Raw genomic sequence first — 69,041 nt, forward strand, 5'->3', positions numbered from 1 at the left:
GGAGGAGAAAAAAAGGAGATGGGGGAAAGGCCAGTGGATGGAGCAATCAGAACGCACACATTTATTGATTAAGTTCACCATCTTATATGGGGGCAGGTCCTGGCACCCCAAAACAATTACAGTGGTAACACCACTGATTACAGATCACCATCATAAATGTAATAATAATGAAGATGTGCATAGCAGTGTGGGAATTACCAGTATGTGACCCAGAGACACAGGTGAGCAAATGCTGTTGGAAAAATGGCACCAGCAGACTTGCTGTATAAAGGGTCGTCGCCAACCTGCAATTTGTAAGAAATGCAGTGTCTGTGAATGCCACGAAGTGAAGTTGAGTAAAACAAGGTGTGCCGGAAATAGGACAGCCCCATAATATTGTGATCTAATCAGAATCCTGCCGGCTGTGAAGCATATGTAGTTGTTGTTAGTTACCCCCCTTTTTGGTATCATAAATATGTGATATTTGTGTTGACTAGAGAGGATCTTGAAATTCGAAGATAGTTTAGCTGTGAAAGACATCTTAAGCTCATTTTTATTCTCAATCTGGCCAGCAAAAATGATGATGGAGGAAAAGACATAACGATAAAGCTTGAGAGTCCACAGGCAAGACATACTCTCCACAATAGTTTTCAAATAAAGTACAAAGAAGCTGTAATTACCTTTACCTTTTGATTTTAAAGATTTTATTTATTTGGCAGAGACAGAGACGGCCAGCGAGAGAGGGAACACAAGCAGGGGGAGTGGGAGAGGAAGAAGCAGGCTCATAGCAGAGGAGCCTGACGTGGGACTCGATCCCAGAACGCCAGGATCACGCCCTGAGCCGAAGGCAGACGCTTAACCGCTGTGCCACCCAGGCGCCCCTACCTTTTGATTTTAATAAGAAGCTTTGGATAACAATTGTTTCAGAGTAGGTCAAAACCCAGAGAGTTAATGAGAAATTTTAGTGATAAAGAAGAGCTTTTGCTTCCTGGGCAGAAAATAATTTATCTATTTATTTTATTTTATTTTATTTTATTTTATTTTATTTTTAATTTAAATTCCATTATCCAACATATAGTACATCATTATTTTTTGGAGTAGTGTTCAATGAGTCATCAGTTGTGTATAACACCCAGTGCTCATCACGGGTGTACCCTCCTTCACGCCCGTCACCGTTACCCCATCCGCCCGCCCACCTCCCCTTCTGTGAGCCTCAGTTTGTTTCCCAGCGTCAGGAGTCTGTCATGGTTTGTTTCCCTCTCTGATTTCTTCCCATTTAAATATCCTTCCACAGTTTGGCTGTTGTGGACATTGTTGCTATGAACATTGGGGTGCAGGTGCCCCTTCTCTTCACTATGTCTGTACCTTTTTGGTAAATACCCAGCAGGGCAATTGTTGGGTCGTACGGTAGTTTTTCTCTGGGTATCTGCATGTGTACATGAGGTACACGTGATAATAAATGCCTGCTTGTTCTTCTCGTGTCCGTCTGTGTTTTATTCCAGAGATCCCAGCTTGGAACTCAGAGGGGAGGAGGAAAATCATTTTCCCACTAAAACCCCACGTGCACAGGAGGCGCATGCTGATTCTTGTCTCTCCAGATCCACGGTTGTGACTGCTCAGAAAACAGAATCTCCAGCCATCTCTTGTTATATCCTCGTGCATAAAGAAAACCTCTAGAAAGAAAGGAAAGAGACTTCGATGTGTCTGGGAGCTGTGGCCAGAAAATGGGAAAGGTTGGATCCGAAAACCTCACTAGTTGTTCGTTTTCCCACCGCACACCCTTCCTACTAAAACAATTAAACCTAATTAAGACGGAGAACATCTCTGAGCCAAACGTTTGTTGTAATTGTGGAGGGACAGGGAAAGCTATACTTCAGGGACTGAGATTGTGCTGGGGCTTTTCTCCTCCCTGACACGCTGACAACTTTGAAAAGTGAAGTCTTGGTTCCAGGTGATGTTAGCCAAGATCTCCTCCAATCCAGAGGGTACAAATATGGCTTGGGGGGTGGTTCACCTGCCAGAAGGGGCAACAAGGAACTTGGCCACACAGCAGGTGGCAGGCGAGCACACCTGATCCATTTTTGTCTCACTCCCTGTGCCTGAGAACCTTCCCCTCCGAAGCAGGGACCTTGCTTCTCTCTCTAAGGAAGGCAGGCCGTGAGAGAGTCTGTGAGCCCGAGCCCTGGACTCCAGATCTTGCAAAGGTATGTGGCCAGGGCCAGAGAGATGATGGGGACCAGTTCCGGCAAATGTGCGTCCACACACGTGTGAGCACTGTGTCCTGACTTCAGGATGTGGTCCCCTGGGAGAGCTCTGGGGTGGGCTCTCACAGAAGGGGCCTGCTTTCTGTATCCGGAAATCAAGAAGGGTCAGAGTGCTTCCTGTTCCCAGGAGCAGCTCTGTTTCCTTCAGCTCCGTGGCCCCTGCATTATGCCTGTGTCAGCATCCTAGCAGTGATAACATTGGTAGCCCTCCTTTGGTGCAGTCCTGTGTTTTGCATATGAGCCAGCTTTGTCCTCCCCAGTCTTACAAAGCCCCCAAGTGCATGTGTGTAATTGGAAGGTTTTCCTCCTGCAGCAGCCCTTAAGCCTCCAGATCCTAATATTAACAATCACACCATGAGTGTAAGTCAACTCCTCTCCCCCCCATGCCAGCTGGATGGGGGCGTCTATTAGTAGCCATTAGGAGTAAAGCTACAGGGGCTGCTGGCAAATTCCTGCTTCTCAGTTGCCAGTTTGTGAATGCCCCGAGGCCGTCCACTGTAACTTTACCATAGTCTTCCCTCACAGGAAGCACCCATCTCATTTTTAGTGGAGGAAACAAGCTGAGAGGGGCACCCTGGCTTGGCTCAGCCTGTGGGTGTTAGATCCAGAATGGGCTTCACCCAAGGACCTGAGTGTGAAGCGTGGCTTTTAAAACAGTTTACATGACTATTTCCAAAAGAATAATCTGGGAGAGTATCGTCCCTCCCTCCTCTGACATTGTTCCTATTATTCAGTCAGAAGGAAAGAGACATTAGTCTCCGCATTTGATGGGGGAAGAAGTGGAGGGCAATGGCCATAACCAGTGTTCCCCAAGTCCTGAGGCCACCTGGTTCAAAACCCGGATACGAGCCTGGGTTCACGCAGGTCATGCTGACAGACGCCCTCAAGGCAAGGATGCATCTGAGGCCAGGCCTTAATGGCGGGTAGGACATGGCGCGGGGCAGAGCTTGTGGTGAGTTTTCCAAGTATATGGAACCTATACAAATGGTGGTTAGATATCCTGGTTTCTTTGGTTGGGGGGAAACTGTCAGTATTTTTATAAAACGTCTACATGAGAAATGAGATTCAAAAGGTTAGTAGTGAAAGAGTCCATTCTTATTCAGGTTGAAAGTGTGACAATCAGCTTGGATGGATAAAGATCAAATCACTAGTATCAACCAGGTTGAGAGAACAGACACAGGTCACACTGACCCACTTGCCTGGGTGATTTCTCCCCACGTTATTCAGCAGCTCTGAAATGGCATAAGGAACCTGTGTTTGAGTGACCACTCGTTTCTTACCGAGGACGCCCCAACTCACTTTACTATATGCCCCCAAATTTGGGGGATGCCTCATTTATAAACTGCCCTTGACTCCTGATGGCACCCAATTCCTCGTTATTAGCTTTGCTAACCCCCTTGGGAGGCATCAAACATCCGAAACTGATCCAGGCTTTACATAGGGTCCCCTCTGATTCCTCAGTGGGACTCAGACCTCCTATAAAAACGCCTGCAGGCGGTACTCCAGGGTCCCCCCAGCCCTGCCCAGACTGCTGCAAGCAGTAGATCAGAGTTTGTGCAGCCCACAGGTTTGTTCCTGGAAGTCTTTGGCTGAGGAGCCTTTAAAAGTTGGAATCTATACAGCTTAACTTGATCTCAGAAACTAGGACAGCTCACTGAAAATTATAAGCAGTGAACATACAGAAAATGTTTGGGGTTTTGAAAGACAACTCTGGAAATAGTAAGGTGTATGTATCAGAGGTCTAAAAAATGGAATCAGGAAGGGCTCCTGCGTGGCTCGGTGGATTGAGTGTCTCACTCTTGATTTCAGCTCAGGTCATGACCTCGGGGTCCTGAAATGCAGCCCCACATTGGGCTCTGTGCTGGGTGTGGAGCCTACTTATGATTCTGTCTCTCTCCCTCTGTCCCTCCACTCCCTCCCCCCTCAAAACATAAAAGCAGGGGCACCTGGGTGGCACAGCGGTTAAGCGTCTGCCTTTGGCTCGGGGAGTGATCCCGGCGTTGTGGGATCGAGCCCCTCATCAGGCTCTTCCACTATGAGCCTGCTTCTTCCTCTCCCACTCCCCCTGCCTGTGTTTCCTCTCTTGCTGGCTGTCTCTATCTCTGTCGAATAAATAAATAAAATCTTTAAAAAAAAAAACATAAAAACAAAACCGCGATCAGGAGACAAGCCAGGAAACTGTTATACTGATCAAAAGGAGGTATTTGGTGGATGCTGAACACAAGAAGGGGCACGATCACAGATGAGACAGGCTGAGTGTGTGAGCTGTGAAAGACGTGGGAGCGGGAGGAGTTATTCAGTCCCTGTTGTGGGGCGTGGGGAGGTGGAGAGGTTGAGAAGAAGACCCAGATTTTTTTGGAGGTAGCTGATGGTAATATCATATGACGAAGTAGAAAACACAGGCTGACATCAGGTTGGGGGAATTTGGGGTTCATTTCAGCACATGCTGAGGTTGGACATATGTGAGATATACAAAGATTTCAACCAGCAGGTTGGTTTTGCTGGTATGGAGCACAGAAAAAAATCTTAGTTGCAAATTTAGATTGTCGTATGCTCATCCCCAAGACTGTATTTCAGGCCACATAGATTCACTGATAGCGAGTGCCCAGAAGGACCGTATAAAGTTCTTGGACAAAACTCTGCTCCATTACATTCATCGTGACCCATGGCTCAGTGTCCCTGATACACCAGAAAAGGCCTCTGATAGGCATTATTCTTTGCAGATACGTATCATCGTTACGGTTGCTCTCTTCAAGAGGTGTTTGCTAGAGCCAAAGACTTTCTGCCCATGAAGTAAGAAATGTTTCTGATGATTATTAAAGGAACGTTACTGCTCTCTACAATTGGACCTGGCATTGCGGGGAACATCTTTGTTTTTGTGAATTATATGTGCATTTTCTTTTGGGACACGAAAAAGAAATCTACACATCTAATTCTCATCTACTTGGCTTTCACAAATATCATAATACTTTTTTCCAAAGTAACACTAAGAACAAGAAAAAGTTTTGGTTTGAGAAACTTCCCAGATGATACAGGCTGTAAAACGTTTGTGTACCTGGAGAGGGTGGCCCGAGGCCTGTCGATCTGCACCACCAGCTTGCTCACTGTGGTCCAGGCCACCACCATCAGCCCCAGAGCCTCCGTGCGGGCCAGCTTCAAGCCAGCATCCACATGCCGTACCCTTTCCTTTTTCCTCTTCCTTTGGATACTCAATTCCTTGCTCAGCATGAACTTACTCTATTACATGAAAAATGTCAGCAGCCTAAACAGCTCACAGTTTGGTCAAAGTGACAGGTACTGTTACTTCCTACCAGCAAGCCAGACAATGAAGTGGATGTTTCTCATTCTCATGGTCCTGCAAGATTTCCTCTTCCTGGGACTGATGGGCTGGGCCAGTGTCTACATGGTACTCATTCTCCATAAGCACCACAAGAATGCCCGCTACCTACAGAAACCCAAGGTTCTCTACCACATCCCCCCCGAGATACAAGCGGCTCACAGTGTTCTCCTTCTGATGCTTTGTTTTCTTTTCTTTTATTGGATAGATTGTATTATTTCTTTACATTCACAGTCTTTAGTTGAGAAAAAGTTCATAATGTTAATCATCGTAGAAATCTTAACGGTCAGTTATGCAATTGTCAGCCCATTTGTGCTGATTCACAGAGATGGACGTCTGGCTGAATGTTGGCACTTTCATTAGGACTTGAGAAAATGACTGTTTCCTTGATCCCTTGGGTAGCAAGTTTGAAATAAGACATTTTATGGCAGCGAGAAAAAAAAATGAAGAGTAGTTTCAACAAATTAAAATATGATGTTACACAGCAAAGCTGGTGACCAGTAGCCCTGAGCTGACACAGGGGACTGAGCCTTCTTCTGTCCATCCCGCCCCCCTCGGGAAGGGTAAGCCAATTCCAGTTTTCCTGCTTATAAGATGCCTCTTTCACCACCAGGCTTCCTACAGGAAGGAGAAGAATCTGCCAAATTCCTTCAAAATGCTAATGTATATTCTCTTTGACTTGTAAGTTTCACTTCTAGGAGGATTGCTCAAATGTGAATTACAGTATAAAAACTATTATACATTGGGGCGATTTTTAAAAATCATGAACTAAATATCCAGCAAACAGGCTGTTTTGCTGGCCATGTGAATATGTCCTAAAGGATCCAGCCGTACAATGGGATTTTACTGAGCTTCTGAAAGAATGGGTGAGCTCAACGTGTATTGCCATGGAATGATGAGCAAGGTGTGTTCGTAATTAATAAAAGATAGGAATTCAAGAGCAATGGTATTCAAAAATGGAATGGAATATTTTAACTCGATCTTATCTCCTTCTTTTGCAAGAATGCAAAGGAAACTTAAAACAGTTTTACCTGGTTTCAGAGAAACTAGGTAAGTGAAACAAGTAAGTAGAATTTCCTTTTACATCATTCTATATTTTCTAAACTGTAAAATCTTTGAATATATCTTGTTAAAGATGAACAAAACATTCATTTTGCAAATAACATGTGGCTTGTTTCAAGACATATTTGTTAGTGCCCTGACACTGCCACGGTCCTTGCAGCCTCATACTGGTATCCCATCAGCGAGCTACACAATAATTTGGTTTCTACAGTAGTTTGAATAAGAAATTTGGCCTATATTTTTCTTAAATTGGAACCTAAATAGGTATTTGGGTAGAATTCATCATTTCAGCAAAAAGATATGTCCTCGAGCTGTTTTGAAAAACACTTGATGCTCTTTTACTGAGTTCACATCTTTACGATACAAAATCTTAGAACTGATATACAGATTTTCCATCCCATTTTTAAGAATGCCTGTATCATGTCTGTTTAATTGCCCTTGTATCATTTTGAGGTTTTTTTACTTCTCTACTAAACTTCCCTTTGGTTTTGTTGTACATGTCAACACAGTTTTAAGTAACTTATTTATGTTATTATGCTATATTGTAATATGTGTAGGAGCTTAACTTCCTGATATTACTGTGGGTGCCTGAAGGCCAGGACTACACGATTTTTCTTAGTTTGCATAACTTTCCTATGACATCTTTTTCTGTCATAGAGAACAGGACAGTATAAGCACTCCCTGAGCCAGTCGTTGGTAACTGACCCAAAAGGAAGGGATGGAAGAGGTCGGAAATAAAATTAAGAATGACATTTTAAAATTAATTATGAAGAAGAGATTATTGAGCACTAAAAATAGAAAGTGTCCAGATGAACATGGAGATGTGTGGTTGGTGACCAAAAACGGTTAGGATCGTGTGTTAGTCCGGGTCCTCCAGAGAAACGGGATCAGTAGGAAATATCTCTATCTATATATATGTATCTCTCTGCAATGACAGGAATTGGCTCACTCCGTGATGAGGCAGGGAAGTCCCACAGTCTGCTGTGTGAAGCTGGAGACCAGGAAGCCCGTGGGATAGCTCACTATGAGTCCAAAGACCTGAGAACCAGGGGGCTCCTTGCTTAAGTACCCAAGTCTGAGGGCCCGAGAACCGGGAGCTCCCAGGTCAGAGGGCCGGAGAAGACGGACTTGCTAGCTCACGAAGAGAGAAAGAATTCACCCTTCCTTTTTGTTCCATTAGGGCCCCTAACAGACGGGTGAGAGGGCGTCCCTACTCCGTCTATTGAGCACATGCTAATCTCTTCCAGAAACACCCTCATGGACAAATTCAGTTTTACCACCTCTCTGGGCATCCCTCAGGTCAGTCAAGTTGACACACAAAATTCACGATCACAGAGAGCCTGGCATTTAGGTTCTCAAAGAAGTGCTATTCTGTGCTTCCCTTGGAAAAGTTAGAATTGAGTTGAGAAATTGAAATTGAATCTAGACTCTTCTACAGAAAGTAATTTCAGATTGAGAAACACATGATTAAATTGTACCCATGGACAGGAGTGGGGGGTAGGAAACAAAAACTGGGAATACTGAAGTGTGGAACACCCTGACATGGCGGGGAGCCCCATCAGCTATCGCTCGCCTCTCATTTATAGTTTTGTTACCAGTAAAATAGAGTAGGAAGGGGAAGTCTGCATCAATTAGGCCAGTGAAATCTTCCATAAGTTTTGAAGTGATGATAACTGAAAATGTCTCAGATTTGGTGAAATACAAACTTCTAGATTCAAAAAGCTAAGAGAATTCTAAGCAGTATAGACTCAAAAATGTTTGTATCCAGATCAATTATAATCCAGTTTGTAACCCTGAAAACGAAATATCTTGAAAGCAGCCAGAGTTAAACAGTGTATTACCCACAATTCTTAAATGACAATGGATTTCTTAGAAGAAACCGTGGACCTGAGATGAAACTTTATTGATCATCTAACCCTACTAAGTTCTTCCTCTGACAGGTGATCCATAGTGAGACTTGGAGTCTCCAGGAAGCATTGTCAGTTCGGAGCCAATGACCATGAATCTCTGAAAAGACTGATTCTATCCCTTTATCTACTTCAGTCCCTGTAGTGCATGACTGCATGTCCCTCTGGGGCTGGCTGGGGGGAAGATTCTCACTGTACATTCTTGACAATGTGGTAGGTTTCTTCATGGGGATCTATCTTCCCCAACATTCAAGGGCCTCTGGGTCATGGAACTGGCTCAAGTCTGGAAATGATTAAGGATCCACGATTATCCATGATGTTTCAGTGATTCAAGTCAGGTTTCTATTCACCAGGCCTGGAATTTTTCTCCTTTTCCAGACCCAGTAAGACTTTAGTAGACCTCTTACGTACATCAGTTCTACAGAACCATAATCAACGAGTCGGTACCAAAGAGCTCTGCGAGTCAGACTGTTTGATTAATGTCCATTAAGGTAATGCTGGCGTGCTTATTTTTGGTGATTAAGTGACATCACTTGGCACCTGTCTTTCTGGCTTCAAGTTATCCCCACTGTATGTAGGCATTCCAGTTACTGGTAGTAACTCCTGATGTAATTTTTATTTGTAGGGAAGAACTCCAACAAAGCTCTTATGATGCTGGGCCACACTCATGAGTTCATGGTCACAGCTGTGGTGAAAGGCACATGTTGTGGAGCCCTGCTGGTTTGGATAAGCAGATCCTACATAAGAAATACTTTAAATTCCAAGAATCTCAGAGCTTTCATAACTTCCTCTACAGTATACTAAGGATTTCTTGACATTTCCACTGCATTTAGTGTAGGCCACATTTGGGTTCATCTTTCAGTCCATCAACCTCTCAGGCTGTTCGAGCCATTCCCAGCCACTTAAACGAAAATACGGAATTCACAGTCTCTGTTGAGTGAGCCCATCTCAATACCTTGGGCCTTATCCATCTTGACACTCTTTTAAGCTTGATCCTACACCCTTCAGATCCGTTTCCAAACACACATATCTAGCTTGGACCGCAAACTATTTCGGGACTATTTCTGAAATACAGTTGGAGTGTTTTCTGAAATCCCCATTTTGGTAGGACTTGACTTCTCATAAGTGCCCTCATGGGAAAGCGGGAGGTCATGACATTGCTGCTAGCCAGAGCAATGCTGTGGGGTCACAGGTTGGTGCACATACAGCCCCTAGAGCAGGGCCTGGGGCCCAGTGACCACTCAGCAAACATCCGCTGCTTTCCCTCAATCCCTGGGCTCTGGTGCTGTGCCACAGTGGCTGCGTGAAAATGAATAAAGGAAACCTCATTTAAAGTGGAGCAGGGGGAGTGTGAAGGGAGCTCTCCTGCACCGTGACCCTCCTCATGTCCTGCATAACCAGTAAGAAGAAAGATGCCTCCCTGCCCCAGAGACAATGCACTAACCACACTTGCAGCCAAGGGGAAATTGCCACAACCTCAAACTCCTGTTCTTCTCCAGAGAACTTTTGTTCAAATCAACCCTTCCCAACTGCCTCCTAAAACCTAATAAACGCTGGCCTTCCCTTTGTCCCTTTGGACTTGTCTGTGGTCCTTCCATTGTTTGCTTGTCCTGCACTGTCATTCCTCTGCTATTCCCAAAGAAACCCATTTTGCTAATAAAATAACTGGCCATTTTATTTTTGAGGTTGACATCACTCGGTGTCAGAGAAGTGGGATCCAGAGAAGACCCCCCCCCCCCGCAACAACTCCGAGGCCGGTAGCAAACATGGGCCAGGACCCACTGGGTCCATCGAGCTCCTTGCTTTCTCCCAACCCTGGAGTTCGAGGGTAACTTTCCTCCTGGATTTGAGTTCTGCTCGTTTTGCATTTTTTGAGCTCTGCAGGGTTTATTTGGGATCTGTTCAAAAGCCTTGTCCTTTCTGTTTTTATGAAGACATCACTTTTCCTGATGAGTACTCTTTTGTTTCTGTTTTTGAAGCTTCCTGAAGTCACCTATCCTGTTCTGAAAGCACATTAATTCCCAGTGTTTCAGAAGAGCTATTGGAAAATAGGGCCCTTGTGATTAAAATATCTTAGGGAATCCAGAGGCAAGATAGGTTCCACCTACCTACCTGGACCCTGGGCCAGGCTCTTGTGCCTTTCTGGAAAAATGGGTAACTTTTGAATAATTTGGAATTATAGTCGCTATTATAATGAACATTCCAACTAGATAAGATCATTTAAGAAGTGTGCTTCTAAGCAAAGCCTTCAAAATTCCAAAACCAGTTTCATTGAAAGTTTCATTGCAAAAAAGCTGACAAAAAGTAAAAAGACGAAAGAAGTACCTGCTACAAAAGACTGATGTAACTCTCACGGCTTCCTTGCACCCGCCTTTACCGGATGCTCATTCTAGCCGTCCTCTGTCTGAACTGCCTTCACAAGACTATGAACAAAAGTCTGCCAAATTAATCACCTTACAGACACCCCCATACCGACTTTCAAAGGAGGGTTCCAATTTGGGCCCCTCCCAGGATTGACAAAACTGAGGGATTTTCTGGTAAACCGATCCATTATCCCCTTAAACAGTCAAGGGGAATCTCTGGTAAATATCAGAGCCTACAGAGGGGATCCTGGAAAGACAGACAAAAGCCAGAGAAGGGTAAAAATTCTTACCAGAAACAGGTTTTCTGAATCTCTGTCTGTAGTGCCCAGTTGAGAGAGGAAAAGAAAAGTTCACATTGTCCCTTCCTTTCCAAATCCAGACCCATTGGTTATTGATTCTTTCTCTCCCAGAAATAGCTATTGCTTCCTGGCTCTTATATGTCCTAAGAACCGAGCTTGGCTTTCTTCCTTTCTGCTGGAGACACGCGGGTGGTTGGTTCTTTGCTTTGGCTATCTTTGGGAGTGGTTCTGGATCTCGGGAAGGTAGTATCCTATGCACCCTCTATGGGGATCCCTCTGACCCCCAAAAGGGCTTATTCCCTACCGCCAGAAATATGTACTTTTGGTCTAGCTGAAAAATGATAAGACATTTAAAATAATTTTGTTTTAAGTAGATCTGTGGTCAAAAGTTGACCAGGTTGGAAGCTGATATTCAGAGCCTGGTAGGAATTTTTTAAAGTCTTCCCCCTACATTAAAATTAGACCGAGGTACCCAGAAAGAAAGAAGCAAATGGAGGATAATAAAGCTGGAGAGATGGATCTATGATGTCATTTAAGTTACAAGCCAATTCTTCAAGAAATTGGGAGCTATTCTCCTTACCTTACAATTTGTAAAATGAGAAATGCAGCTCTAAAGGCAGGCCACGTTCTACCCATTCGCTTCCACCATTCCCAAAGCTCCCCTATTGATCTCAAAAGGCTTGTAACCTCTTCAAGAACTCTTTTCTACATCACCCCCAATTCCTAAGACTGAAGAAAAAAAGGTGGGGGGGGGAAGACCTTTTAGAAGCCCCCCCCCCCCATCTAGCCCACCATTTCCATGAGGTTACTTGTCAAGGACAAATACAAATCCTCAGTGTCTTCACAAATTCCAGTAGAAAAAGTTTCAGCCATCTGAGCGGTTAACCTCAGTTTATTCCATCTGCCACAAAACTGGGTCCAGCTGTTCTCTTATGAACTAGTGAGTTTTGAATTATTATGCCCGTCTGGTGGCTTGAAACTTGAATACAAGAGGTCTGCCTTTGCATCTCTCTGTGTGTTCATGTATCCGTGTGGTAGATACGTGGTGTTTTCTACCTCCAGATAGCACTGCCAAGATCAATTTGTAGAGGAGGATTAAGGAAAATTAAGCACTTACATAAATTAAATGATCAGGAATATAATAGAAACGTAACCCAAATGTTTTTTAAGTCCACGTGATCTACAATTAATCTTTAATAAATAAAAGCTACCTGAAGTTTGTTGGTTTAATTAAAACAGGCATGTTTTTAGAGTTGTTGGCACTAAATATAATACTTCTATTCTATCTGGGTTTACTAAAAATCAAATAAGCTCATGTTATCTCCATTACAGAATTCGTCATCAAGAAAGAGAACTTAAAAATGATGGTGAGCTGTTTAATGTCCGTGAAATGTTCACAAGTAATCTAAACATATTTATTAAAAGAAAGTGAATTAAATAGATGTAAGGTAAATTTATATACAAATAAATTTTCAGCAATATTTATGTCTACTAAAATAGTTTCCCCAAACCTTTTTAGGAACTTCGAACCTTAGAGCTTCACTATGTTCAACCTGATGATGTGTCACTGTTCAGGGTCTAGATCACTTCCCAATAAGATAATACTGAAGCATTACTTACTGAACATAGGGTTACCTACTTTTGGTTTCTTATTACAGAGAAACTAAAAGATATTTGCATATGCTGGTGCTACCTTGGAGAACTAAAAAAGCATATGGTTCTAGAAATTATGAAATGTATTCATAAATTTCTCAATCTGAAGAACGCTGGTGTAATAGACAGTTCACAAGTGCTTACCATTTCGTTTTCACTAGAAACTAAGATTTCTAAAAGTTAACAATTCTAATTAACATATGTAATTAAAGCTACTAGAAATAGTTCAACAGCTGTATATGCAAGGAAAGTAAGATGTCGGTTTTTGGTTTTTTGTGGTTTTTGTTTGTCTTGGTTTTTGGTTTTGGTAAGAATAAGTAGGACGAATGATGGTGCAAAAATGTACTTCAGAGAAATGAATGGAATTTTGTTCTAAAGTAAAGCTGGTTGTTTTTGAATGGGAAAGAGAACAAGAAACAAACTAAAATGGACAGAGAATGTTGTAGAAGTTTTGTGAAAAAGGAATCTTGGGAAAGGAATTTTATGTGTGATCAAGAGGGATAAGATTGAATGAATTTGTTGTGTTTGTTGGTTTTTTTTTTAAGAAAAAAACTTTAATAGCAACAGTGCACTTACGCACTACTAGATCCTGATTTTCTTTCATCTGTTAAGAAGACAAAGTTTACTGAACTATTGGTCTGCTCTTGGTAAGAGATCATAAAAGGTTGTTTTTTTTAATCTTTTAAAGTTATCTGCTTAGAAAGCAAGGATTCTATGTTTTGCCAAAATATTTTCCTGTGTTTATCAGGTCTTTGATTACTTAAGAAAATAGAAACTTCTCAATATTAAAAAAGCTAATTTTTGCTAACAACTGTGTGACCTCCCATATTTGTCTTTAAAATCTTTTATTGTCACTTTGGTTAAATAGATAACAAAGTGTTGCTTCACAGTGACCTCTGATTCTATTTGACCAAGTGCTTTAAAACCTTTTTTGATATTTTTCTCAAACTTCCCAAAATCAAATTCTAAATAAAATCTTTTGACCTGGAAGAAACTTTGGGATTATTTCCAGAGGGTTCTGGGAATACTTCAAAGCATGTGTAAACTCATTAGGGCTATTTAATATGTTAAATTACATGGGCCTTGTCAAATGAGAAGTAACACTAAGTTTTCTTTATGTTATATTTGTATAGGTATATAAGTGTTCTAGAAATTATGTGAAATTCTCTTACCTTCTGAAATTGCTGTCATCGAAGTTGAGGTTCACACTAAAAAGACTAAAGCTAAGTATCGGAGAAATGCCCCAGCTGGCTTTCATGCAAAGTCAGCAGCAACAGAGTCTATAAAAGTTGTGGCACATGTGGATGAAGTCCAGTCCGCTTCTGCAAAATATGGCCCCTCATTGCCCGACTTTCGCCCTCCCGATGTCCTTGTAATATGACAACATTATGCTCCTGAATCAGAGAAATTAATGTGAGTAAACAAGGGTTATAGCCACATGCCTAAGAATGAAATTGGACCATTTCCTTACACCATACACAAAAATAGACTCAAAATGGATGAAAGACCTCAATGTGAGACAGGAATCCTTCAAAATCCTAGAGGAGAACACAGGCAGCAACCTCTTCGACTTTGGCCACAGCAACTTCTTGCTAGACACATCTCCAAAGACAAGGGAAACAAAGGCAAAAATGAACAATTGGGACTTCATCAAGATAAAAAGCTTTTGCACAGAAAAGGACAGTCAACAAAACCAAAAGACAGCTGACAGAATGGTAGAAGATATTTGCAAATGACATATCAGAAAAAGGGCTAGTATCTAAGATCTATAAAGAACTTACCAAACTCAACACCCACAGAACAAATTATCCAGTCAAGAAATGGGCAGAAGACATGAACAGACATTTCTCCAAAGAAGACATACAAATGGGCAACGGACACATGAAAAAATGCTCAACATCACTTGGCATCAGGGAAATACAAATAAAAACCACAATAAGATTCCACCTCACACCAGTTAGAGTGGCTTAAATTAACAAGGCAGAAAACAATAAATGTTGGCCAGATGTGGAGAAAGGGGAACCCTCTTACACTGTTAGTGGGAATGCAAGCTGGTACAGTCACTTTGGAGAACAGTATGGAGGTTCCTCAAAAAGTTGAAAATAGAGCTACCCTATGACCCAGCAATTGCACTACTGGGTATTTACCCCAAAGATAAAAATGTAGTGATCCGATGGGGCACCTACACCCCAAAGTTTATAGCAGCAATGTCCACAATAGCCAAACTATGGAAAGAGCCCAGATGTCCATCGACAGATGAATGGGTAAAGAAGACGTAGTAGGCACACACACACACATATACGCACGCACACACACAGAGAGAATACTACTCAGCCATGAAAAATGAAATCTTGCCGTTTGCGACAACATGGATGGAACTAGAGGGTATTATGCTAAGCGAAATAAGTCAATCAGAAAAAGACAATTATCATACCATTTCACTGATATGTGGAATTTAAGAAACAAAACAGAAGATCATATGGGAAGAGAGGAAAAAATAAAACAAGATGAAACCAGAGACGGAGACAAACCACAAGAGACTCTTAATCGTAGGAAACAAACTGAAGGTTGCTGGAGGGGGAAGGGGGTGGTGGAGGGATGGGGTAACTGGGTGATAGACATTAAGGAGGGCATGTGATGTACTGAGCATTGGGGGTTACATAAGACTGATGAATCACTGATCTTTACCTCTGAAGCGAATAATACATTATATGTTAATTAATTGAATTAAAAATTTTAAAATGGAGAAAAAATCTATATGTAAAAAAACCACATGTTGTGTGATTTCATTTACATGAAATATCCAGAAAATGCAAATCCATAGAGACAAAAAGTAGATTAGTGATCGCATGGGGTTAGAAGTGGGACTGACTGCAAATGGGCATAAGGAAGAGATGGAAATCTCTCTTTTGGAGACATGGAAATAATCTAAAACCGGTTTGTGGTGATGATTACACAACACTCTAAATTTACTAAAAATCCTTTAATTACAGATATAATGGGTAAATTTTATAGTATGTAAATTACACCTCAATAATACTGTTAACAGAATTAGGGGTGGTCAGAGAAGGCCTCTCTGGAAAGATGATATTTGAGCTGTGACTCAAATGATGAAGAAATCCTGGTTACCACCACTCTGTGAAAGGACAAGACTTTAAAACCCAACCAAGTTGGGGCACCTGGCTGGCTCAGTCAGTAGAGCATGTGACTCTTGATCTCAGGGTTGTAAGTTTGAGCCCCATATTGGGTGTAGAGATTACTTAAAAATAAAAAATCTTACAACACAAGCAACAGCAAGAGTAAAGGCCCTGAGGCAGGAGTGAGGGTGGGGTATAAGAGAAACAGACAGAAGGCCTGTGTGCTGATAATGAACTGAGTGAGGAAGAGAATGGTGGCAGATAATCTCAGTAAAGGAAGTTAAAATGATAAGATTTAGTGAACAATTGAATATAAAGGAACAGAGATGTGGAAGTTCTTATGTTTTCATCGTCAATCATGGGACAGTGGTAATTTTTATCAAGGAGATGAATGCATGGAGAAGAGGTTTCAGGGGAAAAAATAATAAGGTTAAGAACATTAATTTTGAACTGTGTGATGGCTAATTTGATATGTCAAGTTAGGTAGGCCATGGTACCCAGATATTTGATCAAACACTAGTCTAGATATTGTTGTGAAAGTGTGTTTTAGATTAGATTAACATTTAAATCAATGGACTTTGAGTAAAGCAGATATGGGTGGGCCTTGTCTAATAAGTTGAAGGCATTAAGTAAAAAAGACAGGTCTTCCAAGAAAGGGGGACTTCCAGACTTACTTCAGGCTCAAACTGCAAACTCTTCCTTAGGTCTCCAGACTGCTGGTGTGATATCTATATCTATCTCTGATATAGGTATTGATATATTGATATAGTGTATTGATATATTGATATAGGTATTGATATATTGATATAGTGTATTGATATATTGATATAGGTATTGATATATTGATATAGGTATTGATATATTGATATAGTGTATTGATATATTGATATAGGTATTGATATATTGATATAGTGTATTGATATATTGATATAGGTATTGATATATTGATATAGGTATTGATATATTGATATAGTGTATTGATATATTGATATAGGTATTGATATATTGATATAGAATATATATATATATATATTCGGTCTCTGTGTGGAGCCCTGACTAGTACAATGTGGAATGTGCAAGAGGAGAAATCCAGAAGTGGACCAGAGTCAAGAATCTGGAGCACAGGAAGGTGGCCCTTCTGAAGATTGATACAGGATACCATCTTAGGCCATAATGATTATACAATATAGATTCATGCTTAACTTTTTTCAATGATAACATACACAGAAAATTTTACACAAAATTCCAGCAGCTTAGCAGATCTTTGGAAGTCATTATTGTAGACCCATGTTAGCTTAATATTAAGAAGTGGACCAAAGACTAAATCTTGGAGGGAAGTCATATTGAGAGAGGAAAGGGGAAAACAATGGGCTAGGAGAGTTGGAGAAGCCAAGGCAATAGAGAAACTCACCAACAAGAGATTAGTCAATTTGAACTTGTTGAGTTCAAATTAGAAACAATCTAGGGTTGGTGGGACTTCTGTGAGGAAGTCACCTGAGTGGCCTTAATGGACAGTTTAAGTAAAATGACGGGTGGATGACAGTTTGCAGTGGGTTGGGGACCGGAAGGAACAGAGAGGCATTCACTCAGATTTCTCTTTCTGGAAGTGAACTTTAAAGGGAAGAGAGAAGGGGCATTCTGTTGAGCGTGGCAGTGTGGATCTTAGGGTCAAACCAAGGGTTCGTGTTTTTTCTCCTCAAACACGGTGACGCTACTGTCATCTCTTTAGAGAAGACTTCCTGCTTCCCCATATTTTCTGTGTCCTTTTAAAGACGGCAGGCTGGTGTATGTATGCATATTTTTAGGTTAAGTCATCAGTAGGGAGTTGGAATGTGGAGGTGTGGATGAAGACACAGAGACTTTCCCTAGAAAGTTGAGGTAACAAATCATGGAATCTGGGAAGTGAAGCAGATGAATTATAGATGTTGAGACGGGTTGTGGGAGAGGGCGCTGTGGATCAGAAAAGCTCGTTTCTCTGTGGAATAGAAGGGAAGATCACTTGCTGAGAATGAAGGCATTTTCATGGAGTCGGGCACTGAAGGCAATTGAAGGAACTTGCAATAACTGTTCTGGATGGATGGGGGGCGTCAGGCCTAATACTGCCCGTAGGCTCTGAGGTTACAGACCATAAGTACATCTGCACAGCACATGGAATCAGCCTTACTTCTCTTTTTCCTCTAGGTCAGGTAGGAGAATGTGATAAAAATAAAAATGGGAAAATACAGACATAGTGATGATGCTTTCCATATTCTTTTTCTAATGATTTTGTGACTGTGCCTCAAGAATTGAATTATCAACTCTTCTTAAGATGTCTGTAATACTTCAACAGAGACAGAAGGAGCGAGTGGCCTTTCTTGCCGAATGAACTACCTTCAAAGCGCAGGGGCACACGACAATAATTACTGATTTCATACAGGCTGGTTGGAGAAGTCATCTGACCCGGGCGGGTTCAGCTGGGAGACTCTGCTTCCATCTGGAGGCAACAGAAACAGCCAGAGAGCTGTTCTCTTTATGTCTCTTGTCCTCCTCCTCACACCACTGAGCGAGCTGGGGCATGTTCTCATGACAACGACAGAAGTACAAGAAAGCAAGTGGAAATACGCAAGGCCTGTAAAGGTCCAGGCTGGGCATAAGCACTGTTGCCCCTGCCCCATGTAGAGTGGCCAAACCCAAAATCAAGAGACCATGTTTTTCAGTTATCTATAAAATTATTTAAAAACAAAACCTCAAGTGTAGTGGATTAAACACTACATCCAAATGTAGTGATTTAAAACGATGGTTATTTATTTGCTTATGATTTTACAGCTTGGGCCGGGATTGACAGAGATGGCTTATCTCTGCTCCCTGGAGTGTCCACTAGGCTTGGAATGTCCGTGATGGCTTTTTCCTTCACGTGTGATGTCTCAGCTGGAATGGCTGGAACAGCTGGGGGCTGGTCAGGAATTTCTGTGTGGGCTTTCCCCGTAGTTAGCCAGAGCCTCCTCGGAACATCACAGCTCTAGCTTCTCCCTGATGCCTGGGCTCACAGCCCCAGAATGTTATGTTCACTGCATTCCATTGCTCCAAGGAGTTAGAAGTCCAGTCCAACTTCAAGGGGAAGAGACACAGAGTCCAGTGATAGGTGAGGCAATTCCAAGGTCACATTGCAGAAGAGAATGAGAGCTATTTCAGAACTACAATCTTCTATGGATAAAGACACATACTCCACCCACAATCTGGGTATGGATACAGAGAGGGACCAATAATTTAATCACCTGCACAGCATAATAGAAATGTGTGTATTAAAATGATTTAAGAAAATTCTAGAGTCAGGCCATTATGCAGGTATCACAGTCTGGAGGATGGTGAGTTGGCATCATAAACAGAAACCCACAGTGCAGAAGAGGCCCCTAAAAAGACTTCTGTTTTATCTTTGATAAACATGAGAGGCTCTGCTAATTAACATAATGAAATATTAGAAATTGGTTTTCTAATTTCTAATAAAATTTCTAATAAACTTATCGTTGTTAATTAGGATACTGGAAATGTGGTCTCACTGGGTAAATTAGTTGTGCCCAAGAATTGTGAATTATATATTTAAGAGATTCTGTCCAAAGATAGAAGAATTAAATGAGCTCTGTCGTCTTGAACACGAGGGACAGTGCCCTAGGCTGGAGCCTTCGGTGGTCCTGCGTCCTGATGCTGGTTTTCCTGACTCTGTTAGAAGTTTGGCTGAATCCTGCCTCCGAAAAATTGCTGCATCTTCCTCAGGCTTCACGAAAAGTAGTTTTTTTGGTGTGTGTTTTGGGGGTTAGGGGGGACCCAGTTCATACATACTGTGAACAGACTGGTAGTTGACAGAGGTAGAAGGGTGCAAAATGGGTTAAGGGAGTCAAAATCACTCCCTGTTTCCTGCCTACGTCAGGCACAACAACATTGTCACCGCGACGTTGTTCTACAGATTTCTGCTTTCGGGGTCTCTTTATCGCTCCTCTTTTCCCAGGCCCAGACAGTTGGGTCAGCTGAGGATGCCCGGTGCTGTTTCTCCGTTGACCAAAACTGCTATATCGTCCCTGGTTGTTGGTTCATCGGGGTGGGTTTAAGGGGCGGGGGGAGGATACTAAAGGTGGTGCCTCCTTCAGAAACCAGTATTTCATTGTTGCCCCCAAGCTGGAACGTCAATCAGGCTGGGACCTCTTGCAATTTCTCACTTCTGAGTTCCCTCTCATGGAGTTCAATGCTGCACTGCAGGGAAGTTACTTAGCACTTTCTAAGTGTGTGCCAGGGGCTCCCCGAGCTACCATCCCCATTAGAGCAAAGTGGGAAGGCGGGGTGTCAGGAGATGTTCATGGGAGAACGCTTGCAGGACCGGAGGAGGAGGGGGGAAGCGAACTCACCGCAGCAAGACAGGATTCAGTGTGTAAATGCTCAACATTGTTCAGTTTCAAACGCGCCACGGAAAACGGTGAGGATAGAAGAAATTCAAACACATCAAAGATGGTAGACTATGGTCCGGAAGGACCCGGGAAAGCAAAGGGGAAAGGGTCTCCTCTCGAGGGATGCAGCCTCTGGTGGGAAAACGATGCTCCAGGTGAGGCTCGAACTCACAACCTCGGCATCACCCGCACACATACTGCTCTATAAGTACCGCGCGCTAACCGGTTGCGCCACTGGAGCACCTGCTCCTTACTTCCGGTCACTCGCTACACGGCCTACGCACAAACGTCCAGCGGCTGCGCTGGGGGCACGGCCCGGGCGCCTCGAGCGCACCCAGGCGGCTGGGCCCGGCCGCCACCCCGATGGGGTCCTGACGGCGCGGGGGGCGCTCCGCGCGCGGAGACAGCGGCGGCCACTTCCAAGGCGACCGGGACAGACAGGTGAGACGCCCCCAGGACACCGCTCCTCGCGCGGCCTCGGGGGGTGGGGGGCACGCACGGGAGCCGCTCCCCGCCTCGCTGTCGCCCTCTGCGCGCGCACCGGCTGGAGGCGGCCGGGGGTTCGCGGCTGTGTGCTGCCGCCGAGGACCGGCGCTCCGGCGGGCGGGCAGGGCGCGCGCAGCTCCTCGCCGCGGGCGTGTCCCCCTGCGACGCGACAGCGGGGACGACGAGGGAAAAGGACAGGCGCAGGCCCGGGCCTGGGTCTCTGGCGTTCGCGGTGGCTGCCCGCTACGTTAAACCCGGTTTTTGAAAAAGACCTCGTACTCAGGAGAGTTTGGAGATGGGGGGCGGGCTGTCCGCAGGGACGTGCGCGAGTGTGGACGCGGAGCGTGGGGTCTTTCGTGTGGGTGCGCGACGCGGAAGGGGGCCTGTGCCGAGTTCGCCGGCATTTCTATCCCACGCACTTTTTCTTTCTTCTCTTTAAAAAAAAAGTTCCCATTTTTCATGGCTAGGTGCCTGGGAGCTGTCAACACAAACAAAAACTGCGCTGTTCGATAGAAAAATGTGGAGCGTTGTGAAAGGTGCTGAGCGTATGAAGTCCCCCGGGGGAAGAAGAGCCCCCGGGTCTTCCTGCAGCTCCTCTGCGGTGTTTGCTCTTAAGGCCGGTGCCTTCCCACTCCGAGAAGAGGTCACCCCCGAACGGAAGAGCGCTGAGCTGCAACACCGCGGATAAGCGAGATGGGCGCACCGGAGGAAGAGGGTCCTGATTGTTTGCCGATCACATGGACCCTGAGGAACTCCTGAGCTTTTCTCAGCGGGAAACGTGCGGGGGCCCCGCCTCGCGCCGTCTCTCCTTCCTCAGCGGACGCGCGGGGCCGCCGTGGGCCGGGGGTGCCCGCCCGCAGGGGCAGGGCCGGCGGCGTTTCTCGCCCGACGCCGCCCTGACCGAGGAGGTGAGCGTGTGGAACGGCCGCGGCGCCCGTAACGCACGACTGGTTCCGCGTACTGCCTTCCCGGACGTAGTCCTGTGTTCTCGCCCAGGGCGCTTCTGTCTCCACAGGCGCGCAGTCCTCCTGCCTCTTCAGCGTGAGAGGTTAGAACTAAGGGCAGGAGCCATGACTCTGGAGGCCCGTGGGTGCCAAGGAAAACAGGCATTGCCGGGCGGAGACCTGCGGGGAATGATACGGTTTTTATTCTTTTTTTTTTTTTTTAAGATTTATGTATTTATTTGAGAAAGAGAGAGGGCATGAGTGGGAGGGGCAGAGAGAGAGAGAAAGTCAAGCAAGAGTGCCCCTCATTTTTTTAAGTCATCTCTAGACCCAATATGAGGCTCGAACTCATGACCCGGAGATCAAGAGTCACATGCTCCACGGACTGAGCCAGCTAGTTGCCCCTGGGAAATGATATGGGTTTTTATTTGTTTTTGTTTGTTTTTTAAACAGGAGCAGCAGGGTAGGATTTCAACTTTTTGTTGGAAGGCAGAGTTCACATGCTTATGATGTCACTGAATGTTCCTATCAGTGGGGACACAAGAAAGGACCACAAGGTTCTACACTTGAAGAGAAGGTTAGGATGACCTCGGTGTAAAAAGGTGCTGTAGAAAACAGAGGGCAATCAAAAAATAAACGCAGAAACAGAAAGATTAAAAGAAGAAGTAAGAGAAAAGGTAAACTGGGATCCTTAGCATAGGAGAAGGGGGGAAAGGGGCTATGATTTCCGGGAAGTGACCATGCCAGGGAATCCTCAGCATCAGAAACAACTTTACTTCTCTTGACATCACGAAGGCATGCATTTGGCATATGCCATTTTCCCCCCTTTCTGTTAACAATTATTTGCTGAGATCCTCCCGCATGTGAAGCGTGGGGCCAAGTGTGAAATGGGGGGGGGGGGTTATGTCAGGGCCACTGTCCTCCAGGGACTTCCAGGCCAGCTGCTGAGACAGGGCACCCAGACACCCAGGAAAAGCATAGGAACACTGCAAGGCTGTGGGTGGTCGTGTGGGGTTCCACCAAGGGGAGGACCCCAGTCCCTGCTGGCCGGGGTCACGGGATCAGTGTAGGGCCGGAGAGGCTTGGGTTAGGGGAAGAGGAGGAGGGGAAGCTGTTCTAGCTGAGTATGAGAAAATCCAAGGAGGTTGGACGCCTACGGGTCTTTCGGAAGGGGGAGAAACCCCAAAGGAACTCAGAAAATCAAATGCATTTACCTTCCCCTCACTTCTTTTCCAGTCAGCCCCCGTTTGTGTGAAGGGTGGGGTGGTCAGACCGTAGCGCATTCTCATCCCCGTGGACACTTGAACCGGCTCGGCCCTGCCCTGGGTGAGGAGAGAGATGCCGGGCAGCACCCAGCTCCTGCTCAGGGCTGTCTCCTCCGTGTGCAGTGGCGAGGTCACAGGCAGGAGTCCTTCATCAAAATCAAGTCAGTTCTGGCCTCGAAAGGGAGGCCGCCGCACCAACCCTGTTCCTCCCAGGAATGCTCAGCCTCTCCTTCTGCCCTATAGCTCCCAGCAGGGACAGGGGCTCATCTCAGAATGGGGGTGGGGGTGCGGGGTCAGGACTCTAGGGGCACCAGCCCAGCTAGAATCACTATTCTAGAAACACTATTCTAGAATCACCTTCTAGATCTTTTTGCAGCTTCCTCTCCCTCCATCCCTCTGCTTCCCACCAGCCCCCACTGGTTCCCATTGTGAAGTCCCTGCACTGCTTCCTTAGTTTTCTGGGGATTCAGACCCCGGAAGGAAGGGGACCTAGAGGGTCGAATTTTCCTGATCAGCACCCTTCTTGTCTCCTTCTTCCTGAACTTTATACTCCCGGCCTTCCCTCGATCCCTTCCTGATACCTGGAAACAGTACTTCGTCCTCACGATCACCTTCTTCATAGGTAAGGGACGGAGGAAGAGGATCCCCTCGGCCATCCTGGCTCTGGGATGGGGTGGTGTTCCGCTGGGCAGAGCCTCTTAGAAACTAGTCAGGGACTACTAAGGAAAAAGAGAGTCCAATGAAAATGAAAGGAGAGAAACAGTTGGGGAGCTAACATGACAATTTAAGTCTTGGGACTTGACCCTACGGCCATGGACTAAGCCGGCGGCGCCTTGGGGCCCTTTTTCCTGACAGGTGTCTGTGTGTTCCTGGCGTTGCTGCTACGCGGTCTGTGTATTTTGAGAGAAACTAGCTCAACAAGGAAGCGAAAATCGCCTTTCCCTATCCCTCTTTCATCCTCTCAGCGCCAGGCTGGTTTTATCTGGTGACTGTTCTAGGGGCTTCGGAGTTCTTGGGGTAGGTCCTGAATCCAGACCCTATCTGTGGGCTTCCACACTTTCCCTTGAGCACTGTTCGTTCTAGGCATGGATTCTGTGCAATGGTATCTCATTGGCTCATCTCACCTGCTTCTACTCTATAACATTAGAATTTTGCCTTCATAGAGTGCATAGAATCCATTTCTCCAGAACATTCTGTAAGAACCATGTCTTGGAGGTGAGCAAGAACTCTCATAAGATAGAGTATAGTAGGACGCAGGGTGGGTGGAGGAAAGGAATGGGAGGGACAGACCAGTCTGCACTTTGGGTCCCTACACCACACTCCCATTGGTCAAACCTGTTTCTAAAAATTTAGAATTGTTCAATTTCTTAACATCCATCAAGTATCATAGTCACTTCACCCTCAACAGGGTCATTCTCTCCTCAGGAATTCTCTGCTTCGTCAGCTCCCAGCACTGTTGGCTTTGGTGAGTATTACAGCAACCAGTCCAAGTGGAACCCAAGCAAATACCAGTGGCCAATGGGAGCCCAGTGACAGTGGTAGAGGAAACTGGGTAAAGATGGCTAGCCTGACCTCAGTGGTGGTGAGAAGGCTAACTTTAATAGAAACATCGTGCCCAGCCTGTAATTCAACACCTCACAGCTACACACACGCTCCTGTTTAATTACTGCGTAAGACTCGAAAGAGTTGGCCTGCTGCTAATCCTTGTTCAGGTATGGGTCAGGATTCCAGGAGTTTAGGTTTTCATAAGAGAGAGGACACACTTGGGGTGTGGGGAGGGATGAGTGTGCTTTGGCTCTTGGGGACTTGAAATGAAAACCTTCTCCTCACCTTGAAGTTTCCCTAGTTCCAGCCACCCTCTCACTGACATTCTGGTCTCCTGGAAGTAATTCCCTAAAAGTAACCACAGCTCTTTCTCCACCTGTGAGTCCTGAGCTTTGATAAAAATTCTCAGCCCTCTGGAAATTTCAATGAACGGAATCTTTTCACTGTTTTATTATTCAGGACTCTTTGTTGCAGGGAATAGAACCTTATCCAAATTACCATAAACGATGACAAAAGGCTGAATTTATTGGAAAGATGCAGGGGTAGCTCATGGACTCAAAGAAAGTTCTGGTAGGATCAGGGCTACACAAAAGACTTTGGGGACTAGAATCTGGAGCTCATTTCCTTTGGGATAACTTTTTTTTTTAAGTATTCAGTGAATGTTAATGGAATTTCCTGATCCATAAATATAAGCATTATCCTAAATTCTCCTTGCTCATTGCTTTCAAAAAACCACCAAGACCTATCCTTTCCACCTCAAGCAGACCTCTGTCCCCTTTCTGATCCTCGTCACACTCCATGGCCAGAGCAGTCCTTGTCATTTCTGCCCAGATTGTGGGGTCTTCAAGTGCGGCTTCTCCCCCGCAGCAGTCTGGCTCTGGTGGTGCCTGGTTCAGTCTTCCCAAGACGCAGAACTGAGAATGTTCTCCGTAAGGACCTGCTTTGCAGGTTCCCAGGGGGCTCAGTTAGTTAAGCAGCTGCTTTGGGCTCACGTACTAATCCCAGCTCCCTGGGATTGAGTCCTGCATCAAGCCCCTTGCTTGGTGGGGCGTCTCCTGCTCCCTGTGCTTGTGCTCTCTGACAATTAAATAAAGAAAATTAAAAAAATACATTTTGCCTTCTTCTTGCCCTCAGGATAAATTCCTTATCTTGATATTTAAAGTTATTTACAAGTTGGCACCGACCTATCTTTCAAAATGTTTTAATTTTTTATTATACTGCATATCATACATGGAAAAGAAGTATTAAAATGTATAAGAAAGGCACCACCAAATCTAGAAATCTTCAGAATATCTGAAGCCCCTAGCGTACCCCTCAAGCTGCCCGTTTCCTTTCTCGATGCCAGTTCAACATGGAACTGCTTTCCTCAAGTATCCTTCTGCAACTTTTCATTTTGCGCAGACTGAACCTCTGGCCCCATATTTCCCTCCTCGCGAGGCCAGGTTTGTTCCTCCTTCGAGACTGTGCCTCACTGCGATCTGCTCGGGGAGAGCCTCCCCTGACTTCCTCGCTTTACTGCCACTCTGCTAGCACATTTTCTTCTTAATTTCTGGGGTAGCACTTCTCCCGTTTGATTTTAATTACGAGTTTAGATTGGTCTCTCTGACTAGAGTTCTGTCCTTGAGAATGAGGAGGAAGCTTATTCCGGGAATCCTTAGGGGTTCACATTTTGCTTGGCCGATGAATATGCAGTAAATGCCTTTTGAGTTATTGAGATGACATCGGAGAAGGCAGGGACGGACGTGGACGTGCATCAGTGACGACGACGTTTTACTGACAGTCGATACCCGCCAGATCTTTACGTAACTGTTCTGTTACTTAATCTCCCAACAAACCTGCAACGTGACGATCGTCCTCATGTTGCAGATAAGGGAATGCGGTGACAGAAAACTTAATTTGTCCAAATTTCACATAGCTCAAAAAGGGCAGAGTCATGATTTTAACCTGGGTCTCTTGCTCTGCCTGCTCTTTCTTTCCACATCAAGTTTCTTCTCGTGAACAATGATAAGTATAGAGAGTAAAATTAAGACAGGAATTGCTAAACCGCATTATGCTGGAGATGAGCGGACCATGATAACGAAACAAATTAAAAACACCGACAGCTATAAAGACGCTACAAGAATAAGTGTGGGAACCACCCGGAGAGCTAAATTTTATAGACAATGCAGGTGGCATAAATCACTGATTTCTGGAATTAATCATCTAAGACCCTTGCTCAGCCCGGAGAAGCAGATGGGGGCCTCGGTTTCCGGTTGAGTGCCACGCTCCGCTCTGTGCTGTGCACCTTGGCCCTGGACACCTCAGATCTAGAAACTGCAGGGTCGTTTTATGGTGCGGTTATAAAGATCTGTGATGTATGGCATTACTAATAGCCACCATTATACAATTTCAATGTCAGAGTCCATATGTAATCATGTACAATTAATGTCATATGCGATTCATGTACTCGCACCAAACGCAGTACTGAACACAAACTTAGGTCAAATTCCTTCTTTGAGACTCCGGAAGGATCTGGAAATCTCATGTAGGTTAATGTAAGCTCCTGTGTCTCAAAAATGCTTGAGAAATACTTATTTCATTTGATTTCGGGTATGGGGCTGGAGCAGAGTGTAGCAGCTAATACGGCTTGGCTAAGCCACTGGCAGTCCTCACACCACTGCCCCCAGGCCTCCTTTCCAACAGAAACCTATTTTTATTCACATAACCTTGTCTATTCTTCCTTGGCTTTGGAGGAGATGGACCTCACTCTCAGCTCCAAACAAAGAATTATGATTGACCTAATCAATCACAGGGGTCCTACTCTGGGAAATAATTGGATTAGGACAGTGTGTGATGCAAACCCAGCCAGTGTGGGGGGCGATCCACTGGGAGCATTTGGAGTTGTCCTCAACAAAAGATACCAGAAAGAGGCCTGTCAAGCTTTTGTTTTCTTCTGGACTTTAAGATTGTGAGAGTTTGAGGACCTGCAGGGAAAGCAGCTGGTGTGAGATCCATAGGTTGAGAAGGACAGAGTGCAAAGAATTGTTTAAAATGTGGGTCCGGATGACGTCATGGAGACACTGAATTAAGCAGGCTTCCCTACCCTCTGGACTTGTTATGTGTGACAATAAATCCACTTTGTGTAAGCCAGTCAGTGTTGCGGTTTCAATTGTTGTGGATCTATTGCTGGAAGTTTCCCGTTACTGGGGGGGGGCGGGTGTTTAGGGGTAGATCTCGTAGAAGTTTTGTAATAAGTTTTGTATAAGCTTTATGTTCTAAATCCCCCTGATCACTGGCATTAGGGAAAACTCAAAACCAGCCACTTACATGGTATGAAAAATGTCAGGCTGGCGTGGGTTCGGTTCACTAAGCTTTCTCGTCCATCTCATCAGACTAGACCTCGCAGCCACTCGCTCCCACCCAGCCCTACTGCCTGCCACCAGCTTTAGGCTTCGTGGACACACCCAGCCCCTGCTCCTGAGCCCAGAAACTGCTACTCGAGCTTCCAGGCTGTATTCAGGAAACTAGAACAACACTGCTGGACAGAGTCCTCAGCTGCTCTTCCGTGTAGACATCAGTGTTAGAACAGCACGGAGTCGCAGACGTGGAATGCCTACACCGCAAGCTGGGCCTTTCTCCTGATGCTCACAGGCACTCGTCTCCACTCCGCACGCACGCAGACTTGTAGTGGAAAATTAGTCACTGCTGACCCTGAGGGCGCTGCCCTCGAGGGACACACCGTGCAGTGGGGAAGACCGCTGAGCGGACGGCAGCTCACAGCGCCGGCCACGGTTGATGGGTGCGCTCTGCCCCACGACTACGGGACACGGTTGATGGGTGCTCTCTGCCCCGAGGACTACGGGACACGGGTGATGGGTGCTCTCTGCCCCACGACTACGGGACACGGTTGATGGGTGCTCTCTGCCCCGAGGACTACGGGACACGGGTGATGGGTGCGCTCTGCCCCAGGACTAGGCGAAGGAAAACCCCAGCTGGGCAAGAATTAGTCCCATTAGGTTTGCAAGAGTGTTTCCTCACTCCATCTGTTCACACCGGCCCCTGATTCCCGCTTCCCATCCGTTCTCCAACAGCTAAGCCGTAAAAACGCCATCATCGGGCGCTGGCGGGTCCTTCGCCGCAAAGTCAGTGACGTGAGGTTGGCGGGACAGTGAACAAAGGAATCTTCAAGATCGACCACAAATGTGTACGTGGTCTCAGCTGGGAAACTGGAGAGCAGAAAAACCAGAAGGGGGCCGAGTGCACATAAGCCACGTCCGACACTGGGGGTGTAAAACTGCAAGCACCTCGGAAAGACTAATTAATGACGCTTTAGAAGAGGCCGTCGCCAGCAGGGCCAGTGGCGCAATGGATAACGCGTCTGACTACGGATCAGAAGATTCCAGGTTCGACTCCTGGCTGGCTCGCTGTGCCCCTTGTTTGGGGGGAAACGGGGGTGGTATGCTGTGTTACAGACCAAATACCCTAATGCAGCTGTTTTATTATAGGAGGGCCTCTTAAAAGTTGCGTTATGACTTGTTCCATCACCACACCCTTGAGAAGGACTGAGGGAAGATGAGGGGGGTTGGGAAAGGCAGACAAAGGAGTAAAACAAGAATCTGGCACAAATCGACTAACGTTATCTTCTAGACCCGCCCATTTTGCATGAAAAAGTCTCCTGTTGGAGAATGCTGGCCTCTCTGTTAACGCTCTTGAGAATTAACAGCAGCCTCAGAGAATCCTGCTTCATCTCCTCCAGGGCTCGGCTGTCCACGTCCACAAGGCAACAGCCCGCCGCGATCCCATAACCGACGGAGCAGCTGCTGACGGACGAGGGCAGAGCGCGCGGGGATCACGGATCAGCGGGAAAACTTCCCGTAGGAAGAAGCAGCTGGTAGGCGATGAGCCATCACACAGCGACAGGGACAACCTGGATCGCATATGTACCAAGGGACCAGGGGTACGGGGCTGGGCTCGGCTGGGAGGGGGCGGCGAGCGCTCGTCCCCACCGGGCGCCACAGACGCACACGCAAGCGGGCCCGCTGACAGAGGAAGGGCAGAGAATAGATGCTGCCCCGTAGAAGCTGGGAGTTTTCTATCCTAGTTGGAGACCGACGCTGGAAGAGCGCGGGAGGAGGCCACGCATCAGAATGCCAGCCCCTGATTCCCGGTTCCCACCCGTTCTGAGAGAGAGAGAGAGAGAGAATGCCAGCATCAGAAAAGAGGAAAGAAGGGTCTGGGGTCAGCGGCTGCTTCCATCCTGGCTGTGCTGTGGCCCTTGTAGGATAATGTAACCCAAACTTTGCCTTTAAAAGTTGGGAAGAGGAGATACATTCCTGGAGTCAAAACTCAGGTGCCACCAACACCCCTGAGCTCGTGCCCCGCCAGTGCCAACCACTATTAATGGCACTGGTGTGTCCCCTGCAGAAGAAAAGTATTTAGGGATTTGCACCGGCACTGCCTTCCTACTTCAAACTCGTTGGTACCAGACCTCCCGTTGTACTTGGGCTTCACTCTGCTTTGGAAATTCCTAACCAGGTCATGGCTATCTCGACTACCCGGATCACTACCAAGGTCATGGGTGTTAGCAGCGTGCTGCAGCCAATAGAACTTTAAGAAAACTAACACCGTAATCAGATCTCTCAAGCAGTTCCCTGAACGGTGAATAGTAATCCACGTTCTAGAGTGACTCCACCCTCCCTTCAAATTCATTAGGAGCCTAGAAGACTTTATTACCTTCTTTTTATTTTTAGCCTAAAACTTCAGTCACCATGAAACTCTGCAGTAGGAAAGTTCAAATGTCATCTGCCTAGTGTGATGACCCCAGTTTACAATGCAACCTACCCTGTTACCCTATAGCCTGACCTACTCCCTGCTTTATTAGTCTTCACGGTACCTGGATGACCTCGGAGGCTGACAAGCTCTTCTCCTTCCCTCTGGCAGACTGTCAAGCTGACCAACACAAACAAACATGCAGCTTCTGCCCCTTTGCTCCGGATTCTCGCCCGGTTCCCAGTCTGCACTCCACCTCTTTTTCCAAAAGGGTTGCATTTTCATTGTCCTGAAATGTGCCTCAACTTCTGACCGCAGTCCCAAACCTGCTGTTTGTAAAAGGACTGTGGGAGTGTATGTTATCTTAACCTCTCTGTTGATTGGAGTCATTTTGTTCTCGAAGCAGATAAGTCTATTGATGTTTTGTACACAGGAAAATAAACTCACTTTGAACCCCTACGTTGGGATCTTCAGACGAGAAGAGGAAAGTTCCACCCATCGCCCTGCTGGACGGAGTTGTTGCATCCAATTTTAGAACTGAGCCCTAATTCCCCTTCCATGTGCCACGCTGCCGTAGGGAACGCCGTCTCTCCACGTCCTGACCCGTGCCTCCTCAGCACCTCCCCGTATAATTATGAGATCAGATTTCGAAAGGGTTTCTCACCCAAGGGCCAGGGGCCAGTGCCACCTAGCAGCTATCCCTGCATCCCAGGAGGCACGGTGACTCCCCACCCCCAGTGCCTAGGAGCACGCAGTAGGCCCGCTGGTGAGGATTCGTGGAGTGAACGACAGTGTCTAACTGCAACAGAGTGACTGTGAGGGTTCTCTGCCTGGACCACCAGGATGTGTTCTGACCCTCCTCCTGGCCTTCGCACCCGGCCCTTAGCTCCGGCCCCTGGTGGAGTGGTGTGGAGATGCGAATTCAGTCACAGTCCGGACTAAATTCATTTACCAGCCAACTTAGCTAAAGACACTGTCCAAATACTTTATCCTGGCATCCAAAGCCATTCATGAAGAGGGCTGGCCTGTCCAAGAGCTTCACTCCTGGAATTTCATCCCGTGCAGACTCTAGAAAAAGTAAGTCACTCTTAATTGACCTTCAAAACCTGTTCTTTTATTTTTCTGAGACTTTGCAAATTCCCTTGGGTAAAGCAGCTGAAGGGCCTCTCATCCTTAAAATGGAATTGTGGGGGCACCTGGGTGGTACAGTTGGTTAAGTGACTGACTCTTGGTTGCAGCTCAGGTTGTGATCTCATGGTGGTGAGATCGAGCCTCATGTCAGGCTCCCGGCTCAGTGTGGGGTCTGCTTGAGATTCTCTCTCCCTCTCTGCCTCTCCTGCTCGTGCTCTCTCAAAGAAATAAATCTTAAAAAAAAATATAGTTGTGAGCACTGCCTTGAGTGGAGGTGGAAAGAGAAAGAGAGCAATAAATTGAGAAAACTCAGATTTTCTGTCCCCTTGTTGTCTGATTTGAGAGCCAGTGCCCAGAAAGAAGCACAGCAGGTTTTCTCTACACGTTTCTTCTGAATGGAACAAAACCGAGCTTCCAGTCAAAGCCTCAGATTCAGTTTCGGGGCAGAGGGAGTGAAAGCAGAAGATTCCAGACTGCCATAGGCAGATTCCCACAGATGGGCTACAGTCACAGCCAGAGTCCTAACCACTGTATGATCAGGCAGGCCGCTAAGAAAAGCCGGTTCCTTCTACTTCTTACAAATTAATCATGGCAATTGCCTTCCCATCGAATCAGTAAGAGCTCCAAAAAGCATACCGTATGCTTGCAAAGCAGAAATGAGTATTCACAACCGTCATGGGCGGAGTAATCTTGCTTCCTTCCAGCTGTGCCCATTTCCCTTGTCCATTCCAGAAAACCAGAGGGCCTCACAGCTTCCATGTTGCCGGAGTTTAAGAAAGGTTTCTCCTTGAATTTACCCTATGGAAGAACACAACACAGAGGAAAGCTTGTCCCCTCTGTGTCACTAAGGTCATAAGAGGCAATAGCTGAGAACAGCATCATCCTAACTCTAGACACTGAGAGGATCGAGACTGGCAACCTGCCAAGAAGCTTCTCCTCTAGACGAAATATGGAAAATTAAACAATAACTTAATATCCTTCCCAAGAAAGAATTTTATAAAGAAAATGAAAAGAAAATGAAAAGAATTTTATAAAGAAAATGAAAAGAGAGCCAATTGATTGCTCTAGAGAGGTCAGGGAAAGGCTCTCCACGGCAGTGACACTAGAGTAATGGCCTCAGTGATGGAAAACAGTCCACTTTGTCCAGTCTGGAGCAAGAATGGAAGGAAGAATTGAAAGGCAGGGGGCTCCACGGGCAGCAGGAAGACAGCTCCTCAGCACAGCCGAAGACGAGATTTCTCTCTTCCTCGCTTCTCCAGACTGGACATCATAGTCCCAAAGCAGGCTTGGGTCTCTAAGATCCACTCGGTTCCCAGAAGGCCCTCGCCAGAACCTCATGCTGGCCTCGTGGTGTCTCTAAGGCCTAGGCTCAAGGTGAAGAGGAAAAGCTGTTCGTGCACCAGGCGCTGCAGGGACCGTCCCACTGCTCGCTCAGCCCACTATGGGTCATGACCTCAACGTCCTCACAAGCCTTGCTCAAACTCGCACTAGAGTCTGTCAGTTGGTGGGGAAGGCATTATTGTCTCACAGCATTTCCGGCTGGGCATTCACAGGGCCATTGGGTCAATCTGCAGCTCAGTGGGTCCCTAAAGAAAAATCTGTCTTGGGGCACAGGTGTGGCCTTGGAAAAGGTTCTCATCGGTCCCGTTTATAATGCAGTAGGCGATCTGGAGGAATTTGTTCTGGGTGTCATTAAAAAGTGGGCACACTACAGCAATGGTGAGGCCCAGGCGGAGCGTGATCCCCCCGTCCCTGATCTGCCTGCGGTGGGGGGGGTGGGTCCCTCGGAACCTGGTAAGTGTCAGAACCTTCGGTTCCTTCGCTCTCAGATTTTATGTAATCTCTCCGTGCCGCCCCGTGCAGAGGCCTCGGGTCCACACATTCTCAGCTGGATCTCACGTCTCCGGGTGTCAGGCTTTCCCCTTTCTGATTTCCCAGGCTAAAGCTTCGCGTAAATCTCAATCTCCAGGAGCCGAGAGCCCCTCCTGCCGCCGCTGAAACCGGCTCCTCTCGGTCTGGAGAACGCGGAATGGGGGTCCGCGCTGACCCCTGGAACGGAGGCGCGGAGCCCCCAGACAAAAATGCCCCTCCCGGTCCGGCTGGGACCGCCTTCTCTCTCGCCGGGATCCCTGTCCTACGCGGGTTCCGTCCCCTCGGCTCTTCCCGCCTTCCTCCACCTCTTACAGCCCGTCGCTTGCGGTGGGAGCGAAGTCACTGCCTCCCCCGTCCCATATGCGCCCATAAAGAAAAAACAAACAGCTCCAAGGTCCGTTATTATCCAGATTTAAACTTGCGGTCCCGGGGAAAGCCCCGCGGCTGCGCTCAGGTCGTGGAGAGCGCGCCGGCCGTCCGGGACAGGAGGGCGCAGAAACGGGCGCCGGGCGGGCTGGCGCGCCGCGGCCTCTCCGGCCAAGCGCGTGCGCTCTGCGGCCCCGCTCCCGCCGCCCGGCGCGCTCCGAGCCCCTTCGTTTTTAATTCAAGTAGTTCAACAGCCTCCCCCCGCCCCCCGGCCATTCCGACAACCGCGCGGGCTCGCTTCCCCCGGTGCTCGCGCCTCGTCTCCACCCGCACGCTCAGTTTGGTTCCTCCGCTCGGATGCAGCCGTGCTTCCCGGCGCCCTTCGGCGAGAGCCCTTCGTGGGTCCTGCTGTGACTGCCGCTCGGCGCACTTCCCCGGCGGTGAACACGTAGCTTCGAAGTAAAAAAAAGTGGTGCGGACACGGAGTTTCCGTAGTGTAGTGGTTATCACGCTCGCCTAACACGCGAGAGGTCCCCGGTTCGAAACCGGGCGGAAACAGCGTTCTTTTGCCTCCATGGCCCAGCGCGGTCCCCACCGCCGGCTCCCGGAGGCCGCAGCGGCGCGGAGCCGGCATCCGCATCCCGGGAACGCCAGGCAGCCCGACGCCGCCCTGCGCGCTCCTCTCCCACGGGCAGCGGGACGTTTTGGCGGCGCCGGATCTTTCTCTTGGCGACTTTCTCCCCCTTCCCTTCCGCAGAGGAACGGGTGACCGCCGCGCCCTTGCCCGGGGCCGTCTGGAGAGGCCGCGCTCGGCGTCGAATGCTGTTCTGCGTTAACGGCCCCGGCTTTCCCCGCATTCTTGGCCGCCGGAAACGCTGAACAATGAAGCGGAGACCCGCGCATCTACTCCTGGAGGGAAAATTGGGAGAAATCACAGAGCGCGGTCGGGGAATTAGCTCAGGTGGTAGAGCGCTCGCTTAGCATGCGAGAGGTGGTGGGATCGATGCCCACATTCTCCAGATTTTGTCGGCCCTCGGGGTGGCAACCTCAAACCCTCTAACACCTTCAAGAAAATCAGAAAAGTGCCGGGCGTTTTTCAACACAGTAGGGCTTTGGCCGTTTCTTTGGATTTTGACCTACAGGCATGGACGAGGCAGGGCTAGTGACGGCCCTACAAAACGCAGGTATGTGGACTGCCGGTTTATAATACGTCCTGTTTCTTCCGAGGAGATGCGATTCCGAAAGGACCAGGCAGGCCCCCTTGCTGTTGTTCTCCGTGTGTCGCCTGCAGCTTGGCCCTAAATTCAAACAGTCCGGGAAAGTGCAAAACACATAAATCAGATTCAAGAAGTTCTGCCAGAGGAAACGAAAAGGTGTTGTGTGTTTATGGATTTATCAGAAATCATAGAAGCTAGAAAGAAATGGAACAATATTTTTTTAACGCTGAAAGAAAATAATTGTCAATCTGAAATTTTATCTGTAGCACAAATATCCTTCAGACATAAGGGTGAAATAAATACATTCTCACTTGAAAGCGCGCTTAGAAAATTCATTGGTAGCAGAAGAGCTTTTAAAAAAAGATTTTAGACTCAAGAGAATTGATAGGAAATTTGGAACATCAGAAGCGAAGGAACAGCAGAATAGGAAATATCTGGGTAGAAAGAATAGACTATTATTCTCTGGAGTTCTTTAAAGGTTTTCTTTACTATTTTTTTAAGTAAGGTCTTGAAGACTGACAGCAAAAATTATAACACATGGTCTAAATGTACTATAGACAACACAAAGGGCTTAGAATAAAGGGATCTAAGTGGTGATAAGGTTTCTATATTTGACTTGAATGGTACAACCCTCATTCTAAAACAGACTGTAAAATGTTAAGTATGTATATGATAATACATATACCAATTACTATTAGTAACCTGGACTAATCTCTAAATAACGATACCAAGAGATATAGTGAAAAAAAAAGAAATTAATATAGAATATTAAATATGTTTTAAAAAACCAAAATGAAGTAGGAAGACAGAAATAGAAAAATGAAAAACAGAGGGAACAGATCATAAACAAAATAAAAATAATACATTTATATACAAACATACTCATGATAACGTTAAATGTAACCAGTATAAACACGTCTACATACTGGAGATAGTCAGACTATATTAAAAATAAAACATGATCCAAATATGTGCTGACTATAAGAAACTCACCTCAAATATAATGGCTTAGGTAGAGTAAAAGTAAGAGAATGGGGAAAATTAAACCACAAAGGGAAAAAAAAAAGTGGATTGCACATGTTTGTATCAGACAAAGTAGATTTTAAAGCAAAGAAATTTTCCACATAGAAAGAGAGAAGTCATACAATTATTTGGTGTCTATTCGCCAAATAGATGGAACTATCTTAAATGTGCACGTATCTGGCCACAGATCTCCAAAACTCAACCAAAAGTTGATAAACCTAAAAAAAAAAATTAAAGTAAAAATTCCACAATTATAGTTGCAGATGTTAACATGTCTATCTATTGGGGGCGCCTGGGTGGCTCAGTCGGTTAAACGTCTGCCTTCCTCCTGGGATCCAGCCCCACGCTGGGCTCCCTGCTCAGCGGGGAGCTGGTCTCTCCCTCTCCATCTGCCTCTCCCCCACCTCATACGCAATCTCTCAAATAAATAAATAAAACTTAATAAAATCCACTTCTCTCTATTAATTGATAAAATTAGTAGATAACAAATCAGCAAATATGTTGAAGAACTAAGCACAACCATCCACCAATTGACCTTACAGAGCAAAACTACACCACAGGTAAGAGACGACCAAAGATGGAGAGAAAAGTAAGAGCATATCAAAATTAAAAAATCAAGAATGCCACTGTGCAAGAGAGTGATGTTACTAAAATTAATATTTTAGAATGAGTTATTTATCCATAAATGCCCGGGAGACAAAGCAGTGAACCTGGGAATGGATCATTTCTTGTCCATTTTTATCCTCCCATCTCTTGAGGTCTGGAGTCATCAGATTCCTTCTGAAACACCCGAGCCTAGTACAGTGCCTGGCAAAGAACAGCTCTCCAGCGAACATGTGCCAAACGAACGGAAACGAAGTAATAGAGTAAAAGAATTGCACAAAAACAATGCACAGTAATTATCAAGTCACTGGATGTGAGATTTGAAAGAGGACAATGAGTCAATATTGACTTGGAAGTCTGAGCCCAAAAGGCCATCGCACGGAAGGTTGAAAGTTAGATATTTGTGTATCAATGAATGAGCTACTGCGGAGAAGAGAGACGTCTTGAGTTGGAAGAGAGCAAGAGCTTTCATTTTGGAATCTAAAAATCTGTTTTCTCGGGTCAGGTTTTGCCACTTAGCAGCTCTGGAACCGTAGGAGCAATACTTAATGTATCTGAACCTCCATTATATCTGGGAAGTGCAGATTTTGATAAATAGTTTTGTTGCCAAAATCCGTTGGACCGTATGAGATAATCTCCATAAATCTCCCAGTATAATCAATGGTACATGACAAAGCGAACAGTGAGATTTCTATTAAGTTCAGCTTGTATGTTCTGTAGGGAGAATGTCTCCAGTCACGTAGATGTAAATAGAGATAAAACAGACTAAGATGGAGAAGTTTCGGCTGTGGAAAAATATGAGGATTATTTATTCGCTCATTCATTCATTGAGTCAGCCAATCAGTGAACCAATATTAACTAAGTACCTCCCATGTTTATTTTCAACAAAGGAGACCAGGGAAGGTGCAAGATCACCTGAGATCTCTGAGGGCAGGATAAAACCACATCATTAGACCCCCAGAGTGGCAAAAGATAGGCATACCTGCCCCCATTCCCGCAGCCCAGGTGGACCTCCCCTTGGGTGAATCCCGGAAAGGCTTGAATTTCACTGATTGTGGGTGTGAAATCCTTCGGGTGCAGCACTGGCTCGTATGGAGTGATTTTCAAGTAGCATTGATTGTATTCCTTGAATGCTGGAAACTAATAAAGCAGCGGTGCTAGGAAAATAATACTTGATACTTTAAATAGGAAAAGGCCTGTAAGGCTGCCCTCTTAGCGCAGTGGGCAGTGCGTCAGTCTCATAATCTGAAGGTCCTGAGTTCGAGCCTCAGAGAGGGCAAGTGGGGTGTTTTTTTTGTTTTGTTTTCTTCTCACAGTCGGCGGGGCCTAAGGTTACTTTGGTTAAATACAGGAACAGAACGTAAAATGATCAACTACTGCCTGATAAGGAGTTTTGAAGACTGATGCAGTGTTTGCAGAGGACGGTTAAATCGGTTTTGTAGTTTGTTGGGCTTCCCAGTAGTTTCAGGAAAACGAAGGTGAAGAAATTTAGATTGTGCCAGAAACTGCAAGCGATGCTGTATTTTTGGTCTTCCTCTCTGTCTTATGGAAGATACAAGGGAAATTTCTCTTCCCTCTTCTTGCTCTGAAGGTCGCCCAACCACAGTTAAGGGGTACAAGAAGTGTAAAATCATTTATTCTTTTAACCATTCAACATATATTTCTTGAGCACAGGTCTTATTAATGGAAGGTTCTGGGTGCGGTCATTAAAGAGTGAAAACACGGCAAACATTCCCTCCTTCCTAGAGCCACAGCCCGGCTGGGAGGCTAAGGGAAACAGACAAGAAGCAAATGCGAAAAATGCATCGTAGAGTAGCGGTAGTGTTTACTGTGGGGTAATCATTAGCCAGTCGAGGGGGTCAGGAGTGTGGAGGTGGCTCCTTCAGCTTTCGGGAAAGAGTCAGGAGAGTTGTCACCGTGAAGACACTTTCTCCTTCCTTCTTGCTTGCTGAGATCCTTGTGCCCAAAGTTTTTCTAACACAGTCACTAGAGTAATTTTTACCTATCAAGGCAACAGGGGGTATGAGAGCTATTTGCACATACGCTGAGTGGGCTTAGTTGGGTACGTAGTGCTACCCGATAAATCTGTACGTGCTTCTGCCTGTGGAAAATGGGAAGTGAAGGCTTCTCCCGGTAGGTGGGCAGCCCCTGGAACAGGGTCAGGAGCCGATGAGCAGACGTCAGCCGCTGCCGCGGTGGCCTTTTCTTGTGGAAGCGATGCTCATTAGAGGCCTGAGGAATGGATTTGCAGATTGAGGACAGAATCCTCCAGGCTTCTCTCCTCGGACAGAGCAGGCTTCCCCTCTAAGTTCTCCCAGAGTGTCCAGGTAAGGAAAGAGCCCCACATGGGCTGGAAAAATTGATTGTTCACTGGGAAGAGCAGGAAGCCCAGCTGTGGAAGGACATAACCTGAGCACTTCGCAGGGTCTCAGCACACACACGAGGCCTCGAGCTCAGGATGGTTAGGCAGTGAATCTGACTGGAATGTCCACGGTTTGAAAGGCATATGCACCGGACGTGTTCTCTCTTGAGCTCAGGCAGGAAAGGAGGAAAAGAAACGTTAAGGTTTTCTTTCATGATGGAGAAAAGCCTTTTCCCATCACTTCTGACTCCAATCTCGAAATTTCTGACAGATAATTCGAATGAGAAGGGATTCTGACCCCTGGAGCATCAGCATTTTTGTTGTTGATCTTTCCTGCCCATTTTTAAATTTCTTTAAAATTAAATGCTGCGTAAAAGCCAGTTTCAGTGTTCTCTTAAAAATTCTTCCTCCTTCTCCTTCCCCGATCTTATCCTCGTTCCAGGATCCTAGGGTCTCCCTATGCCAATCTTATCTTTGTCTGGAAGTCAGGGAGAGGGATCAAGCCCTACCCAGTGACCTGGGCCACCCCGGGAGGGGATGACGGTACAGTCGAGGCCCAGAGGCGCTGCCCCACATTCTCCTCCTAGGCGGCCATAGTTCTGAGTCAGGTAACAATCACAACCCTGTTTTCATAGTGAGATACACAACCTCGGGGAGAGCCCTGTCATCTCAACTGGGTCCCGCATCCAGTTGGGACCTTTCATTTGCCTTCTGTCATTCAAGATAGTGAGATTGTTTCAGAGCTAGATGTTCTCATGGTGACACACCGCAGGTCTCTCTTTCCCCCCACACCCCCTGACAGAATTCCTAGTTTTTCACTCTGCTTTTGCCAAAGTCACGTTTGAGATGATCTGCCCTTAGTCAGGTCCCCTTCAACGGCAGTGAAGTAACCCTATGGTACCAGGTTAGACCCATACAATTAGTTAGGGCACATGCCTAGAAAGACCATAAGTCAGGAAGAGGGTTAGAGCGTGGCAATTGGGGCAAATGTTAGAGTGTCTTCTTTGCACTCAGAGCTGGTGGGAAAGGCACCTGTTTTCTCTGGTTATGACCCTTCATTCCTTCTTCATAGTCACCTGTGATCCCCAGAGCTTTTCTCCTGAACTCCAGGAAGTATTGGGCCTTTTTTAAAAAAAAATGGCAATTTATACCTTTCTGGTCCTTACCTTATTTTACACATGAGGCAGCTCAGGCTTAGCCTTTGTCACTGGGCTGTGGACAAAGGAGGAAAACCTGAGAAGAGCTGTGGAGAGGGTATGCATCGTCTGCAGGGCCGTGCTGGGCATTTCCAACTCAAGATTCACAGTTTTTGGCTAGTGGGAAGGTGGACCTCCTACTCCTGTTCTCTGGAGAGATCCTGGTGAGAAGAAGGCCTCTCCATGAATTTGTAAATGAGAATTATGGGGTCACTTAGCCTGGGGATGCAAAGAAGGCTGGTGAGGGTCACCTAGAGGGACAGGATGCAAAAGAGAATTTGTCAGTCCGAGGTCTCTGAGTAGCACGGATCTGGAGGGGGTCACACAGACCCAGACTGTCAGAAAAAAAAAAAAAAGAAGATTGTGAAAGTAGGGAAATTCTTAGAGAAAAGCCATGAAAGAAGACTAGAAGTAAGATCTTTAGGTAGTTCTTCCTTAAGGAGATTCCTTACCCATCTGCCAGGACCCATTCATTCTGTCATTCATATAACAGATACTAAATGAGTGGATTTATTCTTCCATTCATCAGACATGAATTCAAAATCTCTTCTGTATCTGCCCTCTGGTTCAAGACTTCTAAGCACCTTTGACTCCTTCCCCCTCAGATCTCCACACCCAGCATCTTGACAAATACTGTAAATCCTTCCCACACACCTCTCCAGAGTCTTTCTCTTTCTTCTCATTCATCTATCCCTTCATCCATTCTATGGTGTTCGTGGAGGATGTGCGCTATACCAGGCATCGAACAGGGCCCTGACGACACAGAAAGACTCCTGCTATTGATAATCTCAAGAGTTAACAGGATAAACTCCACCCCTTTCATAGCTCTGTAACTTCCTTCCTTTCTCTTCAACTCTAGTTTGAAAATTAAATTCCAAATTAAGAACCTTTCCTAAAATGTTACTTCGATTGTGTAAACCACTTGCCTGGAATTTTTCAAAGGTTCTTAAGCCTCTACAATCCTCTCTCCTCCTCTCCGTGTCTGTACACACACACACATGCACACGCACACGCACACGCACACGCACACACTGCTCCAACTGAACAGGTGTATTTCTTAAGACAAGAAATCCTACATACACCCTATGTTCATTCCTCATCCACACCCCTCTCTGTCCATTTTTTACTTCTTTACTCTGATTTGATTTCTCCTCTTATTTCCTGTAGCTCTGCCTGTTTGGTTTTTTGGGTTTGTTTGGTTTGGGGTATTTGTTTGGTTTTGTTTGTAATTTTTTTCTGCTCTCTCCCGAGGTGTGGATATGGAACCGCTCCACATGTGCCTTAGCAAGAATCGAACAGCGATCTCAGATTCCTCTCAGAAGGCGAGTTTCCGTAGTGTAGTGGTTATCACGCTCGCCTAACGCGCGAGAGGTCCCCGGTTCGAAACCGGGCGGAAACAGCCAGTTTCTTTTGCCTTCGGGGAGAAATCACCGCCAACTTCTCTCCCAGGCAGCTCCAGCCGAAAGGAACGAGTCAAACTGCCCCTTTTGTTGCTGTGTTTTCATTTTTGTTTTGTCTTTAAGAAATAGAAAACCATCCTGAGCTAGCTGCGCCACCTTAAGGTTCCGGGTGAGTCCTCCCCCGGGGACGTGTCCTCTTCGAGTCCTGCGGAGTCTGAATCGTGCAGCTGGAGGGGCGCTAGAATTTTCCCACGGCTGCTTCCGCCTCCTTCTCTGGCAGAGGCATAGGTACCCATCGCTTGCTGGCGGAGGTCATGTGGGAGAAGATACGCCCCGGTTTCATATTAAAGGCTTTGACATTCCCCGTATTTGGGGCTGCTCAGAATAGTGGACAAGGAAGCTGAAGACGGGAAAGGTGGAAACCTGGCGAAAGGACCCAAGAGGACAGGGGAATTAGCTCAGGCGGTAGAGCGCTCGCTTAGCATGTGAGAGGTAGTGGGATCGACGCCCACATTCTCCAGATTTTACCGTTTCCACTCAGATCTCCAGCTCACAACCCCGCATCTGCCAGCCTATTGAACGAATTGAGAAAGTATTAGACACTTTGAACACAGTCATTTGGACGCTGCTTTTCCATGGGACCCCTGGGCAGGTTCAAGGCAAGCCCTCATTCGCTCTGCCTACGCTGGGTAAGCAGATCTATCTGTTTGTAATTTGTTTTCTGTTTCTTCAGAGGAGCTACGACCCCAAGGGACATACCCAGCCGCTCTCTTTCTCCATTTCTCCTGCAGCTTGGCCTTCCATGCGGCTCAGCCTTGAGAAGCACTGGGCAGAGCGGGGACACAAGGGGCCAACTTTCTTGTCAGCAGACTGAGACGGTGAGCCCCAGGGAAGCAGAACATATTGGGGAAGACACACGGAAAGCCAACACGTGAAGTTATTTATAAGTTCTCGAAGGCACTCTGGAGCAGTGAGCAAAAGTCTCTGAGCTTAAACAACACAGCGCAGACTTTGAGAATTGCTGTGGTAGCCCACTGCCCAAGTCTACACTGGCCGCAGGGCTGCACACACTCCAGAGACCTCCAAATCGCATTGTAAAGGCTTTGAACACGGAATGGACCTTGAAACCACAACTTAGAAGGCTGCTTGGGGCTGGGAACCTGAACACAAGGCAAAGCGCCTATAAAAATAAAACCGGCAGCATTCTCCCTAAGACTTAAGTGAGACACGAAGTCTTAATAACATATCAATGGCCAGGTTATAGTCCGAAACTAATCAGCAGATGAACAATCAAGAAAGTCCTACATCACTGGAAGGAGAGAATCTACAGATACCAATTCTAGGATGACACAGATGTTAGAATCATCTGACAAACACTTTAAAGCCGTGATGACTAAATGTCCAAGAATTCGGGGCGAGAAATCTTTGAAATGAATGGAATGTTAGAACATCTTAACAAATCATCTGAAGATGTAAATCCATTGAAATTTCAGAGCTGGAAAGTGTATTAACCAAACTTATGAACAAAAACACTGGATTTTCTCAGCAGCAGGAGATGACTGAGGAAAATTCAGTGAATATGAAGATAGAACAATAGTAATGACCCAATCTAAACGACAGAGAGGAAAGTGTCTTTTAAAAGATGGACAGAGTCTCAGGGACAAATAGGAAAATAACAAAGAAATTCTATTGACATCATTGGAGGCCCAGGAGAGGAGAAAGAGATTCTTGAAAACAAGAAAATCGAATTCTTACTGGCTGAAAAATTCCCAAATTTGACAAAAGACATAAATCGGATTCAAGAAGTTCGGCAAACCTCAAGCAGGATATACCTGAATAAATCCACACCCAGACATATCACAATTATGCTCCTGGAAACAATAGGGGGGAAAATCCTTGAAATTGTCAAGACAGAAACAAAAGGGAAACTACAATCTGAATGATTATGCATTTCTCATCAGAAACCATAAGGACCATAAAGAAATGACATGTCATTTATTAAATGCTGAAAGAAAAGACCCGTTAACCCCAGAAGGCTAAGTAGAGCAAAACTATCCTTCGGACTTAAAGGTGAAAGAAATACATCCTCATTTGAAGGTAAAACAGAGGAACCCTTGTTAGCAGAAGGACTAGAAAAGAGTTAGCCAAATTGTGAGACAACAAAAATGATACCAGAAGGAAACGCAGAGAAGTGGGACAATCGCCATGTCCCGTAGTCCACCCCCCACTGGACCTCAGTGCGCTGTGTTCAGATAGCATGATCCCACAGGCCTGGGAGGTCCATTTGAAGCACCAGCCACACTCTCTCCTTCAGGCCTGCACACATTTCTTTTGTTCTTCTATCATCATGCAGACTTTGAAAAGTACTTAGCACTAGGCAGTGAGCATCCTGCCCCCAAGGCCCTTACAATCTCACGGGAAAGATGGCCGAGCTACAGACATTCACAACTCGGTAAATGCCACAGAAGAGAGGTTCTCCTGGATCTCTGGGAGCTGTGGAAGGAACACCCCAACCTCAGAAAACTGGGAAAGGCATCAGGGACAAGATGCCTCCTGGAAAATGGTTTTGGGTCTAACAAGTAACTGGTCAGGCAAAGGGCCGTGAAAGTTTGGGAGATCTGTATGAAACATCTCCTTAAGGCCAGCCCCCCTGGAGTTGAGTGTGAGAAAAAAAGAGGAAATTGGAGTGAAGAAGGGGGCGAAGGCTGGGGCCTGAGTTGCCCTGAAAGGCGCTTTTGCCCTGCTCAAGCCAAGGACAGACAGCTATCTGCAAGTAAGCAGGTGTGTAACTAGAAAAAAATCACCTGAGAAGCTAGTCATCCTTGAGGAATCTCTGGATATCTTGGGAAATGTAAGAAGATGAGAAAGCCCATCGTTTCTGTTTTTCACATTGCCCCCGATTTCAGTTCCCTTCTGGAATCTCATGTCTTTTAAATTCCCTTCTCATCTGATCCTCCCAGGACAAGAAATCACGAGCACAAAAGCACAGCTGACCGCTCTACACCCTGTCAAGATTAACGGGCATACATTTATCTACTTTCTTAATCTCTTAGGGGTTTTTAGAACACAGCATTTTTTATGAAGTGGGGACAAAAAGCACTTTTGGCCCGTACGGGGATTGAACCCGCGACCTTGGCGTTATTAGCACCACGCTCTAACCAACTGAGCTAACCGGCCGAATGCTGTGTGGACCCCCCTCTCCCTAGCTACATATTAAAGATCAATATTATTCCAAATACTTTGAAAGGGAGTTTTCTCTTTGAATTCATCTTGGAGCTTGGAAGAAGTTATGATCCCCAGTTCATTCTAAGCCCGAAATTTGAGTTAAAATACAGTACCACGCAAGGAAAGTTCAAATGTCACCTGCTTAGGTGTTTCATGACCTCGGGTTTTCCTGACCATCTCATTTAAAACACAACCTCACCACACTGCATCCTTCCTCTGGCCCGTTCCTTTGCCTCCCTCCCCCTTTGCTTCCAGAGCTTATTCCCGTCGAATAACTGGCGGAAGTCGAAATTATCGCCCCTCGCCCTCCACCTGCTCCTCTACACGCGGCTTCTTGCACAATTCCCACTGGGTTCTCCACCCATTTTCCCTTAAAGGCAGAATTTTATCTCTACCCCCATTTTTACCAAGTTCGGGAAAGCACGCCCATATTTCTATTTGCAAAAGTCACTTTGGACAAACACGTCCCACTGCAGTCTTTGTGTCAGCATTTCTTCTTGAAACAGGTTAAGTCCATGGACGCCTTGAGCACAGAAAGACTCCGCCTTTAAGTTCAGACTGAGGCAGACCCGCAGGGAGCTCCGCGGATGTCGCGGTGGGACGAGGTGGACCCGCTCTGCTCCCAAGAGAAGGCGTAGAGACCCGCCGCCTGCGTGTTTCCGCCTGGCGGGCCCGGTCTCCCGCACAGGAGCTCACTGGGATTCGGTTTCGGAAGCGTCTGGGGTCTTGGGTAATGAATGGGGCTGGCCGCCAGGGGCGTGGTAGGGCCGTGCGACGCCCAGGCACACCCACGGGACCCAGGACCTCGTGGCACGGTGGCCGTGGCGGATTTACGGAGTAAAGGAAGGAGGTCAGCCCGCTGCCTTGCTCTTACGACAGGTGCGCCCCTCGGTGCCTGGACCACTCTGCTCGTGTCCTGTCTCTTCTCGTGACTTTCGGACTTGCCTCTGTCTCTCCAATCCCCTTGTCACAGCCCGGCCTGTCCGAGCGCGTCGGCTTGCAGAGGTCTAGGCACCGCCCCTCGGTGCAAACGCCCTCGCCAATCCTCCGGCACCCGGAGCACACGCTCGGCCTGGCACTCCCCCGCCCCTGCCGCCGCCGCCTCCCCCTCCTCCTCCCTCTCCCCCTCCCTCCTCTTCCTCCCTCTCCCCCTCCCCTTCTTCTCCCTCTCCCCCTCCTCCTCCCCCTCCCCCTCCCCCTCCCCCTCCCCCTCCTTCTCCCTCTCCCCTCCCTCCTCCCTCTCCTCCCTCTCCCCCTCATTCTCCCTCTCCCCTCCCTCCTCCCCCTCCCCCTCCCCCTCCTTCTCCCTCTCCCCTCCCTCCTCCCCTCCCCTCCCCCTCCTTCTCCCTCTCCCCTCCCTCCTCCCTCTCCTCCCTCTCCCCCTCCCTCCTCCCCCTCCTCCTCCCTCTCCCCCTCCCTCCTCCTCCGAGACCCACTGCGGGCCCAGCCCTGGGCAGAGGCGGAAAGAGCACAGGAAAGAAAGCCGCGAGAAAAGGAGTCGAGAAAACGCATATCCTCCTGTGCCTGGCATCTGGTCTGCCAGCTGACGCCCAGAAAGGGGAAGGAAAAGTCAGAGGGAGGAACAGTCCAGAAACCCGCGCGGTCGCGGCGCCATCGAGCGGAGCCGTCCCGCCCTCGAAGCCGAGGAGCAGCAGTTACTTTATTGCTCAGTCGTAATGCTGCGCGTTGTACACTCGGCACCAACTTGGGGCGTGGAATGAGTATGCTTTCCCGTGTGCCAGTGTCCCACGACTGTTCCAGAATCTCGAGAGCACCTGGAATGTTGATGCGTTTCCGCATCTTCATCTGTTTGCCTGCGAATTTCTCCCATGAAAGTGCAGGACGCAGAGAAAAGCTCTTCCTCTCCTTGCCTCCGAATTTTGAACTTGGTGACCAAACCCAGTGACCCCCCCCACACACACACACACGGGTCAAACACCTTGGAACCTGAAAAAAAACTGAAACAAATATTTTTAAGTTGTCAGAAAAACAAAAACGAACATGAGGCAGGGTGACCAGGATGTGGAGAAAAGGGAACCCCAGTGAGCCGTTGGTGGGAATGTAAACTGTGTAGCCGCTGGGGCAAACACAATGGAGGCTCCCCCAAAAAATTAAAATAGAGATACTGTATGATCCAGTAATTCCATGACCCAAAGAAAATGAAAACATTAATTGAAAAGATATCTGCAGCCCTGTGCTCTCGGCAGCAGCATCTACAACAGCCAAGGTGTGAAGCGGCCCAAGCGGCCATCACCAGGTGCGTGAATACAGAAGATGTGACGCGTATATACACGCGATGGAATATTAGCCACACACACACACAAAAGAATGAGACCTTTACCATTTGTATCAACATGGATGGACCTAGAGGGTATTATGTTAAGTGAAATAAGTCAGACAGAGAAAGACAAATATATGATTCACTTACATGTGGAATTAAAAAAACAACCAACGACAACAAAAAGCAAAACAAAACAAGAAACAGACTCATAAATGCAGAGAATAAACTAGTGGGTACAGAGGAGTGGGGGTGATGAAATAGATAAAGGGGATTAAGAGGTACAAACTTCTGGTTATAAAATAAATAAGTCATAGAGATTAAAAGTATAGCATAGGGAATATAGTGAATAATAGTGTAATAATGTTGTATGGTGACCACACTTAGGATGAGCACTGAGGAACGTGTCTAGAATTGTGGAATCACTAGGTGCTACACCGGAAGTGAACACAGCGTTGTCTGTCAACTGTCCTTCAATAATAATAGCAATAATAGTGCTGAGAAGGAAGGAAGGGGAAGGAAGGAGGGAAGGAAAGACGGGAACGAAGGAAGGCAGGCAGGCAGACCCTCAGCCTGGGGCACTCGCTGAAATCCCTGGACAGCCAGGAGACCCCCCCCCCCACTCTCTCAGACCGGTCGGGGGGCCTTGAGAGAGACGCTGACAGGGACCCCGAGCCCTCTGCGGGCTTTACACGGACCGTTGCAGTTTTCAGCGCGCCGGGAGCAGGGCCTGGGAAGCAGAAGGGCAGCGGGGACGGAGGCCTCTCGGCGCCCCAGCTCCCGTGCTGTCACCTGGATTCCCTGTTCTTCCCGCGCGCAGAGCCGCCCCTCGGCGATCGGCCTGGGAGACCTCCCTAGCCGCCCCCCCCCCACCAAGGGGTGAAGGCTGCGGCGATCGCTGCCGCTCCCCGACTCCGCACGTGCGGGGCCAGGCGCGAACCCCACAGGACACCCAGCCCCAGGTCAGCCGAGCCCCGCGCGCCTCCCGACACCTCAGTCCCTGTGGTGGGTTAGGGGGTCGTACCCGTGCGGGTCCTGCCACTGACAGAGCAAACTCGGTGTCGGACCCCACTTCTCTTAGCTTGGGTAAAGTTAGAGAAGTCCTGTCACTCCTCGGCTTTCTTGTTGGTAAAAGGAGAACGTTTTCTCTATTCGCCGAGGGTTTTCGTAGCTCAGGGCCCCCGACGGTGCTGCAGCCTGGGCTGGGTGGCCCTCGTGGTGAGGAAAGAGGACAAATCCAGAGATGAACAAATCGAGACTTCGGGAAAGCCCTAGGACTCAACACGGGAGTTTACGCACCGGGCTGGACGACGCAAGCTCGGCTCGAATAGTCCCGGCGCTGGTTTGTTCAGACACCTGCTCCGGACAAGACCAAAGGCCAGCCGCGGTCGCTGGGCCACGCTCGCCAGCAGTAAAAACGATGCACAACGCGCGCAGGCGACAAGGCTGGGCGCGATCTCCAAACACGCGCGAGAGAAGCCAGGGAAATTCAAGAGCAAGAACCAAGGAGAGACGGAGCGTGCGCCGTCGGAAGCCTGGACTCCAGACGTCTGGCCTCCAGGACGAAGACCGCGCGTGTTTGTTTCGAGCCGCCCAGCTTCTGGTACTTGTCACGGCGACTCTAGCAAACGCAGGGGACGAAACGATCCTATGTCCTCATTGTGGCGGTGGTCACCTGCGTGTATACATTTGTCAAAATTCACTGAAGTGTGTGCATGTTGTTGTGTATAAATTATGCTTCAATCATGTCCATATTTTAAAAAATAGGCATCACAATATGGGCCACCGTAAAATAAATCACCATGAATGAGTTCCCCAGTGCCGTCACTTCTTCAAAAAAAAGCATTGTAGATTTAGTGACCTAGAATTCAGTAGGTAAGCCCGAAACTCAAGGAAGAAATCGATAACAGGAGAATCTCAACTGCCCTAATGGAGACACAATTAAACAACTAATAGAATAGAAACGAGATAAAAGATGAATTATTTGAAGGAACAGTAAGTGGAAAGATATCTGGGTTTATTCCCGGGTTTGTGGGGTGGGCCGCGGAAGGTGGTATTGAAGTGCGATGCGCTCAACAGAGCACTGGAGGAACTGTGCTCACGAGGGACCCCGTCCGGCTCATCTAACCCCCAGAGGCCGGTTGCAGCAGAGAAGGAGCTCTCCCGCAGGGGGTTGCCCCCTCCCATCCCCTCCCCTCCCCAAGCAGGGGTGCTGGGTGCCTTCCGGGTCCCAGGCTGTCTCTGACAAGCTCTGCGTTGGTGGAGTGAGGTTTCCTAAGGGTGGAACAACCCGGAAACGCAAGTGGCACTGGAATGAAATTTGCGTCAAGGTGATAGAAATAGGCTAAAGAGCCAGGACGTCAGGGGGAATTAGCTCAGGCGGTAGAGCGCTCGCTTAGCATGCGAGAGGTAGCGGGATCGACGCCCGCATTCTCCAGCTTTTACAGGCTCCCCCGATTCCGGGCTGCACGGGCTTCGGGGGACGTGCACCAGGCGGACCTCTCTTTAGCTCAGCGTTCCCCCCCGTGTACTTCCGGGCTGGTTTAAAATGGAAAGGAAAGAAAAGAAAAAAAAAAAACACCTGAAATGTGACATACAAAAAAAGAAAAAAAAGGAACAAATGGGTCAAAATGTCTTTTAGAGGGGCGCCTGGGTGGCTCAGTCGGTGAAGCGTCTGCCTTCAGCCCAGATCATGATCTCAGGGTCCTGGGATCGAGCCCCGTGCGGGGCTCCCTGTTCAGCAGAGAGCCTGCTTCTTCCCCTCCCCCTGCTGCCGCTCTGCCTACTTGCGCGCTCTCTCTCTCTCTCTGTCAAGTAAATAAATAACGTCTTTTTAAAAATGTCTTTTAAAAACACAGGTTTTGGGGTCTCAGCTCAAAATTAATAAAAAATGTTGTGTGTCTGGGAAAATCAAACTTTCTCCTTTAGGGGTAGCAAGTGTGAGGCACAGCCTGAGAATTGTGTCAGGAGGCACGCGCAGAAGGTCTGGATTTTATGATGTTTTAATGTTTATTCCTTTTTAATAAAGTTACATATTATATTGTATAAATATTAAATTTTATTATTTTTATCATGCTATTGTTTTAGTCTTTTATTCACAGTGACAACGCATGGTCAGGCAGCAGATGTCAATATGTCTTCTATCAGATTCTCTGAGAGTTGGCTCCCCTGCGGGCTGGCAGGTTGACTGCCGTCAGATCGGCCTCACAAGGGGGCGAGGTCCGGTGCTTTGCTCATCTCCCTGAATTTTCTGAAAACGTGCTCAAAATATAATGGGAACCAGGTTTTCCTCTAACTCCCAAAAGGAACCTCATTTTTAAAATATATTTTTGAAATGGCAACACGACCCCATTTTACTAAGAAGCAGCGTGAGGGTCTATGGGAACCTCAAGTCACGTGGCATTGGGCCCCGCCGGCCCTAGCAGAGCCGTGCTGAAGGGGGCATCGGGCCCTCCGCTGGATTCTGGGAGATCCTGCAGGTCCTTAGGGCTGCTGCCAGGGTTTGTCCCTCTCTTCAAACTTTTTTTCTCTTCTCCACCTCCCAAATCTCTCCCTTTGACACCACTTGATCCCTCTCAACGTTGCCCTAGAGTGATTATGGTAGAAAAAAAATTTATTGATTAAATGTGCTTTTCTATTTCGCTATTTGTAAATGAACCCAATAAATGTTATGCAGGAATAATGCACATTGTTGAATTTGTTTCTCATCTGAGAACCGCATTCTTAGGGGTGCACTCCTCAGAAACTGGGAGCAGGAAGGAGGACCCTGCCCTGAAGCTGCCCCAAACCACCTGCAGTTCCAGAAGGCCGGAGGCCAATGCCTGCACCGCCAGTCACGCTACGGATCATGCCCTCCTCCTCTTCCCCAACCGCATTTCCTCCTCATGCATAGGGATTCCTGTGGATTTGTCAGGCTCAAGATTTTTTTAAAAATTTTTTGTTGTTTATTTTAGAGAGAGGGTGGGGGGAGGGATAGAGGAAGAGGCAGAGGAAGAGAATCTCAAGCAGATTCCTTGCTGAAAGGAGGAGCCCGATGCAGGGTTTGACCTCATGACCCTGAGATCAGGACCTGAGCCAAAATCAAGAGGTGGACACTCAGCTGACTGGGCCCCCCAGGCACCCCTCAGGCTCAAGCTACTTATTCACTGTCCAGTCTTCACTGATCTCAAATTACTCTCTCCTACAAGGCTTCTAATGACTTGAATACCATTCCTCCATTCATCAAATGCTAATTAAACAAAACCCCTACCTGATGTTAGTTATACTTAGAGGAAATAATTATGTTCCTATCTTAACCAAGAATCCAGCTTGGGTGGGGAACAAGCTTGGAATCCACTACCACTCTCGGATAATTGAGCCAACTTAGTCTTCACTGAGATGACAAGGGAAGGGGCCCTCTTCCGTTGGCCTGCCCAACAGAAGGTCTAGACCACCGTAAGGAAGATGTGGTTGCCAAGTGGTCCAAGAGAAAAGGGGTTGGGGATGGAGAGGGAAGAATTCAAAGAGCAATGTGTAGCCTCCATTTGTTTTCCCTTTTGGCCACGGGAGTCTTGAGGTCTGCGGCAGGAAGTGTTCGTAAGCGTGTTCATAAGGCAGTGGAGACGGTGGGCTCTCTCTGGGTCTGTTCCCTGCATCAGTACACGTACAGCATCTAGAAAAGGCTCTGGGCACAGTGATTGCTCAGTAGGTCGGTCCTGGTGCTGCAGAGTCTGGGAGGTCCCTGGCCTCATCCCTGGTGCTAAGCAAGGCTTCAGGAATGACTCTACGGGATAAAATTAAAACTCTGCAGACACAATACCGGCTCCACCAAAGCTCTTCCTGGCTGCCTGAGCCCTACAGGAGAAAGCGCTGCGTGCAGCTTCAGGAACGGGCGTCCTGAGAAAGCTGAGAAATCGCCACTACAGACGTGGAACAGGGGACCACGCGGGGGTTGATCAGACTTGAAATGGAGGCAAGGAGAGCGAGATCTTTAAATGGGATCCTCGGACCTCCGTGATAGACGAAATACTAAGGTCAAGTGCATTGATTCTATATCCAGAATTGGAGAGAAAAGTGGAAGAGTGTCTACTGCACTTAGAAAGGAGAAGAGGGGAAAATCTGGCCATTCTTTCAGGCTAAAGGCAAACTATTATTTCAGACTTGCTACCCCCACAGATACTCAGGACCGGGAAGGGACTGACGCCGGCGTCGCCTTTCCTAAAAACTGTCACTCCATCAAACCAAGCAAGGCTTGTGTTGTCACTTAGACCCACTGGCCTCAAATTTGTCTTCCAGCTGCTCCTCTTGTCCCTATCCTGGGCTACAGGCTTCACCTTCAGGAAGGGGAACAGAATCAGGTGTTGGGTTTTCTGGGGCTTCTCTAGAAAATGGGAATGGGGCTTCCCAGGGGCCTGGCCCAGGGTCGTGACACGGAGGGCTTGGGGCCCTGGGCTGGGAGAGGCTTCCCACCGCGGTCGTGGGCAGCCGTGCCTGCGGTGACGGGTAATGATCACTGGCTGGAACAGATGTGCTGTGTCCACATCTGGACTGTGTTCTCTTTACTTCAGGAGATCAAGGAAGTGAAATCGGGAAGTGGGGACTAGGCTTTCCAAGGGAGTCCTCATTCCTTACACTCCAGTGGCTGATAATGTCCGTCCTCCCTCTGGTCCTGGCTGGCGCCTGAGGCCCAAAGATCCCGGCGGCCCCGGTAACCAGGAAAGTGAGTGGGGTGCGGTTGGTCTGCCTGTGGGCTGGCAACGGGGCGTTAGCTCGAGCGGTAGAGCATTCACTTAGTATTCGAGATGTTCTCTCCCACCCTCTTCCTTGGTTTGTATATTGCTTGTTCTGTTTACAAACCCGGAGCTTCTTACCTGCGAAAAGATCTGAGAAACGTTGGCACCTCTGTTGTACCCTTGTCACTGCTGCTCATGGAGACCCTTGGTCCACCTTCCAGCATCCCTTCCCTCCGGCTCCTGCCCCAGACTCGGCACTAACTCAGGTCTCAACTCAAATGTTCCTTCTTCAGACGCGTAGCTGAAATGTTGCCTGCCCGGCCTCCCGCTCCCCGTCCTATCTTCCTCACAAACACCACGTCCTCCAGAAAGTACGGTAAGTTACTCGTTTGTTTTTCTCCTTCCTGGAATGGGAGCTTCCTGGGTGCTCAGGCACGGTCTGTACAAAATGCTGAAACTTACTGCGTCCCCAGCGTCTAGAGCGAAGGTTCTACCACCTGTGGCTACTGCTCCGACCGGATGGAGTGCAGGCGCGGGAAAATCAAACACCAGTTAATTCTTCAAAAAATACCCACCACATCTCCAAAATCTTAAAATAACATCCACTAACTCATTTTGCTTCTTCTTTGTGCTTTCTTCATCTTCTTTCTTTCTTACATTTGACTGATGATTGGCTATTTTAGTTTTTTTTTCAAATGACGGACTAGATTTGCTGTATTCCAGCTAAGCTCGTGTTTCCATTTACCATTCTTTTCTCTTGCTTCCTTTAGAGTCTCTTTTTCTTACTCCTTATGTTAAATGCAGATTATTTATTGTAATGCTCTGTAACTAGAGAGTATTTAAGGGTAGAATTTTAAACTAGAGAGCAGTTTTTGCAGAACCTAAGAAACAGGTCATTCAAAATTCCCATTTTTATGAGTCTGAGGGTATGCTTTTGATTTTTCTCCAAGGCGCTCATTTGATAATTAATATTTTGTTTGCTTTTGTTTATTCTTTTAATGATGTTGTCTAAGTTTATTTTGCATATCAATTTTATGTATCAATATATGATTATATACACAAGATATATGTTATGTATGTGACATTTGAGCCCATGTATTAACGTTACTATTGATGACTAAAAATGGGAAAGTCAGACATTACGCCCCTCATAAAGTGACGCACACAGTACGTCTCCAATTTCATTGTTGAAATATTGGAACCTGAATCTGAGTGAGCCTCTACCTCTAATTACCAGTTTACAAGAAATCGAGCAAATCAAGAAATATGTCAAGGGACACCAAGAAGATGCAATTGAATTAATCAACAATGTGGGAAATGATGTAGGATAAAAGACTTAGCTCCTTCAACAAATCTGTTGGCATCAATTCCTGCTCTGTAGGATACTAGAATAGTGGACACATGTTATTATACGTTTGTCAAAACGCATAGAATGTATAACACAAGGAGTGAACCCTAGGGTTAACTATGGACTTCAGTCAATAATAATAATGTATCAATACTGGTTCACCTGTTCTAACAAATGTCCCACACTAATGAGTCATGTTAGGAATAGGAGAAACTATGCAGGAGGAAGAATGACGTTATTTACTGGAACCTATGTACTTCCCGCTCGATTTTTCTTCAAATCTGAAAGTGCTGTAAAAAATAAAGTATATTAGTAAACTAATAACAATCTAAAAAGAAAAGCAAGAGACCTTCTATGGAGGAAAAGAGACTTCAAACATTGAAGAAAGTGTGGATTTTATTTGGTTTCTTAGTCACCTGTTAAAGGAGATTGTGTCTGTAAAAATCAGAAGTCTGGAAAAAATGTGGATATTAGATCAAGTCATGATTGTTCATTAATTAACAGCAAACTCTGTATACACACAGATGTAACGTTCTCCTTGAGCTAATTCCCTAATTCCACTTTCAAGAAATTGGCACATTTTCAGCCTTATCTCTACTGCCAAGTGCCAGAAAGAGAAATGTACATGAATGTCCAGCCTTCCTTCAGCCCACAAGCTACGTAGCAGGACACCTGCGTGTGGCATGTCATTGAAACTGCCTTCATTCAGGCCACTATGATCTCCTTAAAACTGTAAAATCCAATGGGAACTTCTATATTTTTTCTTACTTAGGGTTACAGTTTTTGAAATACCCCCCGCACCCCCCCCCCACGTGAATGATCTCTTCCTTGGGTTTAGACAGCACCATTTAGTTCTCTTTGAACTCTTCAGGGTCCTTTGTGTCCCCACTTTTTCTCCATCTTTCTCGATGAGTGTTCTCTGAGGTTCTGTCCTTGGGCCACTTCTTCTCTCATGCTAATTGTGGGGGGATGTGACCATTCTTTTTTTTTTTTTTTTTTTTTAAGATTCTATTTATTTATTTGACAGAGAGAGAGACAGCCAGTGAGAGAGGGAACACAAGCAGGGGGAGCGGGAGAGGAAGAAGCAGGCTCCCACCAGAGGAGCCTGATGTGGGGCTCGATCCCAGAACGCCGGGATCACGTCCTGAGCCGAAGGCAGAGGCCCAACGACTGAGCCACCCAGGCGCCCCAGCTGTGACCATTCTTAGATTGCATGTAAATTGTTCTATAAATGTGATCCCCTGCTCACAAGAGGCTCAGAACAATTACCTTACACCTGTGCTCCCCAACAGAGATGTGCATCATACTTACAATTTTAAATGTTCTAGTAGTCACGTTAAAAAGAGCAAACAGAAACAAGTGAAATTAATTTAATACTGTATTTTATTTAACAATATATCCAAAATACTATCAATTCAGCAAGTAATCAATACAAAACTTATTAATGAGGTGTTTTACCTTCTTTTCCCTGTGCTAAGCGTTTGAAATACGGTGTCTGTTTTACACCTATAACACATCCCGTTTCATAGCACATTTCAAATACCTTAGAGCCACCTGTCGCTGGGGGCTACTGTATTGAGTGGTCCAGCCCGAGACCGTTTATTTCACTTTGCTTCATCACAAGCACTATCGATACTCTGGAGGGCCATCTCTCCTGAGTCCAACCTTTATCCATAATCCCTCACGGCTATCTCCACTTGCACATCCCACGAGCATTTCAGAACTAATAGGACATGGCAAGAACCTAATAATTTCTTTCCCCAAACCTGCTTTAGTGAAGAATATCAGTCTTGGAGAAAAGTACCACCATTGGGACGCCTGGGTGGCCCAGTCAGTTAAGCGGCTGCCTTTGGCTCAGGTCATGACCCCCAAGAGTCCCCCATCCGGTTCCCTGCTCAGCGGGGAGTCTGTTTCTCCCTCTCGCTCTGCCCCTCCCCCTGCTTGTGCTCTCTCTCAAATTAATAGATAAAATCTTTACTAAAAAAAAAAATTTTAAAGCACCACCATCCATACACTGGCCCAAGCCAGAGACCTGAGGACTTCTCTGTCCCTCGTCATCATCTGCTTTCAGTTTTCCACTACATTCTGTCAATTCTACCTTCCTGTATGTATTAGAAACACCAGCTTCTTCGCAATTATCCCTTCACTGACCCAAGGGAATTTTGTCTCGAGGCCCTTGCGTTCCTACTCCTTCTGCTTCACGGCTCAGGAGTCTTCACGCGCTTGGCTTTTCCATTTTTAGGCTAACCTCAAAACCATCTCCTCAGAGCACTGGCCCCTGAATCATCAAGTGGGTACGTCCATCATACCTGAAACTATCTAGTGTGTTATTCTGGTTTTACTGTTATCTCCCCATACAGGAATGGGAGGCGTATGTCTGTCTTAATTGTGACTGAACCCCCAAGACTCGTAGATGGTGTAGAACCCCAGAGCTAATGGATGAGGGAGGCCCTCGTCCACGTACGCTGAAGGGATAAATGAGTCTGACTGAAGCCAGTGCTCCGTAAAGCCATTCCGTGTCTCTTCGGGTCCACGAAGGTGATGCCCTCACGCTTCTCCCGACCGTTGAACTGAACTGTCATCTTTTCCCAAGCCGTCTTTTGCACAAACAGCTGTCATTTGAGAAACGCAGATGCGGCCATGTTGCCGTCCAGGGTGAAATCACTGAACGGTGACCTTTCGCCAGCAAGAAAGTGTTCAGAGCCCCTCATCCTCTGGACGTCGTCCCACTCTCCCTTGTCTGCCGCTTAACCACTTGTTAGCTCCCCTCCTTTCCGGATGGCTTCATTCCCCCGGGACCTTGTCTGGGCCTAAAATTCCCATTTCTAAGTCAGTTGTTTGGCTCTGTATCCAATAAAATGTAATTAAGGTGTGGCCTTGAGAAGAAGAGGAAAGAAAGGGGAAGAACAGGAGCAAATGTTCTTTTTTAAATTCTTTTTTAATTTTTTAAAAGATTTTATTTATTTATTTGACAGAAAGAGAGGGAGCGAGCACAAGCAGGGGGAGCAGCAGGCAGAGGGGAAGCAGACTGCCCTCCTCTCCTCACGCAACCCCCACCCCAGCCCCCCACTCTCGGCAGGCAGGTCTGGACTCATCTCAGATGGAGCTTGGCAGGCCCCCTGGGACTTGACACTGGGTCCAGCCTCAGATGCTATGTGGAACCTGACCGCCCAAGGAAGAGGCGTTCCGAGTCCCTGGCCTTACCAGGCTTCTGTGGACACGAAGACTCCATGAAGGCTGCGAAGGGGACACGTGGGCAACTCCTGGGAGGAAGAGAGAAGGCGCAGGCCCCTTCCAGGTACAGGAACAAGGAGAGTGGGAAGGTCTGCAGGGGGAGGGTCAGGGGTAGCAGCACATCCTTTATTTGTCTTACAGTCACCCCCAGAGACCTACATGTTTCTGAGACGTGGCTTTCTTCTACCCACCGGCAAGGATCTGTACGTCTTCCCTGCTCCAAAATGTGCCCATAGCAATGCTGGGCCATTTGAACAAATGACACTTTCTCTGAGAATTGTCTTTCCTCTAAGTAAACGTCAGTCTCTGGGAAACCTGATATATTTTCCTCCCTGACCACAAAGGGTCAGTTCACTTCACTCTCAACTCCCCCAAATCTTGCACAACACTTAATGGAGCACAATTTGGCCAAATATATCAAAATTAACCCAGCCACTGCGCTTCCAGGAATTCATGCTACAGGTACCCTACATGTGCCCCCCAAATGTACAGAAGATAGCCACTCTAGCGTTATTTGTAACGTCAAGGACTGGAAAGCCCCTAAAGGCCCATGGACAGGAGAACAGTTACAGAAAATACGGTAAATCCGTAAGATAGAATCTTTAGCAGGCTTGAAAGGGGGAAGAGAAGCACAAGGTGAAAACCTAAAAGATCCAAGGTCTATTGTTAGAAGCAGCTTTTCACAGAACCTACAGTGAGGAACCAGATACATGAAAATACACTTAGCTACGTAGATAGCTTCTCGTACGTTCCTTCAGCGTCTGTGGAAAGACATGTAAGCATTTGCTAACTCTGATTGCATTTGGGGGAGGGAGTTGAACACTGGGAACCCTGTGTCCCACATGACTCTGTTTTTCAAAAGGAAAAAAAGAAAAGCAAAAACAAACTCACTGTATTCTTTTTTTCTAAGCAGTGTGGAGCCCAACACAGGGTTTGAACTTACAGCCCTGAGATCAAGAGTCAGACACCAGCCAACTTGGCCACCCACGTGCCCTGGGCTCATGGTAGTCTCTAGCCCTAACCTCACTGATGGCGCTTACCTTCCCGCCCGGGGCTGAGAGCGGGGACAGGCGGGGCTGGGGTCGTGATGAGAGGAGGGCAGGGGGAAATCTGACCAGGCGGCCTCACAGGCTCCCACGGGGCCCTAGCGACCTGAGGGCCGGACAGTAGGACCTCAGCTGCTCCATCAAATGCCCGTGGGAGTGGAGAAGGTCAGGCGGCAGAGGCCTCAGGCCTCGCCTGTATTGCCCCCACTGCACAGGACTGTGTGGAGAGATCAAACAGGGCCTGCTGGGGTGTAGGGCCTGAAGGGAGGTAACAGAGTGCAGCCCGTGTGACGTCCCCTGCACACCCTGAACTGTCACCAGATGGGGCGTTAGCCATGCGCTCGGCCTGTAGCTGCGAAAGCCCAGCCGGTGACCAGCCAGGGGCCAGTCACCCTGGAGCTACCCGCTCGCATCTGTTCGAGTCTCAGCCCCTGGACGGGCGCCCTGCACATTTACAGATCCCGGATGGAGTCTCTGTCAGGCTGTCCCGTCACCAAAGCTCAGTTAACCCCTCTTCTATTTGCGTCACCTAAATAACGTATTTATTCATTCAGTACGGAATTTGTGGGATGAGCTCTCTGTAGTTGCCAGGAATATGCCGTGAAAGTCAGAATCGGGATCTGTCCCAGTGACTGAGAGAACTGAGCCAAGGCAGGGGTGTGCACCCCCCCGCCCAGGTCTCACAGGAAAGCCCACTGCTGCTGCTCCGGGGGAGCTGATGGCCTAGCCGTGGAGGAGACAGACCAGGGACAGTGTGAAGCACAGGGGGCCAACAGTACTGTGGGGTGGAGGGGCGGGTCAGAGTGAGAAACAGGAGCCAAGATGCCCGTCTCCAGACACCGCACGGTCCCCATCTGTTTCCAGATGGATCCTGCAGCATCGAAAATTAAAGCTGAAGCTTGATTTCTTTCTACCAGTTATTTTGTTCAGCAATTAAAAAAATAAACCAACAACAAAAATCCCACCACATTCCTTTTTATGTCTAAAAGACAGAATGTTTAACTGGCATTTTAAACTAAAATAAAATGCTTATCTTGAATTGCACATAAATGATCATTTTTCCTGTATTCATGGCCTTTTCCACTTACGCGTGGACGAGACACACCAGGAACAGATGTGTAAACTCGGAGCCTGGGAGGGCCTACCCCAAAGCCACCTCCCAGACAGCCGTGGTGTCAGCCACAACACTCAGCTGATAATCGTAACTGAAAAATGCGGAAGGAGATTCTGGAATCTCCGTGTTAACTTCCCAGGCCGTTCCTGATGTGGTGGTCCCCAGATGGGACGTGCTGCCTTCCGGGAACCTGGCAACCGCGCACCGTGGTGGAGACAAGGAGGCCCACGCTCTGACCCAGGGCCCTGTCTGGGATGTTAGGGGGTTATTCGGTCCTCACTCCACCTGGGTGGCCCTAAAAATCAAGGGCTCACCGCATTTGTGGATCTGAGAGACACGATACTCTCTTATTGTCCAGGGCGATCGCTTTCCCAGAACCTCCTCATGCCATCAGCATCACCCTCAGAAGTCTTGGGGCTTGGGCTCATGTTGAAAACGTGAAAAGATCGTGAGAAAGAGCCGGAAGGCAGGGACTGTCCCACCGCCCAGTCCCATCGAGTGAGACCCTACCCCCGCCTGTCTGGACCTCTGAGAAAGGATGGGGTGGAATTGCTTCTCTGCTGGGAAGCTTTTGCAGATGTGTTTCCATCTCCAGGAGCCTCTAAAACAAAAGGGGGAAACTATCTGGGTTCTGTGTATGGCACCGACCACGGCCCCTTTGTCTCCTTCTCTGATTTTGAAGCGTTTCTGGAACTATTGCTCAGGACTGGCATTACAGTGGAAATAGGGAGGCGGGGCGGTGGTGATGGGGTCCCAGGCAGGTGGGTCAACACTCCGTTAATGACAGACTTCCCAACCCTTCCTTCCTTCCTTCCTGTGTGAATTCAGTTTCCACAAATTCCATTGGGGTCGTAACCTTCCTTTGCCGGAGTCTCCGGTACTTTGCAATCCCCGCCGCAAGCCAGGGTCTGTTTGGAGACCGGCCCCCGCGTGTCATAAACAGTCTGGCTTCTCTCGGTCCCCGTCTTTGGCCAGGAAAATCCCAGATCCGGCTAGCGGAGAGGGGCTGCCACCACTAAAATTCACTTCTCAAGGCTGCTTGTGACGGGGGTAGGTGCCCGCCCGCCACACTGCACCGCGCACGGCCGACACCAAGCGACCCCGCCTGGCGCGGACCTCCTTCCTCTCCGAGCACCTCCGCCCGCGTGGGGACCCCCATCTCTCTTCCTCTGTGTCCCCTCACCGTCCACACGCGGGCGGGTGGAATGTGGGTCAGGACATCGCCAGCCCTGCGTGGAGCCAAACGGGAGAAAAGGGCAGAAAGAGCCAATTTACTACGCTTCAAAGATGTCCAGGATCTCCCTGTCTTCTATGTGCGCATAAAATGAAAAGCAGGCCCAGGTGGGGCACCTGTGCGAGGAGATTCACCTCGGGGCCCCGACCTCAGCGCGCGAGGGCGCCCCCCGCGGCGAAGTGGGGGAAGCGCAGCGCCCGCGGCCCCGCCCCGCGCTCCCCGCCGTCCGCGCACGTGGTTGTCGCGCCCCGGCCGCCGCGGGCCCCGCCCGGCTCCTCCCGACACGCAGCTTCCGGAGCTTCCCCGGCGGCTTCCCGGAGGTGGATGGGGACCCGGCCGCCTGCTGTGGCAAGCTCTGCCTCTCGCTTGCCGTCGGCTTCTCCATTTAGGACCGGAGAGTGCGTCCCAGCCGCGAACACGCGAGCTCTAAAAGGCGTTGTGATGTCACCTGCTGTGGACAAGCCTGTGGACAAAAACACATGCCCTCTCTGAGGCTCGAACTCAGGACCTTCAGATTATGAGACTGACGCGCTGCCCACTGCGCTAAGAAGGCGACGGAAGACTCATTTTTGCTTAGATTTAAAGAAGTCATCTAATTTCTGGAAACTATGATGTACCCGTTGAACAATTGTGCTTGACCGTTGGCCGTTATTTTCCTTCTTATTTCCTATTGATCTGGATCGCCTTTCCCTCAGAGATCGATTTTTTCTTTTTTTTTTTTACTGCCCACAGTCTCCTCGGTTGGAGTAGTAGACTCAGTAAATAGTAGTTGAATGAGTATCTCCGGAACGTGTCCATAGTCTATACCTATCTGTCAGTTTAATTCTGCATTTCCACCTATGTCTCCTGAGATAGTCCCCTTGGGATATCACAAACTGATTTTATAAATCTCCATATTTTCTCCACCTCTATACAACCAAAAATGCTATTAAAGACCTTCTCCCCTTTAAAGAGCCTGGCTGGCTTGGTGGGTAGACTGTGTGGCCTCCTCATCTTGAACTTGTAAGTTCAAGCCCCATGTTAGGGGGTAGTTATACTTACTAAAAAATTTACTCACGTAATTTCATTTAGTCCAATTCATTTTTGCCATAAATCTATGTATCACTATCCCCATTTTACTGACAAAACTGAGGCTGCACAGAATGAAACCCATAGCTGCTCAGTGGCAAAGCCGGACCTTGAAGCAGATCCTGATCCGGAAAAGCATGCTTTCCCCACTCTAGATCATTTTCTCTCCACCATTCTCCACATCACCGCATTCTTTAAAGCAAATACATATACAGTTAGGGATTCTCCAGTTCATTCAACAAACATTCATTCACAACCTGCCATGTGCTTGGCAACTGGGTTCAAAACTTCCAAGGCAGGCTTGGCCCTTGGTCCCGCAAATCCCCACACATACGTTAGATCATCAGTTCCCAAAGTGAACAGATCCACGGAGGTCCTGAGACACTTTCAAGGTGAGGCCAACAATATTTTCATAATGATATCAAGGCCTTATTGGTTATGAAAAAAGATGATGGTGCAAAAACAGTAGGTAAACTGCGGCTGCGTCCTACGGATCCAGGCCGTTTATGAGGCGGTCCTCGCCCTCACTGCGTCCACAGCCGTCACACCGGGCTGGGGGGGGGGGGGTACTTCAGAACATCCTTGAAGAAGCAGTAAAAAAAAAATTAGCTCTTACCCTTAAGTACATGTCTTTTTAGTAATCCATGTGAATGAATGCTAAGTGCAGAAAAAGCACTTCAGCTGTGTATTAAAGTAAGACGATGGTCTAAGAAAAGTGTGGGGTGACTGTTGACTTGCAAACTGATCTAGAGGCTTCGTTTTGTTTTCATGAACACCATTTTTGTTCGAAAGAAAAATAGTAGACGAAACTATGATATATTCAGACATTTTCTTGAAATTAAAGAAATCGGTTTGTAAAAAATAATAACTCAAAGAAAATAATTGAGAGGATTTGCAATGACAAATTATAAGCTTTCAGGTGAAAATTAGTATTGGGAAACTTCAAGAACTTGCAGCTTCCCAATACTTAGAGACATTTCTGATGAAATTGGTGATGGTACTCGTGTTCTTTTCTGTTTGATGTTATATACTGAAACGTTAACATTTGGAAAAGCTGAATACCTCCGTGGACCAATATGACCAAGTTGTTACCAAATCACGCAGGGGTAAAAGATCCATTCAAAGTTAGTGCTAAGGTTTCAGATTCCACATTACAACCAACCCTAAAGAAGGTGCCACCTGTCAAGTTTTGGTATAAAATCAGAGAAGAATGTCCACAATTACCTGAAAAAGCTATTAAAATACTCTTTCCTTTTCTAACAACATATCTGTGTGAAGCCAAACTTTCTTCATATGCTGACAACATTTTGAATGTAGAAGCAGATATGAAAATCTGTCTTCTACTAAGCAGTCATTAAGGAAAGTTAAAGAAAATATATATACAGTTATTTTTTCATAAAATGTTACTTATGATAATACCTAATGGTTGATTGCTTTTATTTTAGAAAAAATTAACAAATAAAAAATTTTAAGATTTTTAAAATTATTTCTTTTAAGCAACCTCTATACCCCACATGAGGCTTAAACTGACAACCCCAAGATCAAGAGTTCCATGCTCTACAAACTGAGCCAGCCAGGCACCCCAACTAGTAAGTACTTTTAAATGTGCAATTTTAAATCTTAACATAGTAAATATTGATGGATATAATCCATGAAGATCTTTGGGTTTCAAAATAATATTTAAGAGTGTAAAGAGTCCTGGGGTGCTTGGCTGGCTCAGTCGATAGATAGATAGTTGTAAGATAGGTAGATAAATAGTTGTAAATTCAAGCCCCACGTTGGGTGCAGAGATTACTTAAAAGTAAAAAAAAAAATTGGGGGCGCCCGGGTGGCACAGTTAAGCGTCTGCCTTCGGCTCAGGCTGTGATCCTGGCGTTCTGGAATCGAGTCCCACATCAGGCTCCTCTGCTGGGAGCCTGCTTCTTCCTCTCCCACTCCCCCTGCTTGTGTTCCCTCTCTCTCTGGCTGTCTATCTCTGTCAAATAAATAAATAAAATCTTAAAATAAAATAAAATAAAATACATTTAAAAGATTTTAAAAAAGAGTCCTGTCACCAGAAAGCTTGAGGATCACTACAGTAAATTATTTCTACAAACCTCTCTTAAATCTCTCTTCCTTTTCATTCCATCATTCGTTCTGCTGATCATTGTTGAGAACATGTTCTGTGCCCAGCGTTGTACTGAGGTTGGGGATTCACAGAGAATTGAGCAATCCTCGACCTCAGGAGCTGACAGGATAAGAAAAGGCCCAGTTCCCATGCTCTCAAACTTCCTCATTCTTACAATTAAATATATCCTCCGAAATACTTCATTTTGGTAACATAACCCTTCCTCTCTGGATTGGTCAGCTAGGGCCGCCGTAACTAAATACCACAGACCGGGTAGCTCAAGCAGCAGGAATTTTTCTCAGTACCCTGGAGGCTGGATCAAACCCAAGTTCAAATCAAGGTGTTGACAGGGTTGGTTTCTCCTCAGGCCTCTCTCCTTGACTTGCGGATGGCCACCTTCTGTGTCCTCACGTGGTTTTTCCTTTGTGTGTGTACATGTCTGGTTTCTCTCCGTGTCCTAATCTCCTCTTCTTATCAGGATAGGATTAAGGTCCACTCTAACAACCTCATTTTAACTTAATTCCCTCTTCAAAGGCCCTATCTCCAAATACAGCCAAATTCTGAGGTACCAAGGGTTAGGGTTTCAACATAGGAGCTTTGGAGGGACACAATTCAGCCCATAACATGCTCAAATGTTTTACAAAACTTTTACCCCTTGATTTTCAGCCTTTGTGGTCACTACTCCCCTTCATGAGTATTTTAAAGCCCCCTCAATTAAAAAAGTCACACACCTTTCCTCATAGAGGAATTCCAACTTCATGCCTGGTCCATACAGCCGTGATTTCTCATCTTCATTCTTCTAGGCCCGTTCTTGATATTTTGATTCTTACATGATCTTGTCTTTTTTTGTCTGAATGCTGTGACTCCTTGTCAGGAACCATCTCATGGGCTTGGTGATTACCGTGTTCAGTATGGATATGTCGTCTCTCTCACGAATACCCTCCAGTAGTCACCACACCGGGAAGGAAACGCAGCCACTGCGCAACAGTCCAACACCTCACGGATGCGTGGATTCATCATGGATTCATCATTTATGTGGCCTTGAGAAAGGACTGACTCCGAGTCCTGCTTCCAAAGGTAGTTGTAAACCGCAATTTGTTATCTTTTTGTTCACTCAGGCTCGTGCCAAGTCTATGGGATCTAATGCAGACCCCAGGAAAGGGAGGGAGAGGGTAGTGCTGGGCCTGCTCCTGTTTCTACCTGCCTGGTTGCCGGGCGAAGCTCTGGAACACCCACGCCATGTGGGTTCTGAGATGGTTTTCCTCTTTCGCCATATTTGGGTGAATCTTTTTTTTTTTTTTAAGGATTTTATTTATTTATTTATTTGAGAGAGCGAGAGCGCACAAGCAGGGGGAGCAGCAGAGGCAGAGGGAGAAGCAGGCTCTCCGCTGAGCAGGGAGCCCAACATGGGACTCGATCCCAGGACCCTGGGATCATGACCTGAGCTGAAGGCAGACACTTCACCAACTGAGCCACCCAGGCGCCCCTGGGTGAATCTTTTTTTTTTCTCTCTTAATTTAGGGAAGTCCTTCCATTCCTGTCTTACAGTCTAGTCCAATAAGCGTCTCTTATAAAACTTCTCCATGCTACAGTCCCTGCAGACCCTTCTCAGTTCTTGTCTTAGACCTTTGGGGGGAGGGTGAAAGGTTGGCCAAAACCACTTTCTACATTGCTGCACACCTCCATTTGAGCTTGCATAGTGACCTAACACGAGGGGGGGAAACCCACTTATTGGTATCGCAAAATATATAGCACAAACGCAAATAGGGAACTGCAGATAATAGGCCAGGAATTATCTGCTTTCTGCTCTGGTTTAAAACGGTTTTTACTTTGTGGCGTGTTAAAGACAGACAAGTGGGAGCCATTGGCCAGAACGAGATATTATTCCAAAGGTGCAAGAAATCAGGACACCGGCAACTCCTGGCTTATACCTAGAATGCTCTTGTTGTTGAGGGGAGGAAGGCAGGCTTCAACACACCCATTTTCAGCTGACATGGTTCTAACAGACAGCAGGGCAGTTTCTTCTTGATCTCTGAATCTCTGCAAAGACCTACAGGAAGTGGCCATTTTCCGATTGCCTCCCTTCCTGACGGTGACACCCGGCAGCCTCCCTGGAGGACCTGTTTCATACGGAGGCTATGGTGGCCGGCCTGGAGCCTGGTCCTCCAGCAGCTCCAACTATGTAATAATTGTGCATGTCCCTCTATTTAAACCATTTCTTAAAACTGCTATGCTCGTTTCAATCATCTGTAGCAGAACTCTGCCTGATGCTTTTCCCCGATCCATGGGAAGCCTGGATAACAGCAACAGGCTCGATTGGCCCTGTGACTCGCTGATTCTCCTTAGATGTGCACAGGGAGACTTTTGCCTTCCCAACAACACCCCCCTTGTCTCCATGCAACTCCAGGGGCCTTTTATCTTAAAAACATCTCCACACACATTTCTTAACACCAAAAAACATATTTATGAGAGGCTAAAACCTTACATTGCCACAATTAGGACTGAGAAATTAAAGTACACATTTGGTGAAGTACGTATTTGGTTAAAGGCTATTTGTTTTGGCTTACGATTAGGCCATGGAAAGATAAATGTCAAAATTTGTTTTCATTCGCAAGGTAACTCTTTTGCCTATAGAAAATGACATTAATAAATTATATGAAGTACTATACATTATGTATATTAAAATGTCTTAATCCAGAAAGAGAAATTTGTTTTCCTTGCCTTATGGGGCAAAAGGAGGTGTAAAAAGAGAGGCTTTCTTTATTTATTGAGGTGTAATTGACATATAACATTATATTAGTTTCAGGTGCACAACATGATGATTTGATATTTGTATATGTTGCAAAATGATCTCAATAAATATAATTAACATCTGTATCCATATATAGTTACATTTTTTTATGATGAGAACTTTTCTTTTTATGATGAGGACTTTCTTTTTATCATGAGGACTTTTAAGATGTACTCTCTTAGCAACTTTCAAATATAAAATACAGTTTTATTAACTATAGTCACCACGGTGTACGTCTCCATAATTTATTTATCTCATAACTGGAAGTTGGTACCTCTTGATGACCCCTTTCCCCCATTCTGCCCACCCTCACCCCATTAAAGAACTCTTTTTATCTTTCTTGCCATTTCTAAATAAAAATAGTATAACGTTGACACCCATACTCAGAAATTGAAAATGTCAAGTGGCTTCTTTATGTTATGAACATTATTGTATCTGCCATATGCGTTTGGAGTACTCACATGGGCACTGTCAGATCCGTGAGATGTCTTTTCTTAGTATGATAAAGTCACAATAATGACAAAACTAGCTAAGAGACAGTCAGACTACTGTATTAGTTAGCCCTCTCCAAACTCAGTGACATAAATGTGACCATCCCCTGGCATAGACCATATACTTAGGTCTTCCATTATCATTTTATTTCCACTGTGTCCACTGGGACACATTTTTCCCTACCTCCATATGAAGACCTACACAGCTTCATGATTTATCCTGAGTAATACAGTCTCAAGCCCAAAATTAAAATGTTGAGCTCCCTCTAACACTCTAAAGTTCGTACTCGACATAAAGATCAAACTTCTCCCTTCGCCCACTGGAGACTGTTGAGCAACGGCTACTTGGATGGTCCCCAGGGAAAATGTTCCCTTTCTCTTTCCTCTTGCTCCTTTTTCCCTGAGTTACTTTCGTTTCTCCACTTGGCCCATTTAAACTGGCGTTAAGTTAATCCCGCGCCAATGCTCCCTCTCTCCTGTTTCCCACACATGTTGCTCTCTCTTATTAAGGAAATTATATTAATTAGTTTTATAGTATAAAATTATAGTTGTATAGTGTAATATTAAACTAACCTTATAAATCTAGAATAAATCCAACTTAACAAAAAGGATGTATCTTATTACTGGACTTTTATATTTTCTTAAGTTTTATTTAAAATTTAATTCAAATTCATGTGTGAAAGTAGAATCTTATTTTCATTCTCACATAGTCTTTCTTAGGTTTGGGGTATCAAAATCACTGCTAGTCTCACAAAATTTGTTGAGATATTTTTTCCCATTCCTTTTTCTGTAAGTTTCTATAAGATCAGAAATATCTTTATAAATGTTTGATAAATTCATATCTCAGATCTTTTTGGTCAGGTATTTTTTGTGGAAGATTTGAAGTCATGGGGGCGCCTGGGTGGTGCAGTCGTTAAGCGTCTGCCTTTGGCTCAGGGCGTGATCCCGGCGTTATGGGATCGAGCCCCACATCAGGCTCCTCCGCTATGAGCCTGCTTCTTCCTCTCCCACTCCCCCTGCTTGTGTTCCCTCTCTCGCTGGCTGTCTCTCTCTGTCAAATAAATAAAAAAAATATTTAAAAAAAAAAGATTTGAAATCATGGGTTCTTTGTTAATACTATGGAAAGAATAAAATTTTCTACTAAAAACATTTAGTAAATCACATTTTTCAAGAATATGTAAATTTTGAAGTTTATTAGCACTAAATTTTCATCATTTCCTCCCAGCTGTTTAACCATGGGAACATCTGTGGTTGTGTCTCTTTTTAAGTATATTTTCCACTTCTCTTTATAATCTCACCACATGTTTGTCTACTTCATTGGTCTTTTCTTTTGGCATTGTTGATCTTCCCCCTTGTATTTGTGTTTTAATGTTTTATTACTTTATCTTTTTATCTGAAAGAGAAGTAACAACTGATACCACAATATTGCAAAGGATTATAAGACACCACTATGAAAAATTATATACCAGCAAATTGGACAACCTACAAGAAATATATAAATTCCTAAAAACATACAGTCTTTCAAAACCAAATGAGGAAGAGATAGAAAATCTAACCAGACCTATGACTAGTAATGAAATTAAATTAGTAATCAAAAAACCGCCAAGAAACAAAAGTCCAGGACTAGAAGATTTCACAGCTGAATTCTACCACATTTAAAGGAGAACTAATACCGATAGTTCTCAAACTATTCCAAAGAATACACGAAGGAATGCTTCCAAATACATTCTATTAGGCCAGCCAGCATTACCATCATCCCAAAACCAGACAAAGACACTAAAAAAACCCTCAAACCAATGTCCCTGATGGACATAGATGCA

General features: G+C 46.6%; 1 protein-coding gene and 9 non-coding genes across 10 annotated transcripts; 7 read left to right on the plus strand and 3 right to left on the minus strand.

Annotated features, from left to right (window-relative positions):
- Positions 1-5,043: 5,043 nt before the first annotated feature.
- Positions 5,044-5,943, plus strand: LOC123794151 (putative vomeronasal receptor-like protein 4). The gene has a single exon (XM_045800362.2). It carries the CDS (start codon positions 5,044-5,046, stop codon positions 5,941-5,943), a length of 900 nt encoding a protein of 299 aa, XP_045656318.1.
- A 14,620-nt stretch (positions 5,944-20,563) lies between these two features.
- On the minus strand, positions 20,564-20,657 carry TRNAI-UAU (transfer RNA isoleucine (anticodon UAU)). Its single transcript has 2 exons — positions 20,620-20,657; positions 20,564-20,599 (listed from the first exon to the last, which is right to left on the minus strand). It is a non-coding gene; the product is annotated as a tRNA-Ile (tRNA).
- An 8,329-nt stretch (positions 20,658-28,986) lies between these two features.
- TRNAR-ACG (transfer RNA arginine (anticodon ACG)) lies at positions 28,987-29,059 on the plus strand. Its single transcript has one exon. It is a non-coding gene; the product is annotated as a tRNA-Arg (tRNA).
- Positions 29,060-34,258: 5,199 nt separating this feature from the next.
- TRNAV-AAC (transfer RNA valine (anticodon AAC)) lies at positions 34,259-34,331 on the plus strand. Its single transcript has one exon. It is a non-coding gene; the product is annotated as a tRNA-Val (tRNA).
- A 388-nt stretch (positions 34,332-34,719) lies between these two features.
- On the plus strand, positions 34,720-34,792 carry TRNAA-AGC (transfer RNA alanine (anticodon AGC)). The gene has a single exon. It is a non-coding gene; the product is annotated as a tRNA-Ala (tRNA).
- Positions 34,793-37,822: 3,030 nt separating this feature from the next.
- On the plus strand, positions 37,823-37,895 carry TRNAM-CAU (transfer RNA methionine (anticodon CAU)). The gene has a single exon. It is a non-coding gene; the product is annotated as a tRNA-Met (tRNA).
- Positions 37,896-41,500: 3,605 nt separating this feature from the next.
- Positions 41,501-41,573, plus strand: TRNAV-AAC (transfer RNA valine (anticodon AAC)). The gene has a single exon. It is a non-coding gene; the product is annotated as a tRNA-Val (tRNA).
- Positions 41,574-44,677: 3,104 nt separating this feature from the next.
- On the minus strand, positions 44,678-44,751 carry TRNAI-AAU (transfer RNA isoleucine (anticodon AAU)). Its single transcript has one exon. It is a non-coding gene; the product is annotated as a tRNA-Ile (tRNA).
- A 4,690-nt stretch (positions 44,752-49,441) lies between these two features.
- On the plus strand, positions 49,442-49,514 carry TRNAA-AGC (transfer RNA alanine (anticodon AGC)). Its single transcript has one exon. It is a non-coding gene; the product is annotated as a tRNA-Ala (tRNA).
- An 11,730-nt stretch (positions 49,515-61,244) lies between these two features.
- TRNAM-CAU (transfer RNA methionine (anticodon CAU)) lies at positions 61,245-61,317 on the minus strand. Its single transcript has one exon. It is a non-coding gene; the product is annotated as a tRNA-Met (tRNA).
- Positions 61,318-69,041: the final 7,724 nt, after the last annotated feature.

This window comes from Ursus americanus, chromosome 32 (assembly GCF_024610735.1).
Source record: "Ursus americanus isolate L20-20 chromosome 32, mUrsAme1.1.p, whole genome shotgun sequence".
Lineage (NCBI taxonomy): Eukaryota > Metazoa > Chordata > Mammalia > Carnivora > Ursidae > Ursus > Ursus americanus.

Excerpts from the sequence above, each read along its gene's own strand:
- LOC123794151 (XM_045800362.2), top strand. The coding sequence starts at position 5,044 with ATGTTTCTGATGATTATTAAAGGAACGTTACTGCTCTCTACAATTGGA.